The sequence below is a fragment of the Triticum aestivum genome, chromosome 3B, assembly GCF_018294505.1.
Source record: "Triticum aestivum cultivar Chinese Spring chromosome 3B, IWGSC CS RefSeq v2.1, whole genome shotgun sequence".
Classification (NCBI taxonomy): domain Eukaryota; kingdom Viridiplantae; phylum Streptophyta; class Magnoliopsida; order Poales; family Poaceae; genus Triticum; species Triticum aestivum.
In genome coordinates this window covers 551,580,966-551,651,975 of record NC_057801.1, presented here as the reverse complement: position 1 = coordinate 551,651,975, position 71,010 = coordinate 551,580,966, and the positions used below count along the sequence as shown (strand labels likewise).

The window sequence follows — 71,010 nt, the reverse complement described above, 5'->3', positions numbered from 1 at the left end:
CGCGGCGGGCGGCGGCGGCGGCGGTGGGGTGGGAAGTGGTGGCGGGGCGAGGAGAGAACAGAGAGGGGCGGGGGGGGGGTACGGGCCGTTAGATACTGCCCTCTTTGCCGTCTGCCCCTCTTTGCCGTCCGCCCTTTTGCCTCTTTGCCGTCTGCTGGCAGACGGCAAAGAGGTGGGCCGTTAAGTTTTTCCCAAACGGGCGGGGGGTGGGGGCCACCTCTCTCTTTGCCGTCTGCCAGCTGACGGCAAAGATTCTTTGCCGTCTGCTGGCGGACGGCAAAGATTCTTTGCCGTCTGCTGGCGGACGGCAAAGAGCTTCTTTGCCGTCAGCCTGGTCTTTGCCGTCTGCTTTTTGGTAGCTGATGGCAAAGAGCTTCTTTGCCGTCAGCTAGCAGACGGCAAAGAGCTGGCAGATGGCAAATTAGCTGATTCCAGTAGTGATCGGGTCGAATCAGAGGTAACAACTCGTCGCAGCCTGGCAGCACCCGAACCAGTTCAACCCTATACACTATGGGTGGCATCGGATTACCGTGGAACACGGGGTTGCCCGGTTGAACGATTCTGCCCTTGGCGACATCGACCAACTCGCCGCCCACGAAGTGCAGGAGAGTGCAAGGAACATCGGCGGCACCCTGCGAAAACATGTAGGGCGTCAGGGATGCCCAGTCAAAGGCAAGGAGATGAAGTCATCAGCCAAGAGGCTTAGTTACCGTGATGCCATCGAGCTCGGCTAATGTCGAGGCACCGCCAACGGCGGGCGTGCAACTGACGGAGGGGCCGCTTGCTAGCGAGGTGCCGGCCGGCGTACACCTGGGTGCATTAAGCTCCAATGCCCGTGCCGGCACCGCAGACACGAATACCGCCTCCGCCGGAGACACCAATGGTGTCGCCTGCGTGTTATGCGAGTTGTTGGCCGTGAAGCTAGGAACCGGGGGAGGCCCCTCTTGGCCGCCCGCAATCCACGTCGTCAGCCCCTGAATCAACGTAGGCACCATGGTGGTGAGCATCGTTCCCAGTTGTTGTTGCACTTGCTCTTGTATAATCTCCAGAATCCGCGCCACTTGTGCCTTGAGTGCTTCAACCTCGCACGACTGGCTTTCCGAGCTGGTCTTTTTCTCCTTTCACCCACCAGCGGTATAGTATGATGACCATTTTTTGGACAAGCCTTTGCCGGCCACACGACCAGCTGACAACGGCTTACTGAGCTTATCCTTGTTTTTCATTATGTTCAACGCCCTATTTAAAGGGGTGTTGAAAGGGGAGCTCTGAGATGACCCCGCGCTACTGCTTTCAGTGTCCTGCGGAAGGAACATGAACCATTTAGAAATATTGGGGATTAATTATAATGCAACCATATGGAGCTAATTACGCGGGGGTGTATTCCTTACCAGAACAAGCTCAAGCACCCCGGTCTTCGGATCCGTGGTAACCTCCTTTGTTACCGGGTCCTCCTTGTACCGGGCCCTGAGAAAGTTCCTGGTCTGCTTGTCACGGTATTTCTCGAAGCGGGGTGGTAGGCCTTGCTCGGCACGCTCCGCGTCCTCCTTGTCCCATATAGGCTCCGCCACTCTGTAACCGCCGGGACCGAGTTGGTGGACCCCTAAGTTCAACTGCCGCATTTCTTTCCCCCACTGACTTGATTCGGAGGTTGTGCTGCTCTCGCACTTGATCTTGAACTCCTTGTAGTCATCTTGGCTGATCAAAGGATATTTCGCCTTGATCTTCTCATAACTATCACCTTTTTCAATCATTGCCTTCACCGTGCTTCTCCAAGTAGACAGGGTCGTGCTCATCCTCGTGAGTGCGGCACTGTTCACTTTATTCCCTGAGAGGCATGTCTTTGCAAAGTCAGCGGGGGACTTGTATCGTTCGTGCAGCTTCGTGAAGAGGAGGCTGCGCAAATTCCCTTGGTCCTTATACCTTAGGTTCTTGGTGTTGATCGAGACGGTGCTCCGGAGAATGCACCCGAGCTAAACCGAGTACCCCTTGACTAATTCTTTGGGCACCGTTGGATGCCCGTCGGAGTTCACTTCAGTAAATTCCTCCTTGACGGTGCCGAGCACGCTCAGGCACCGGTCCTTCCGTTGCCTCTTCGGTTGGCTGCCATTTGTGCGTGCGCCGCCATCATCAGTGGTGGAATCCTCGGCGGCACCATCAGTGGTGTCATCCCCGACGCCACTAGGGGTTGTGTAGTCAGGATCGGTGTCTTCCGCGGCGTCCTCATAGCGGTGAGGTTCTTCCTCCATCTCCTGGGACAGCTCACAGAATTGCTTGCCGCCCGAACCGCCGGCCTCATCGTTGTGGGCCATGTTTCGCTCTAAATAGGAAAAAAGTTTGGTCAAAAAGTTGGTTATTGTCAAGGAACAATATCATGGTCTCATCATTTAGGGTTTGTCGACACCGAGGCATCCTAAAAGCTAAGCTTTTATCATTTAGGGTTTGTCGACACCGAGGCACCCTAAAATCCTAAGCGTACATCATTTAGGTTCTCATCGACACCGAGGCACCCTAAAAGCCAAGGTTTTACCATTTAAGGTTTGTCGACGCCGAGGCACCCTAAATGCTAAGTTAAGGTTTCATCATTTAGGTTGGGCCTAATCACTTGGCTCTATTGCCACCTATGGTTTAATGCAGCAAGAATGGCGGGGTAGTTGATCCTACTTAATTAAGTACTAAGATACCCCGGCCCATGCATTAGTCGCAAGTACCCCATATGTCCTATTTTTAGCAAAATCATGCTAAAATTCACGGAAAATTTCAGCATGACCTTTGCTGAAAATAGGACATATGGAGTACCCGAATTTGCCAGAACGGAAGTTAATCGACATTCCGGCAAACTCAAGGGCCTCTCGGGGTACCTGCACAATCATCACGACATGATGGTCGGAGACAAAACCCAGCAAACTAGCAAAATCATCACAAATTGTTTTCTGTAAAAGATGATCATCATCTTTAGAAGTCTTTCTCAATGTGATCACAAGTAATTCAGAGGCATCACAAGTAATTCAGAGCATCACAAGGCATTAGTAGTTCAGTACATGAACAAGTTTTACAAAGCGCATCAATATGTATTGTATTTCATTGTGGAGTGATATACAGAAGCAACATAAACTTAGCACAACACCATCAGAAGCAACATAAAGCAAGCTAAACTGCGATATATGAACGGATGGCTGCGCACCTTACATGCTGGCAAGTTTAATTGATGAATATGCATAAGAAACAACAGGAAACCGAACTAACTAGTACATACGGATAGTCCTGGCCATCTTAGGCCCGACCCTGTCGGCCCACCCAGGCCCGGCCCTAAAATCCAGGGCCTAGGCCCGATGGGCTTGCCCATGGGCCGGGCTTGGGCCTGAGTTTTGAGCCCACCAATAGGGCCTTGATGGGCTTGGGCTTGGCATATTGGCATTTTAAGGAAGAGGCCCGGCCCACGGCCCTAAGCCCTAAGGGCTTTTTAGGGCTTTTTACCAGATGGGCCGGGCTTGGGCTTGAAAAGTAGGCCCAGTGATAGGGCTTGGGTGGGCCTGGGCCTCAGTTTTCTGCCGTGGGCTTTTTCAGGCCCGACCCAAGCCCGGCCCGGCCCGGCCCATGGCCAGATATACATACGGATGAGCGGCTGCACGCCATGCATGGAAAGAAGCATAGGCAGTCTGGCTAACTGTGGCATGCTTACTTAATCATATGTATTGAGCATAGCAAGTAAGCAATAATTCCCCTTAGAGATGGGAAACTCTCGATATTAGGCAATGTAGTGGTAAATTAGCAAAGCATATATCGAACAATTACTAGTACACGCCTTCATCCAGACATGCAAGGTATCACCACAATTCAACAAAAAAATATCAGTACTAGCATATCCCGAATATCACAGATGACAAACCCCCCTCTTATTCAGGCATGTAAACGTCAGACATACCAATATTCACTAGAAGCCTAATTATTTGTAAGATCCAGAATTGATGTTAAGCTATCAAGTAAATTTTTATGGCTAAATGTTACACCTTGAAGAAAGTACTCCCTCCATCGAGAATTAACTGTTGTTGAAATGAGTGAATCTACACAGTGAAACGCGTCAACATACACTCATTTCAGTGACAGTTAATTCCGGACGGAGGTTGTAGTACCTAACACACTCATTTCAGGATTTTCAAACATAAATAGATGGCCCTAAATGTCAGATCGAATTCTCCTCCCACGTGAAGCCAAAGTAGTTCAAAAATTGAAACAAAACCCTCAAATATATTAACAATCAATTGCATACATTTAAATTCATACTCTATATAATCATTACAATGATCATCAAACCGACATTGGCTGAATGGCCCCAACTGCCCAGAGAAATAGCAGTTCAAATATTCAGGCTTGTTTTTAGCACAGCACTATAAACCAAGCTAAAATCCATAACAGGAAGGTCGCCCGTGTTACATGCTGGCATGCTTAACTGAATGCACATTAGAACACAGGAAAGTGAGCTAAATCACAGTAGATACCTAACATGCAGAAGAAGCACTATCATGCTTAATTGACCATCAATAATTCACTCTTACAGATGGGTAGCTCCAAAACACAAATGAAACTCACTCTGCCTAGCTGCTGATTCAGGACTACAAATACACTTCATACTACTGGTTTCACAAGGTTCTCAGTTCTTACTGCTCCTGTTACGTGTGATAGAAGGCTACACTACCAAAATTTGCTGTCGAGTCACGCGACAAGGCCATCTGTTCAACCTCACTACTGGACCAAACCGTTGAGCTTGGTCATCCACCGCACATACTCCTTGGTCTGCTTGGTGATCATGTAATCGTGCATGAAGTTGGTGGTCGTCAGCCTACAAAGCTTGGTTTATGTTGCTTCTGATGGTATTGTATTTCATTATAGAGGTAACAATAACATTCAACACACTTTCCTGACTAGGTGAAACTGTGATACTCCCAAGTCATAGTACTAGTTCTGAAGAAAGAGAAGCAGATCTCTCTGTACACCCGACGAACAGAGCACGAATGGAGCCGAATCTAGGGTTTGAGCGAGGCGCACCAGGAGACGATGAAGGAGAGCGCGGGGCCGAAGCATAGGCAGCGGGTGACGCCAGAGACCAGCAGCTGCGCGAGGAGGAGCACAAAGAAGGCACGGACGCCGTAGACGGTGGAGGCGTCGGTGTCGTAGAGGCAGTAGGAGCGCTCGTCGTACTCGTCCGGCACCACCTTGCCCTGCGAGACAAAGAAGGGGCTGTCAGCCCCGGCGTAGGCGGGGGCAAGGGGAGGAGGAGGGGTGGGAGGGTCGGGGGGCGTACGGTGCTGCATCACTGCTCGGCGCCGACGGCGAGGAGGAAGGCGAAGACGTTGAGGAAAATGAGGAAGCTGCAGAGCGCGAGGGAGGCCGGACGCGAGGTGGCGAACCCGGTCGCGGGCGGAGGAGGGACGGCGAGGGAGGCGGCGCTCGGCTCAGGGACGGCGAGCACGGGGGGGGGGGGCGAGCACGGCCCGGGACGGCGAGCACGGGGGCGGTGGTGGTCGGTGGTGGTCGGGCGTGGGTGAGATAAGGCAGGGAAGAGATTAGAGAGAAATGTGAGAGACTGGGGATTTAGTGTGTGTGGGAGGGGGAGCTTACTAATGGCGCACCCCGCATTGGTGCGCCATTAGTATGTTTTTAGATAGCAATGGCGCACCCCCCGTCGGTGCGTCATTAGTAATCTTTTTTTATATAGCAATGGCGCACCAGCTAGAGGTGCGCCATTAGTAATCTTTTTATATATAGCAATGGCGCACCAGCCAGAGGTGCGCCATAAGTAATTTTATTATTATTATTTTTGTTGCATCTAATAATTTTTAAGAAAATGAATATGAATATGAAACAGTAATAATTTTTTATAAAAACAGTAATAATTTTTTAAAAAATATCATCAAATTTGTTATTTGAAAATATTTATGAATATGAAAATATCATCAAATTTATTATTTGAAAATATCATCAAATTTGTTATTTGAAAATATAATCAATTTTTTTGCAATTTTAGTTGCATTCATTTGTGATGGTGGATCGGGTCGGGGAGGGTGCGGGGGAGGGTGCGGTGGGTCGTCGGCGACGATGGAGCGGGGGAGGGTGCGGTGGGTCGGCGGCGGCGGTGGAGCGGGGAAGGGTGCGGGGGGTCAGCGGTGGCGGCCGATGGAGCGGGGGAGAGGGTGCAGGGGGTGCTCGGCGACGGTGGAGCGGGGGAGGGTGCGGTGGGTCGTCGTCGGCGGTGAGCGGGGGAGGATGCGGGGGGTCGGCGGCGGCGGCCGGTGGAGTGGGGGAGAGGGTGCGGGGGGTGCGAGGGGGACCGGATCTAGCGAGGTGGGATAGCGATCGATATGGAGGGGGATTGAAATCGAGTGTCCATGAAATTTAAAAATATTCATGAGTTCAAAAAGTGCCCATGAAATACAATCGAGAAATGAAGGCTACAATTTAAATACAATCGATCTTAGCTAGCTATCTGTTCACAATCTTCTTGCCCTTATTTTTCGTAAATGGAGTCCTTCTCTTGAACGGACGTCCTTTAGGTAGGGCGGTCTTGGATTTGGCTTCGGGTATAACCATGGTGGTGAAATACCGGTCTTCTTTTATGACGCTCTTGGCCCATCTGACACGGAACATCGGGACCTTCTCTCCAGCGTAGCTCAGCTCCCAGATCTCCTCGATCCTTCTGTAGTATCTGTCCTTGTCGTTACCGGTGTAGGATTCCATCATTACCCCGGAGTTCTGATAACCATCGCTCTTCATGTCCTTTCCCTCGGTGTAGAATGTGTAGCCGTTGATATCGTACGGCTCATACGTCATCAGGTTGTGTTCGGCGCCCTGTGACAAGGCGAATATGAGTTGTTCTTCCGCAGAAGAATCCTCATGTAAAGGGTACGACAGAAGCTTCTGCTTGAACCAACGCGTGAAACATGAGTTGTGCTCTTTGATTATATCTCCATCTGTCCTCTGTTAGCCTCGGTCATTGTACATCTTCTCAATAAAGTTTTTGTGCTCTACCACCCAAGGATCGACCACGTCTATGTGTTGTAGCGCGACTAGGTTTGCTCTTTCAAAGTCGGCGAGTCGACCCTCGAAGTCGACATGCATTTCGCGGCGACCCTCACGGTGACCCCATCCAGTGAGCCTGCCGAGGTGCCTGTTGACGGGCAGACCAACGGGGTTCTTGATGCCTAGATAATTCGTGCAGTAGGAGATGCACTCTTCGGTCAGAAAGCCCCTGGCTATGCTTCCCTCTGGACGTGACATGTTGCGAACGTATCCTTTGATGACACCATTCATCCTTTCGAACGGCATCATGCTGTGCAGGAACGTCGGCCCGAGTTGGATGATATCCTCCATGATATGGACCAGCAAATGCACCATAACGTAGAAGAATGCGGGCGGGAAGTACATCTCAAGCTCGCATAGTATCACCACGATCTCTTCATGTAGCCTTCTGAGTTGCCTCACACCAACCGACTTTCGAGAGATGACGTCGAAAAAGTTGCATAGGTCAAATAGCATTTTACGGACGTGCGCATCCATGATCCCACGGGTTGCAACTGGAAGTATCTGCGTCATCAGCACGTGACAGTCGTGAGACTTCATCCCGCAGAAATTCTGCTTCGCTGGGTCTAGGTATCTGCTTATCTTCCCCGCATAACCGTAAGGAAGTTTTACTCCTACGAGGCAGGTGAAAAACTGATTGATCTCCTTCTGATTTAGAGTGAAGCACGCGGGAGGGTAGTCATTTCCGGTCTTCTTGGCCTTTTTGCCTTTGCGACGACTTTTCGTGTCCTGCTTCGCCTCATCATCATCATCATCATCATCATTAGCGTGAAGCTCCTCCCTGATGCCCATTGATTTCAAGTCTGCCCTTGCTTTCAGCCCATCTTTGGTCCTCTCTGGCATGTTGAGCAGGGTACCAAGCAGACTCTCGCACACGTTCTTCGTGATATGCATGACATCAAGGTTGTGAGGCACACGGTGGATCTTCCAGTACGGCAAGTCCCAGAAAACAGACATTGTTTTCCATACCTTCAGCAGCGGCTCTGGCGCCTTTCGCTTCTTTCCCGGCTCTGGCGCCTTTTGCTTCTTTCCCGGCAGTGGGCAATCTTTCCAATTTTTCAACAGCTCGTCTATTTCCTCGCCGCTCCTCTTACGCGGGCGTCTTCGGGGTTCGGTTTCACAATCGAACAGATTCTTGTGTTTCCTCCACGGGTCATCGTCGCGAAGCCACCTTCGATGTCCCATGAACACGGTTTTCGAAGACCCGGGATCTCTATCTAGCTGGCGATACGTTGTGTCATTCATGCACCTGACGCATCCAGAAAATCCGTGGACCACCTGCCCCGCGAGATATCCGTAACCGAGATAGTCGTGCACCGTCGTGAGCAGTGCGGCTCTCATAGGGAAATATTCTTTCTCTGCGGCGTCCCACGTATTGGCCGGCGTTTTCCACAGCGTGTCTAACTCCTCTTTCAGCAGCCCCAAATACAAATTGATGTCGTTCCCTGGTTGTTTCGGCCCTTCAATTAGCATACTCATGTGAATGTACTTCCTCTTCATGCACAACCAGGGAGAAGGTTGTACATCCACACAAACACAGACCAGGTGCTATGTGTGCTTCTCTGGCTGCCAAACGGATTGACTCCATCGGTGCTCGCGCCCAGCACGATGTTCCTTGGATCCTTCCCAAATTCTAGGTGTTCGAAGTTCAACGCTTGCCACTGGCTCCCATCCTTAGGGTGACTCAGCATCTTGTCTTTTTTATTTATCTTCGGATCATTTGCGTCATCTTCTCGCTTCTTCTCCTCCCTACCCGCGTGCCAACGCAGGAGCTTTGCTACCTTAGGGTCCGCGAAATACGGCTGCAGACGAGGAGTGATCGGAAAGTACCACACCACTTTTCAAGGAGCTTTCTTCCTCTTCTTATATCAAGTGACGCCGCACACTGGACATATGGTAGACTCCGCGTGCTCGTCCCGATAAATGATGCAATTGTTCATGCACACATGGTATTTCACGTGCGGTAAATCCAGAGGACACACGATTTTCTTCGCCTCCTCGAAATTGGTCGGGTACTTGTTCCCCTTGGAAAGACGTTCGTGCCAGAATGACATGTTCTCGTCGAAGCATGCGTCGATCATTTTGTGTTTTACCTTCATCTCCAGAGCCATGAGCGTTACTTTTAGGCGGGTATCCTCGGGCCTGCATCCTTCATACAATGGAGTAACCGCGTCTATCTCCAGTTGATCCAGCTTGGCTTTCTCCCCGGCGGCAACTCTTGCGTTATCCGTCTGCTTGAGAAGCAACTCTTGAATATGAGGGTCCTGCACCCGGCCCATCGATGGTCCATCATTGTCTGCTCCGCCGACATCTTCATCTTCATGATCATGCCCTTTGTCTGCTCCGGCATCTTCCTCATCATCATGTCCTGCATCTTCTACATGATGACTGTGTACAACATCACCGTCGTGATCATGTCCTGGAGATTCTTCGTCTTCTCGCCCGCCCGAGCCGCGGTGGTTGTCTTGCTGCCCTTCCTCATTTCTTGCCCGACCCCCATGGACGACTTCATAGTCATCTTCATTACCTTGCCACCGATAGCCATCCATGAAATCACGCAAGAGCAGGTGGTCCCGCACATGCCTGGAATCCGGGTCCGCAATAAGGCTCTTCAGCTTGCATCTTCGACACGGACATCTTACCTCCGTCTTGTTCTTTTGAAGCATCTCGGCCTTCACGGAGCTCAAAAACCTATTCACGATGCCTTCGGTCATCGTGCGGACCATGGTCGCCTGCGGGGTAGAGCAAAACGATATTTTAGAACCAAGAAAAAATTTGGCATGACTTTCCCTAAAAATAGGACCAAAAAGAATGCATAGTGCCAAAATTCTCGCCGAAACGTAAATGAATCAACATTCCGGCAAAATATTGGCAACTATCGCATTTCAAATACCGGTACCTGCAAACACAAATATATATGCAACACCACAAACATATGCAACACCACGAACATACATAGATCTATCTAGGCCATAAAAAGTGCATGTGCACGTTGTTGGAGGGAGAACAACATAAAGATAGCTTCCCCCTTACTTACCTATCAAAAAAAGGTAATTTAACCACTTAATTTGGATGAATCTATTTTGCAAATGAGGTGAGGATGAGGAGGCAGCCGAGACAAGCTTGGAGGAGGAGGTGGAGAGAATGAAGCGGGCAGAGTGAGTGGGTAGGTGTGGCTGTCCAAAATATCTAGCTGGTCCCAGGTTACTAATGGTGCACCACCTACAAATGTGCCATTAGTAACCCTAATGACGCACCTGCTGGTGGTGTGCCATTAGTAGTTTTGCAAAATAATAATAATAAAAAATATATACTAATGGCGCACCGTTGCAAAAAAAATTAGTAATGGCGCACTATGTGGCTGGTGGGTCATTAGTATGTTTGAAAAAATAATAATTTCTTTTGTTACTAGTGGCGCACCATGTGTCTGGTGCGCCATTAGTGTCTTCCACACTAATGGCGCACCAGCACATGGTGCCCCACTGCTATATAGTAGTGGCACACCACATGTCTGGTGCGCCATTAGTGACCATTTCATCTATAGCCCTTTTCCTAGTAGTGCATAAGAGATAATATATGTAACATAATTTTTTGTCTTTTATAGTTCAAAACAATATTTGTTGTCCTTTTTTAAAAAAAAACGGTCTTTTGTCTTCTCTAAATAACATGGAATGTATAACCACCACCAAAAAATGGAATGTATAAGGAAATCCATTGGCATATGGAAAACCGTTCTGAGGGAAGTGTAGAAAAAAAAGGTGGCTAATCATTCTTGGGCCAGGTTAACCAAAGTGACCGGAATAAATGGAAAAATTGCTAGCCCATCTTTCCAAAGATCCGGCAATGAAGGCCCATGTCGCCCATTCGCTCCTCTTCAATAATTAGACTCCCGTCCTCCCAGAACCCAGAATACACGCGGCCGCTTCCCATCCCCAACCCTAGCCGCCAGCAGCTGAGGAACAAGGAGGCAGTCCGGGATGCGGCGATCAGCTATGGCGCTCCGCTCCACGGCGGACCGGTGCTTCGGCCACCACTCACCGGTTAGTTTGTCACCTCCTACAGGAGTCTCGTCCTACCTTCCGTGCTCCGGCCATGTCGCCTAGCTCCCTCTCGGGCCATGTCGCCCAAGCCCCCCTCCGACCCCAGTACCCTAGGCCTCCGCTAGTCTGGCCTCCGTCCATGGCGCCTCTCCGCGCCGCTTTAGATTTACCTCCGTCTGGCCGGAAAACCCAACCGAATTTCCGGTTCCCAGAGGCCTGCAGGTTAACTCGGTTGTCATTTTCGAAAAAAGGAAGCGATTAAATATCTTAGAAACCGAGCCGGGGTAGTCGGAATTCTCACCGCTGCTGCTTGACCATGTTCGGATTTTCCCACTTCGATTAGAATAATATTGTTCCTACAATAGTGATATACGGGCACTTTGCCTTTATAGATGTACGTACATATTATGCTGTCTGGCGATTTGGCTTAGCATTAGCCGTGTTGTTGTGTTGCTTTATTTTTGCGCATGGTTTTGTAAGAAAGAAAACGTGCTGTTGGCAGATCGGTTCCATTGTTTTTGTCAATAAGCGGATCTGTGCTGCATATGCTGTTTAGCTAGCATCACAGCATGTGAAGATCAAGGTTGTAGCAGTTCATCGTAGAAATTGACATGGTTGTCATAACAGTAAATCAAGAAATAAGTTCAACCTCAATTTTTCTGCGAATGTTCTGCATGTCTCCTTAACAATCTAGTTTATTCCACCCAGTGCAACGCAGTGGGCGTGACATCCTATCTCTGCAAGGCATCAACCAATGCATCTCTTGATGATCACATGAAAATCTCCCTATATCATCATCTAAGCTTGAAATAACGCAATTATACCAGTTATGTAATGATGTACTGCCCCAGTTACCCAATTCTGAAACCCGTCTTGTTCTGTTACATTCTCAATTCTCATGCAAGTCAGGAGTTCTCATCTCTGTCTTTGGTCCCTTTTCTAGTTTTTCTTCCATCATCCGTGTTAATCTTATGCAGGTTGCAATTTCTATTCTTTGACATTTATTTATGCTCCTATTCTGCATAAATCTGCCAACATAGATCTTAACATTCTTAGAGTTTAGCTTTATATATCAAGTTGCAAAGCAGCATATTTCTTGTTCCATTTTACTGCCTGGCTGTTCATTAAACTTACTTGTGTTTCAGTTGACGAACGTTATTCAATCAACATACAGTGCAAACATTGGTTCAAGATTGGGAAGTCTTGCAAGAGCTTTCAGGTAATAACCTCGTCCTTGTTTACACAATCTGATGGAGATGTTTGCAGCATGCATCTAACTTCTCCATGTTCTCTTTTTACAGTGCAAAACCACTTGGAAATGAGGTTATTGGGATTGATTTGGGAACAACAAATTCATGTGTTTCTGTTATGGAGGGAAAGGTGAATGACCTTCTATATTCTTTCTGCAATGCTATCTTTTCAGCTCATTACTTAACTTTGTTTAATAAACGAGTAATATACTGCAGAATGCAAAAGTGATAGAGAATTCAGAAGGCACTAGGACGACACCATCAGTTGTTGCCTTTAGTCAGAAGGGCGAGCGGCTTGTTGGAACTCCAGCCAAACGTCAAGCAATTACCAATCCACAGAACACCTTCTTTGGTACAAAGCGTATGATAGGGCGTCGCTTTGATGACCCACAGACGCAGAAAGAGATGAAAATGGTTCCATACAAAATTGTGAAGGCTCCAAATGGTGACGCTTGGGTTGAAACAACAGACGGCAAGCAGTACTCACCGAGCCAGATTGGTGCATTTGTGTTGACCAAGATGAAGGAGACCGCTGAATCTTACCTTGGCAAGTCTATTTCGAAGGCTGTGATCACAGTTCCAGCTTACTTCAACGATGCCCAGCGGCAGGCAACCAAGGATGCTGGTCGAATTGCTGGACTTGATGTCCAAAGGATCATCAATGAACCAACTGCTGCTGCTCTGTCTTATGGAACAAACAACAAGGAGGGTTTGATAGCTGTATTTGACCTTGGAGGTGGTACCTTCGATGTCTCCATCCTTGAGATCTCCAATGGAGTTTTTGAGGTTGGTATATATAACTCTGTACTACCTTTTAGTACTCCCTCCGATCCATATTATTTGTCGCTCAGGCAGATGTATTTAGCAGTGAAATACGTCTAGATACATCCATTTCAGCAACAAGTAATATGAATCGTAGGTAGTAGTAAGTTTCAATAGCTAGAAATGTCAGATAATATATTTCATGCTTTTTTCTGATGTGTTGCTTATGTTGCTGTCAGGTGAAAGCAACAAACGGTGATACTTTCCTGGGTGGAGAAGACTTTGATAATACTCTATTGGAGTACCTAGTCAGTGAATACAAAAGATCTGATAATATTGATCTGTCAAAAGACAGACTAGCTCTGCAAAGGTTGCGTGAAGCAGCTGAGAAGGCAAAAATTGAACTCTCATCAACTGCGCAGACTGAGATCAACCTTCCTTTTATCACGGCTGATGCTGCTGGAGCAAAACATTTGAATATAACATTGACAAGATCAAAGTTTGAAAGTTTGGTGAATGGTCTCATTGCAAGGACTAGAGACCCATGCAAGAATTGTTTGAAGGATGCTGGTATAACCACAAAGGAAGTTGATGAGGTTCTTCTTGTTGGTGGCATGACAAGGGTTCCCAAAGTGCAGGAAGTGGTTTCAGAAATCTTCGGCAAGGCCCCCAGCAAAGGAGTCAACCCAGATGAAGCTGTTGCCATGGGTGCGGCTCTTCAGGGTGGCATTCTCCGTGGAGATGTCAAAGAGCTTCTTCTCCTTGACGTAACCCCCCTTTCACTTGGTATTGAGACTCTTGGTGGTATCTTCACCAGACTGATAACCAGGAACACTACAATCCCCACAAAGAAAAGCCAGGTCAGTGAATATGGCTTTATTGTGGAGCACTTTGGTGCCTTTAATGTTTGTTCCAGTGCATCCAACAATTTTATCATTGGGATTGCGTAGCTCTGTTAGGGTACTTTATCTTCTTTGGAAGTTTTTATGGTGGCTTCCTGTGAAGAGTCTGGTATTGCGCATTGCATGGTTTTGTGGTACCTACTTGTTCATTATAGTGTTAATTTCCATCTACAATAGATCCTTGAAATGTGTTATTTTAGTGAAGTTTTCTTTGGAATGTGATTTACCTGTTCATGTCTGATTCTTCTGTGGGGCTCCTCCTATTCTGGCTGTGTTCTCTGCAGGTGTTCTCAACTGCTGCTGACAACCAGACGCAAGTGGGTATCCGTGTCCTGCAAGGTGAACGTGAGATGGCAACAGACAACAAACTTCTTGGCGAGTTTGATCTTGTGGGCATCCCACCAGCCCCAAGAGGACTGCCACAGATTGAGGTCACGTTTGATATTGACGCCAATGGAATTGTGACGGTCTCTGCAAAGGACAAGGCCACCGCAAAGGAGCAGCAGATCACCATCCGATCGTCCGGTGGGCTTTCTGAGTCCGAGATCGAGAAGATGGTGCGGGAGGCTGAGTTGCACTCACAGAAGGACCAGGAGCGCAAGGCCCTCATTGACATCAGAAACACCGCAGACACCACCATCTACAGCATCGAGAAGAGCCTGGGAGAGTACAGGGACAAGATCCCCGCGGAGGTCGCCACCGAGATCGAGACGGCGGTTGCTGATCTCCGCGCGGAGATGGCCTCTGACGACATCGAGAAGATAAAGAGCAAGATGGAAGTGGCCAACAAGGCGGTCTCAAAGATCGGGGAGCACATGTCTGGTGGTGGTGCGGCTGGAGGCGGCGCGGCTGGCGGTGGTTCCCAGGAAGGAGGCTCGCAGGGCGGAGGCGACCAGGCCCCAGAGGCCGAGTACGAGGAGGTGAAGAAGTGAAGCTGCCCCAGCAGCCCAACCCAGTTATTAGCTAGTCTTGAGGAACACTAGGGATCTTGTTGGCTGTAATAAAATTTTGCTCCACTGAGGCATGTGAAACATGCTAAATGCTCTTAGCGCGCACGGTACTGCCTTATTGTATGACTTGGTTGAACTAGCGTGTTCTTCGCTTTGAGTTACGTTGATGTTGTGGTTCTCTGCTTGGAGTGGTGCGTTGGTATTATGTGATTATGCTCATCGGTATTATTTGTTCACGCCTGAAATGTGGAAGCACCGGAAGCTGAGTAAGATGGCTATGCATTTCTGTCGGCCGGTGTCAACACCGAGTACATGTCAGGTGCAGTTTTAGGTTCTAATGTAGAACAAAATTAAGTGTTTAAACAAGTTGGGATGTAGTTTTTCGCGTCGTATTTTTGCTTTGCTTGCAAAGCGTGCCACGAAAAACCTTGAGCTGGCTAGGAGGTTTAACAGAACAAGACCGGAAGGTTCTCACGACTAGTTAATTGCTGGGATGCAGTCAAAACTCTAGAAAGAAAACTACTACTACCACTTGCAGAATCATGTTGCTACGGAGGGTTTCAAAGCGCGTACAGATTAACTGCTACCCAATCCTTGCACCCAAGTTAACAAACATGTTCAATCACGTTCATGTATTGGAGATCATTGCTTCCGGGATAGCGATATTTCTTGCACATGTGTAGCTGCTGGGCGATTATAATTCCTGCTCACCCGATCACCCCTTCACTATCTTGAATGGGAAATTGACCAAGCCGTCCAAGTAGGTGATTTACCGAAGGGAAACAGTAGGTGATTTACCTACTGAAAATCATACTACTACTAGTCTCTACTACTATTAAACAAGCAAACATTATTTTCTCTAAGTGCACCCCGTCTAACGTACACACAACAACACCAAGTAATCACAGCCTCACGATTAGGCTAACTTATTCCAATCTAACCGTCAAACAACAACTAAATATCCCAAAAAGTACGTTTAGCAATTTAATGTGGCGGACGAAAACTCTGCGAGCGAGCGAGCGAAAAAAAAATAGAAAGGTTCAATCGGCAACCACGTAATCGCACCCTTAATTACCGCTAACTGCCCACCCAATCCCACCTCGAAATTAGCGCTAACCCAAATTTAACCCTCCCAGATCTTGGTCTCAGGAAATCCACCGGGGCGTCCCTGCCCCATCCGGCCGCCTCCTCCATGGCGACTGGCTCCCATCCGGCCGCCTCCTCCATGGCGAGAACCGTGTCCAGAGGAGGACCATCACGACCATGAGTTCCCCGTCGTCGTCTCTCTCCGTGCTTAACCGGTGTGCTGAAACCCCTCCCAAGCTTCGCCTGCTGCTACCCCCGACACAGCAGCATGGATCTGACGTCTCCCCGGCCGTCCCGAAGCGGCGGCCCATGGGATCCGAGCGAAGAAGAGGCCTCGCGATATGATGGCCTTGGTTCTCCTCTTATGCAGGCTAGATCTTGTTGGCCTCAAGCAGCACCACCAACAGGATCCAGGCGAGCATGCGGCTGCTCCTCCACCGTCATGTGACGCGTGTAGTGGCCGTTCACCGGGAGAGACCGAGCTCCACGATCACCACCACTCACTTGATGTGCATGTACGGCCAACCACCCCATCTCCCTCTTAATCCATACATCTTTTCTGCCCTCATATGGCTGCATGTAGAGGTAGAGATTAGAGAGCATATGCACTTGCAAGCCTTTCGTGTTGAAGACATGTCTTGGAATCAACTGACTCACGGTACCATTATGTCACCGTTTATTTAGACATCTGCATATTACTGTTGCCACTAAAACTCACACTCATTGCCTCAACGCCGCACACGTACGGGAGTTGCCGCCCCCGCGAGGATGTGAATGCACGAGGGCGGCCGCTGGCAAACGAGGCCGCACTTGCGCCCACATGGGAACGGCCACATCAGTTGTACGCTTGCTTTGATATATGAGTTGTACTGAATTTTGCTATATTCAAATTGATTTGGTCAGTTAGCAGCGTGCATGTCTCTTGAACTGACATGTGTTTGCTTAATTTAGTGAGGCTCATTATATTTGGTAAATGCAAAATTCAGCAAAGTATACTTTGTGTGCAGCAAGTTACCGAGGTAGGCTGACTTACGTACGCCCTATATATGCAAAATTCAGTAATGTGTCATACATCTCAAGGTGCATGCTTTATGTGGGATTTACCTGATTGTGCAGTACAAGGATTGGATTATTTTTCATTGACTTGTTTGAGGACAGGACTTAGGCTTTGTTTGTGTTACGCTCTCACCTCTCACTAACGCGACGCCGGGCATCGATCGAGTTGCAGGTCCACACGCCATCGACAAGTCGACCCGCGAAAGAAGCTGGCCCTACCGATCAGGATGACATCGATGAGGAGGAAGCAATGGTGTGACGTCATGGATCCCACCTGTAAGTGCGTGAGTGTGTGGCTACAGTTTTCTACAATATTGTGAAAACCACGATGTGTTTGGCAGTCACGGTATTTGCCACTATATTTGGTGATCCGGTCATCAATATGTTCATGTTCTACAACCCTATCGGCCCCGGGCAAAGAATCACACACTTTATCATAGGCGAGGACTGGTCGTGGCTATATGCAAGTGTGGTCGCCGACACCCAGGCAGGCTCAACGTATCGCATGCATACACGGGCTCTTTTCTTCATACTATGCACCTTGAATTCTGTGAGATATACACGTACATTGCTCCCAAGTACATTGCTCCCAAGTCATATAGAGGTTAATGCTCAATCTTTGTTTCATTTTTAAGAAACTAATTGGTGATGCTTTGTACATAATAGTCAGGATCTGGTTCACATGACTATGTTGCCCTGCATAAATGATCTTCACCACTCTTTATACCCTTTTATATATTGTTTGACATTTGTACTTTTCTATCTGCAGATGAGTAAGAGAAGAAAAATGAATGTGCCCCTGTTTACATCAAGAGAATGTACCCCATATAAGGACCTAACAAACACAACTATGGATGGTAGTGCTAATATCCCACATAATCAAACGGACGATCCTAAAAGGAAAAGTGTTCAATCATGGTATGCCAATGTCGGATGAGAAGAAAGCGGAATACAACGCGAAGTGTCATATATCCTGACAACAAACGAGAGTTGCAGCTCTAGACTGTCTTAACCAGGACCAATTATCACAAACATGTGTTTCTCCGTTAGACTGTGCTATGGTTCATCTCTACAACAGTTTCCCTATCTAACATCATGTGTATCTAAGTGCAGCTTCTGGTCAGGCCCCACTTGTTTCTGGCGATCCCAGGTTCCAGTCAAATGCAATAGGATATGTAATGCTTATTTGTCACATTCATTCATTATGTACTAACTCTTCTCTCCTGTGACGGTAATGTGTCACAAATTCATCAAAAAATGTGCCACTCCCTCTGATGCTCCCTCATGGTGCTAGAAGAACTCCCAGGTCAGAAAAATTATCACGGTTGCTTCAACATTTATCTCTTCGAGCTGTAATAAGAGTTTTGCGACAAGGCTGCCTTGCAATATAATGTACGACCGTATTATTTTCTAAAGATTTTGTATTGCCTGACCATTAATTTGGCTTCAAATGCTCCTGATGAGGCTTGAAAGTTCATTAAGTGTGGTAAGACCACTCTCACATTCAGGTTTATTCACTTTTATATTTCTATAAAGGGGCTTGCCAATCCATCTAACACACCATAGAGAAAAATAGTGTCTTCCAGAGAGCATGACAACTGAAATGCATCTGACACACCTTTGGGCAGGGGAACTTTGTGAAACACGGCATGGTCATGAAATGTCTTAGAAAATCAATTTATAATGAGAAGTTATGTTCTAATTTGCTCCAGCTTTACAATTTTTGAAGATGTCAAGCCTTGAGGCTCTTTTGTTCAGTGTTGCACATGTCAAGCGTCGGTCCTAAAAGAAAGAAACAACTAAAATTTCTGGAAGATAATATGTACATATGCACATTCTTGAAACAACTTTAGTATCTAGAAGATACTATGTACATTCTTTATTATTTTGGCAAGTAAAGGTTATTTATGGTCCACATTTACTTTTTGTAAGTTGAGATCTAATTTTTTGGATGAAGTTGTGATTATTCCCACAATTATTCAATGTCTTTATTACCTCACTTACATTTTTGTTCATTTTATTGATATATTTTCTTCCTAGGACGGTTGATAAAAACATAACCATGATAATACGTGCGTTGCACGTGCATGTTTACTAGTACTAGTAATAACTAAAATGTGCACTTGTAGTTACTAGAAGAGTTAGCTAAGTTAGCCTAGCATACTTATTACATAAACCTGAGGCTACCGTACCTAGCCCTGTTAGCTCTATATGCAGTAACAATGCCATTTGGTCCTTGAAAATCTTTCTGCGCCTGAAGAGGCTAGGCGCTAGGGGGTTCTATCCTTAAAGATGGAAGTCATTTCTGCAGATCCAAATGCTCCAGGAGACCAGCATGAGCAACTCCATGGTCAACCCTCGTACACGGTACATGCAAGTCAAAACGATCCAACGATGGCACACAACGACACCACATCGAGGTCCAAATTAACTAGTAGCACAAGTGGAAAGCGCGAAGACCAACGACTTCTTCCACAGCCGCAGCTCCTTCGCGGCAAAGCAACACAGCCAATCAGAGCCGAAGATGCCCACCAAACCCACAGCACTTCACCACTTGCCTACACGACCAGGTAAAAATAATCTCAGCTCGCAACCGCACGAGCCAAACCCACAGCTCTTTATAAACCCAGACTGCAAGAGTAAGGTAGACACCACACACACACACACACACACAACACCCCTCGTTTGTTGACATCTCGCCGCCGGTGGCCATGGAGGGGTCCTTCATCACGACGGAGCTCGGCGACACGCTGGCCAAGGTGGCCGTGTTCCTGCTCGTCCAGGGTCTCGTGTTCCTGATCCTCAGCAACTCGTCGGACGTCTTCTCCAAAGATAAGAAGCTCAGGTCGCTGAGCTTCCGGTCGATGCGGTCCATGAGCGTGAGGCGCGTGCTCGCGCCTCCTCCGATGTGCCCGTCGGCACCGACGAACCCTCCTCGCCTTCGCTGCTGTCGTCGTGGTAGTCGCGCCGCTCTGCTAACAGCGAGGATTGAATTGCTTGGAGAGTTAGCGGTTGCTTAGTTCTGAACGTATGGACAGTTCCCCTGTTCTGAGTTGTCGTGGATTCTTAGGCTCTGTTCGGAGTCACTACAACTCCTAAAAATACGATGAGCTGCGGAGCTTCCCTTTCCCAACTCCATGCTTTTTTAACTCCAGCTCTGGGAGTGGAGTGATGGAGTGGAGGGTCTCCGAACAGGTTCTTATTGTGGATTTGTGGTTGAGATCTGAGAATCATATTTGAACTCCCATTATGTTAGATTAGGTGGGATCTGTATATGTAGATATGTACATTGAATTGAATTTGGTGGATGGATTATTTGATTCTAAAAAAAGTGTCTGCTCTCAGTTGTGATTATGGTTCTTGAGTTTTTGTTTCGTTTGTAGTAAACTTCAGTTCCCGGTTAATACACCAGCCAATACAACACCGAGAGCAACTTTAATGGGAGGACCCTTGTCCGTTTGAGTCATCCGGACAGAAAATGTCGCCCAACGGGGTGATCCAAATGGACGTCCGTGCCCGCCTGCTGTTCGTCTCCGACCCAAACCTGACCCAAATCTGGAAACAAATGGGTACGAAGCGGACGAAAGCAGACGCTCTCGTCCACCGCTGTCGCCCGCTTGTGTCCGCCCCGGGTCCCATATGTCAGCGACTGCATTTTTTGCCTCCACAACACCATTGCGATTTCTGCCCCCACAACGCCCGCTCGGCCGCTCCTCGGCGACGTGCGCTTGGCCGCTCCTCGACGACGTGTGCTCGGCCGCTCCTCCGCGCTGGAGCGAGGCCACCGGCGCAAGTCTCCTCCGCGCGCTCGGCCGCTCCTCCGCGCCGCAGCGAGGCCGCCGGCGTAGGGCTCCTCCGCGCGCTCCTGCTGGGGCTCGAGGCCCGGACGACGGCACGAGCAGAGGGTGGTTGCAGCAGAAGGCGCGAGCAGAGGCGCAAGGAGGAGAGGAGGGGCGGCGCGAGGGAGAGAGAAGGGGCGGCGTGAGGGAGATAGAACGGGCACCGCGACGAGGAGGGGACGGGCGGCACGAGGGAGAGAGGAGGGAGCGGGCGGCGCGAGGAAGAGAGAAAGGAACAGACAGTTTGGGTCTGCTTTTGTGCCGCGCATTGGATAGAACGCTTGTCCGCCCCATGTCCGCTAGGCAGACAGGTGACCCAAACGGACACGAAACGGACAAAACCCGTGTCCGTTTGGGTCTTTGCGATGGAGTTGCTCTGAGGTATTTAGGTAATTCTTACACTACCATTCCGCATGAATGATGAGCTATCTCAATCTAAAAAGAAAGTAATTCTTACACTAGACCAGCAATATTAGTCTGTTCTGCTGTATTACGTTTTTTTCACTCGTGCACTTACCAATGGGACCCACCGGCCAGGAATCTTGTCAAGAGAGCCAAACAATGGTTTAGAGCTACACGCAAAACCCGTAAACTATGTGTTCTGCGCAAAATTGACCTCGATAATTAATCATTTTGTGATATCCTCATTTTAATGACATGACAAAATAAAACCCAACCCTAGAAAATGAGACAAAAAAACTATGTTTGACTCAAATGACGAAATAGGTCATCACATTCCATAACATAGACTTTTGTTTTAGAAAAGGAGGACGACCCCCGGCCTCTGCATCTGGACGATGCATACGGCCATTTTATTAATTATTAACACAAGACCTTACAGATTCATACATCAGTATGACTAAAGCCACCAACTAAGCAACATTTGTCGCTATCCCTATCCAGTTGATGTTGGGGTGCAGAAAGTCTGGGCATAATACCAAACAGAACTCACAGCCAAACCTAACATCCAAGACTTGAGGTCCCAACCAGGACGCCTGCCGGGTATGGGCACCCACCAGTCCGGCGTGCTCCTCAACCAGGACGCCTGCCGGGTATGAGGCCGCCGCAGCCACGTGCCACCAATCCATCTTCAGAGTTGTACTGCTGCATCAACCTTGTCCGGTCTAGCTGCCGCCGACGCCACCATGACGCCAGGCAGCGTCACCCTCCTGCGCGAGTCCATCTTCGTCCATCAGGCGTCGAGTCTCCACTGCCCCACGCCGTCGAGATCCGCCGTAAACAAGGACCTATGGCATAATCATATATTGGATCTCAAATTTCAATGTTAAAAACAAGTATCATGAAATCGCGTATATTCATTTAAAAAAGCGTAAACAAGCACACATCTCCTGAGCCGCTCGCTAGCTACTCGTGGGGTGACTAAGAAATTTGTTGTAAATCTTCATATGATACTTCTAAGGGTAGGGTGGCTGTTTTGGCTCTGGGGACCATGTGCTCCTTGATGAACAGTAAATTCAAAACAAACAGAAAATAAAGTTTTAAATTCTGATTTTTTTGTAGATGTTCATATTAGTGTAACAAGCATGCTTGACATTTTTCATGCGAAACGGGATAGCAATGCTTCGTAAGTGAAAAAATTAATTAAGTGCAACATTTGACGTTCAACTTGTCTTTTTATACATGCGAAAATGCTTAAGTTTTCCGCCTAAAAATTTACATATAGCATTTCGGTGTGACAATGAACACATCTATTTGTTTCGGAATTTTTTTACATTTGTAAAATACATTTTTGGCACGCAGTAGCATATCCTCCCGAGAGCCAAATAGGTTTTACGGTTTCTAAGCTATTTCATACAAACTAAACAAATATCTAACTCTAGTGCTGTCAACAGCCGAAGCAAAGCAACCGGTGTGTATTTGGTTGTACCATATGCATAATTTACTTCAAGCACAAATGCCGCAAATGAGAAGGTAACTATGAATATAGCAACTTATCATTTCATTAACTAAATCTATCTTAGTTAGAATTTAACCTTATTATTGTAGAGTTTGGCAAAATTAGACTCAAAGACATTGACTGTGATTTACCTTAGAGGCATTCGAGGCCATCCCAGCTTTATTTTATACCGGAAAAGGTTTTTGCCCCACTTTATAAACAAAGCAACCACCAGAGCTAAGGTCCAACAAGGTTCATGCCGCACACAACGCACACAAACACGCCGTTACACCAGGTTCTGCTGAGGGCACACCTCAACAATCCCAAGAAAGGAACAAAAAAGCTTTATTTTATAAGTTTGGCTCTTCATCTTAATGGCTGAGTTATGTGCTGCTTATGTAGTTGAGCAGAGGAAAACCATATAAAAAATGTTTCTTATGTGTATTTCCCTACACTTGTGTCATATTTTTCTTCCGAAAAAGCTGGAGCTTCGTATTAATCAAACATCATAGTTACAAGGAAACTCCTAAAAGAAAAGGAAAAATACAATCTAGTCCTCAGCCAATCCTCTACTGGTCTACCCTCTCTACCCCGCGCGTCTCGATGGCGTGTGGATGTTGCTGCCGTTGAAGTTCCATATAGTCACTGATAAGAAGTACTATCCATGCGACCAGCCGGGAAGTGACGGTGACGTCAATCCTGAAAGATCCACGGCTCAGAGAAGAACAAGACGCTACGATGATAAAAAAAAACCTAGACACCCGCCCGAGCTGATGGAGTAACCAAATCGGCTTTGTTGCTCCCAAAGCAACACTGACCCGACGAAGACAATGTCAATTTTGACAGAGTTGATGCTTATGTTTAATCTAGCTTCTTCATAATTTTGAATATATGTATGTGCACCCGCAGAAAAAAGAGAGAAGAATATATGTACGTGCGTGCTTGAGATGGATGATGTATGGATGTGAACAGGTTTGTTGTGAACAATTCAATTTTGAATATTTCTTCTTTTTCAAGTGATATAGCTACAAGGACATGGAAGGTTTTGACAAAAAACCCCCCCGAAAAAACTAGCACCAATTTCCTTTTTATAGCAACTATCTTGATGGACAAGGTATGAGAGACAGTTTCACCCATACAATAGTCATGGACACCTAACAATCCAAGACAACTACAAAAGTTCAAAACCATCAGTTATAGGTACCTATGCGAGACGGTTGTCAATCAACAACTGTCTTCAATAGGCATCAGGCGGCCGAGACGGTCACCTACCGATAATTGTCATGAATAGGCACTTGCGGTTGGAAAACCCGCCCTTAGCTTTACGTGGCGATTGCCTAGAATTGCTGCCATAACTGTAATAGACTGGTATATTTTGCAACCGCCTCAACATGATGTTTTGTATTAGTGAAGTACAAACACGATTTGTTTCTTCTTACCTTGGTGTATAAGAAAGATTGCTTCGAAATGTATGCAACATAATTCTAGGCTTTTATTTAGAGGATTGCAAAAACGTCATAATAGAAAGATTACTCAATATCCGAATGTCATGTTCACTTGATTCATAAAGGATTGTATTTGCACCAAACTTTATCCGATTAAATTTATAAAGGATTCTATTGCCCCTAATTTTATTTGATTAAATCATGAGAGACACACATAAATCTTTTCATGAGGGTCATCTTTTCAGAGGATTTCCGAATGATATCCCCATAGTTTTTCGTCCCCGGCTGTAAGATCATATAGTCGTCCTAGTATTACATAGGAAGTAGAGTGCCACGACGAAAGTCGACTGGCTCAGTAGACAAAGTGTGTGTCAGTGGGACAGCTTGGGAGGCGCGGAGGCCTAGCGATCAGCATGCTGTCGCCACAACGAGTTAGCATCAGCATCGATCAATCAACTCACGCGTTCTTGTTGCTTCATCAAGACGCACCGTCCATTGCATCCCTGCGCGCATAACTACCATTCAATCCCTAGCTAACCGCCCGCTCCGTCCGTCGGCCTCCTCCGATCCGTGTTTCTTCTCTCCAGTAATGGTGCTACCTAGAGGCTATATATAGGGGATTGGTTTTGGTTCCGTGGTGGCCATGCAACTAGCAAGACTTATCTAATGAAGTCATAACAATTCAAGATTTTTGCCATATCAATCGCTTAAAAACAAATGAAGTCTATCGATTGACTTCCATGGTGCAGTTCAGTCAGCGATAGGATCAGATTACCCAACAATTTGTGATGAAAACAATGTAAGAACTTATAAAGAAGTCATAGTAGAATATTTTACAATCAGCGAACACATATCCTAGTCCTACTATGGGTACCATCATCACAGATATAGATTGGAAGCATATGTGGATCACGTCCTTCTCTTGGTATATATGGCTCATGTCCCTGGCTCAGGGTTCTCCACTCCTCATCGGTGCGGTCGCTGAACATGTTGATGCCGAAAACTGCGTCGGGGCCGAAGGCGGCCTTGTGCAGATCGGCGTCGCGGAGTTTTTCCTTGAAGATAGCGTAACGGCGATCCTCCTCGCGAGCGGAGCTGTACTTCCTGCCGTGCTTGGCCTTCCACTCGGCAAACACCCGCCAAGTCTCCTTCTCGCTCATTTTCTTGCCGTGCCCTGCCTTAAACTCCGCCAAGACCCGATGGTGCAGCTCCCTGTCCGTCGTGTTCGCCACCGCCGCCGCCAGGGATACCAGCAGCAGCAGCAGCGCTGCCACCGCCATGACGGCCGTTGGGGGGCTCCTCATCGCGACGGAAGGTGGGTTTAGGGTTAGGGGTATGTGCGTGCAGTTGTTGGGTAGGTCGTCAATCGCGTGTGTGCTCTTCGATCAAACTCTGGATTTGGCGAAGCTCGGTGCTGTATGTATGTATCCAGAAACAAGAATAGAAACGTCGGATCAATCCTTGGAACCACCTCGTCCGTCGGATCAAAAAAAATCACTGCTGGAATGAATAGTTACCGTCTCATTCGTGCCACCGCGCGTAATTACGCTGCCCTGCCGAGGGCATTTTCGTCATTTCGCATCCTCCAGTATAAAATGGGGCCGCTCTATGGAGAGAACCCTAGCCGTCACTCCCCGTCCCGCCCCGCCGTCTCGCTCGCCCCGCCCCGCATTCTCGCTCGCCCTGCCCCGCCGTCTCGCGCGCCCCGCCCTGCCCCGCCGTCTCGGCCGCCCCGCCCCGCCTGTCCCGCTCGCCCTCGCCGTGGCCGATGACCGCGGCCCCGTCGTCCCGCCCCCGCTCACCGTGGCGATGCCCCGCCGCCTCGCCCTCTCTCTCCCCTTCCCCGCCCGCCCCGCTCGCCGTGGCCGGTGACCGCACCACCAAGGACCACCGTGCGCAGACCTTGGCGCAGACCCGTGCCCTCGTGCGACGGCGGCGGCAGATCCTTCCTCAGTGCCACGCCGCGCCGCGATGCCGCTGGCTTGGAGGCCCGTGTTCAGCAGCCGCCGCGGCGTCGTCGGCGCCGGATGCGGTGGCAGGCTCTCAGGGGACCGCTTGGCAGGGGGGGCCGTAGCGGGTTCCGGCCGTCCTCCTCACCATTATCACGCAGCGATCCTCCCCGCCCTAGCGCGGCCTCTGACCTCGACGGTGGCTGCTAAAACCGCAGGTCTCTCTCTCTCTCTCTCACTCTCTCCACTGCTGATCCCCCTTTTTGCAGCTCAGTATGCTAGGGAACGGATTCACAGTCACAATGGAGAACTGGGTGTGACATCCAGCCTCAGGTTGGTATTCTACCCCTCTGAGATGTAATCTTGTGTGCTGCAGTCTAACTTGAGGAGAGGGATTAACAATTTTTGTTTTCTTCTTGTGGAGGAGATTCTCTGATTTAGCTAGGTTCCAAAGAAGAGATTTTTCTTTGTCTTTCTTGATTTGTTTGTACCTTGCTGCCAACGAAGGCCTTGGATCTAGCTAATTATTTACAGAGCATATGTTTGTTGCCTTGCTTGGCTTGTTGGCGGTATTCTGCTCTATGTCCGTGTATGCGTAGAGGTGCTAGCTAAGATACATCTGTATGCATATATGTGTGTGTTTTCTTTGCTTCGGCTGAAGATGTACTGATTTTGCCCCAAAAGAAGCCATAAATATTGCAATTTGCTTGATTCCCACTTGTGTTATTGTTAAGCATGATTTCTTTTTTTCCAGGAGCTTATGTGATGTGTACATGTGTTGGTGCCTTTACAGAAGATCAATTATGCCTCCCTCTCGGTAAGCACGACAAGCTTTTACTTGTACCCTGAGACATGGTGTGGATTCTGTCAATATTAGGTTCTCAGCTACATGGAAGTGATAGTACATTTTAGTTCTCCATGCTTATTATCATTCTTGACAATTTTATATTTGCAGTGTTAGAAATTTTCAGTTCTCCATCCATGGTAACTATCAATATATAAGTCCAGTTCATGCTCTTCTAATTATACATGAGGGTATGAAAAATCCACACTCTTATACATTACTACTACTTTACTTCATATATGTGTCTTGATAAATATGTGAAGGACGTGAGGTGTCGCTGATGAGACCTTTGTGTTGGCCGGTGATCATGGGCAATGTTATATAGTTAGTCTGATATGTTATATGGTCCAGCTAGGTTCGAAGGAAGGGGATCTTTGGATCAGTCCCATATTCATGTTAGTTTTATAACAAATCGGTGAAAATTACCTCTATGTGTTGTTGCTTCAAGTTGAAGTTTGGTCACTTGTTTTTAGGTCTACCCTGCCGTCATTTCTATAAAAATAAACAAATTCTTTATTTATAGTCGACTGCCATTTTCCTTTTGGCTATGTGTTGGTCGCCCCTCATCCGTGGCTGCTCGCAGGCGCTCCCGCAATGCCGCGGGTAAATCTGGTGGTGGCCATAGCATTGCCAGCGGCTCTGCCTCTTGCGGTGACTTTGTAGAATACAGGTCAAGTTTAAAGCTTTCGACCGCGATGGCTGAAAAACCAAAGTAAATGCATCATATATATTAAAATAAATGCATGCGAATCATAGAAAATATGGTAAGCACCTATCCTGCAATTTAGGACTGGCGTGGTGTTGCTCTTTGTTGATAGAAATCATACTTGCATAGCTGTTTGATTGATTTGATTATAATCAAACTGCACCGTCATAATTTTAATACTGTGATTATTCAAATAAAAAATGATCAAAGAAATACATGTACCAAAGTCGCATTTGTTGAGATCATGAGTAGTCATAAAATTCTTGGTCATTATGTTTTTACATTCCTGGGTTGTGTGCATTTTCCAGAAATAAGAATAGAAGCTCCTCAACCCGCTCCTCAGTGATTTGGGATTCCTGGCCGTTGGATCTGGTTGCTTGATGGATCTTGGACCGTCGGATCGACCCCTGGAACGACCTCGCTCGTTGGATCAAAAAAAGTTACTGCTGGAATGAATAGTTACCGTCTCATTCGTGCCACCGCGCGTAATTACGCTGCCCCGCCGAGGGCATCTTCGTCATTTCGCATCCTCCGGTATAAAACGGGGCCGCTCTATGGAGAGAACCCTAGCCGTCACTCCCCGTCCCACCCCGCCGTCTCGCTCGCCCCGCCCCGCCCCGCCGTCTCGCTCGCCCCGCCCCGCCTGTCCCGCTCGCCCTCGCCGTGGCCGATGACCGCGGCCCCATCGTCCCGCCCCGCTCGCCGTGGCCGGTGACCGCGCCACCAGGGACCCCGGCCACTCGATGAGGAGGCCTGGACCTTGGCGCAGACCCGTACCCCCGTGCGGTGGCGGCGGCAGATCCTTCCTCAGTGCCACGCCGCGCCGCGATGCCGCTGGCTTGGAGGCCCGTGTTCAGGCAGCCGCCGCGGCGTCGTCGGTGCCGGATGCGGTGGCAGGCTCTCAGGGGACCGCTTGGAAGGGGGACATCAGCCTCAGGTTGGTATTCTACCCCTCTGAGATGTAATCTTGTGTGCTGTAGTCTAATGTGAGGAGAGGGATTAGCAAATTTTGTTTTATTCTTGTGGAGGAGATTCTCAGATTTAGCTAGGTTTCTTCTTGTGTAATTCCAGTGCCCCGCCGAGGGGCTGTAGCCGGCCGGTCGGAAGCCATTCTTTTTAGGGCGATGATGATTAACCATGGCTGAAATAAGTGTGCCTTTGAGCAATCGAGGCACCTGTGGGTATCAAGTTGGATCCTCCCTCGTGTCTCTAGAATCCTTTTTGATCTTGTGATACCTGTTGTTCTGCCCTTGGATGGTCATTCTTGTTGAGTGATAACCAGGACAGCTCGACTGTATAAACAGATTGATCTGGTGATAAGAGATAACGGGGTAGGTAATATGATTGAGGAAAGGAAAATCTGAGCCCACTATGCATTGGGCCCTGAACCCTTTTTATTTGATTTAAAGGTGTTGCTTATTTATGCTCCGGTGTTTATAGTCGTCTTATGTATAGATCTCTTCTTTCTTATATTTTTATTGCATATAAGTTGTTCTTGATTTTTTATTGTTTGTTGTTGGTCCTTAATTTAATCTGGTTAAGAGTAAGTTGGTCCTTGATTTAATCTGGTTGAGAGTAAGAGTAAGTTCCATATAAGTTGTTCTTGATCTTTTATTGTTATACTTGATCTAATCTTTTATTGTTTGTTTTTGGTTCTTGATCTTTTATTGTTTGTTGTTGGTCCCTTTTATTATCCTTGTGTGACACGGCTCTATAACCCGCTGAAAAGGTCTAGACTGGTTCATTTGCTTGCCTAATTAGAAATAACTCTCCATTTTGATTGTATCAATTTTTTTGGACAATATGGCCCTTACTGTTGTTGCATGGCAGGGTTGTCTTAACAAAAAGTTCTATCTATAGTTCATTCGGTGTTGTTGGAATAACATGATAATGTCCAGAAGAAGGATGTCAAAGTAGCGCAACCAACAATTTGTTTTCAAAGACTTCTAATTTTATCTTAAAACTATTAAGGTTGAGAAAATATGATTCACAATATCTAAAAACCTTTTATGCTATGGTTACTCTAATCAGTAATAAGAAAATACTTACTAAGTTCTATATATATGCATGTTGTGTAAATATATTGCTTAGGCTACTTGTGTGTTGGAGAATTATTAGATCATTTTCTGCATTAATACTGGCATCCACTCTTTCTTCTTTCTATATTCAAATTGTAGATAAAATGCATAAGTGGCATGCGCTTTGGTCCTTGTTTTCTCTTTATGTCGTACCACCTGTGATGATATTTTCTAGCTCTGTAATTTTCACACAGAAGGAGGGAGAGGGAGGGAGAAAGTACATTTAGTTGTTTCAATTTTAAACTACACTTGAGCCCATGTTCCTAATAGCCTCAAACTGATATATGTTTTGCCTTACATGAATTGAACTATGCTACTCTAAAATCAGAAAGCAGATAGCTGTAGGTTTAGTTTTTATTTAAAAGTAGTAGCTACCGTATACGTCAGACTGATGTAGATAGTAAATTGTAACATCTGCAAACCCTTGATGTAAACTAGCCAGTGTTTGTTCGTTAGTTTGGCAAAAATGTGTCGTTGTGGTCATGAGCCTCCAGTGAACTCCGAAGGACCTCCATTAGGAGGATGCCATCGCCAGACTGGCATCGAGCTGTGGTGAGCCCCCTCATCCTTTTCGCGTCCTTCCATGGGCCTCTCCTTCATGGTGCTGATATGGTGTGCTGCTGTCGGTGAGAGCAGGTGACAAGATGTGGTAGGATCCACCGGCCTCCCCTCCGACGAACAGCCCTTCTCCCTTGCCCTCAGCCTCGACACTGCCGCTGACGCCTCCGGCAGCAGGGAGGCATCAGCACCGATGCCGACAAGGAAGTGGTGAGCGTCCTCTCCACTTTTCCCCTTTTTTGCTTGTTGTGTGTCGGGCTGTGGCTCATGTATGTTTATTCTCCTGTATTCCACAACCTTTGGTTAGGGTTTAGTGCCAGGCTCCTTGCTACTGTAGCTGATGGGGAACACTGCTATGGGCTGCTGCATGGTGGCGGGGTTTGGGCATACCGCTGGTGCTCCTTCAGATTGGTGTGGATGCCTGTGCTCGGAATCTGCTGTATCTACGGGTTCCCAGGTTCTTCCCTTTCTCTCTGGTGGCCGGGGAAGGCATATTTTTCTTAATTGATCTAGGCGTTGTCAAATGCTACTGTAGCAAGTATTGTTTATACTGTATTTGTTGGTGCTTTGAGATGAACTTGCAGCATAAACATCGAGTTAGATGAAAAATCCTTCGGTGCCGATTCTGATTTAAACATTGAGTTAATATCGTCCACAACATTACATATTTTGATTTGAAGTTAGTCTGTACAAGCCTATGTTTATGCCCGGTTTGTGTTAATTATCATGAAGTTATTCTGTCACTTCTTTACTGACATTCTTTTTTTCAAGGAATGGTGTGGTACAGTGTCTAATTTTCAGCTGATCGCTTGTACAGAAAATTTTGATCCAGAAAAACCAAGTACTTGTACATGCACGCACAGCTTCCTCTCACTAAAAAAACTAAGTGCTTGTCTCTTTCACTTTTGTTCACATTTCTTTTAGAGTACATAAATTTTTGATTCAGATAAACTAAATACTTGTACAGGCACACAACTGGTTCCTGATTCACTTTGTCCTCTTTGTTGATGATCCTTTTCTTCCTATGGTTATGCAGGCTTGAGTCTCAGTTTGATCTTACAGTTCTACGGCTCAAAGGTTGATGACTGACATGAGGCACTACCCAGTTAAATCTTCGTAAGTTGTTGAGCATGAACTTTTCTTCTTAATTATTTTCATCTTCTTAGCCTTGCCACATCATCTCTTAAAAATAGTTTGAATCCATCAACTATGTGCTCTGCCTATGCAATTCATTGAACCGTAAGATTAAAACCTTCATAAGTTGTAGCCCTGTCTCCAACTAAATTCTGAATATTAACATTTTTGTTGGCAAAAGAAGAAAGATTTAATCATAGTTTGCACTAAATGAAAATGAGTTTTTTTTACATTTTGTTCACTCACTGGGAGGGTCACTATTTATATGCTTGCTTCAACTTTTCCGGATCACCATGTAAATCATTTGTACAGGAGCTCTGGAACAAGAAAAACAATAATCACAAGGATGGAGGCTTAACATGTATTTTGTTTGCCATCTGGTGTTTATCTAATTTTTTGATGGTGTGACCAAAACCAGATTACCTTTTCTAATGTTAGTATTGGAGTGTTATCTGCAATGGCATCTACTATATATACTAAAAGTAGTTTTATTTATCTTTTCTAAGACCACTTATTATGCTTCTATTTGTATCTATGACTTCTGAAGCAAGTCAACACCCACACAGGCAAACAAACCAAACTGCCGATAAAGTCACTGCATATAAGGAAATTTACTTTGCATCCAGTAGTGGGTTTAGGCTTGATAGAAGCTTGGTTGTTTATATTTTCAGAAAACTGGATCTATCATGATTAAGACATGGTCAACATGTATATATTTGGTTCTACTATGCCCTCCAGTGTTGCTTACCAATGTGATTGCTTAATGATTACTACGACATATCTTGCTAGGTCCAAGATGACAACAATCCTCTTGGTCTTAAAAATTTTGTCGAGGCGGCAGGGATCAAAGAATATCATATACATGTCTTCGTCTTCAAAATTAAAAGGGGAAACCATCTCTCACTGTGACCGTTGCTGTGATCTCTCCAATCTACGCCAATCTACAACAACATGGTACATATTTAAGAAATAACATCTAATAATATTATTAGTATTTTCTGTTCCATCAGGATATAAATCCGCAAAACCAGTTTGCTTCTTTTGTGTTTGTTTCTGGTAAAAAAGATACCATGTTTATATTTGGAAAATGGTGATTGCTTTGTTATTGCTTTAGCGTTTGGCATGATCCATATTGATGACCTTCGGTAATACACTGTGGTCGAGATTTTGTTATGGTACTTTGGATCGTTTTAGCTACCAACTAATCATATAATATCTATTGTTGGTTTCTTATTCCATAAAAGTGCCTTGCGATGCACTTAAGCTAACCACAATCCCATTGTTTTTGTCATAATACAACAAACTGCCATTTTTAATCTTATTACTATGTTCTTCTGTCTGTTGTTGTCGTCACTACCCCCTCTGGCCGAGATGGTCGTCGTCCCCTCTTTTGTGTTTTAGGAATATGCTCTTTTATTTTGCGAGCAGAAACCTTGATCAAGTTTATGTGTTGCCTGCTATGTAGTCTCTAAGTGCGGGCGGGTGGGTATCGGCAAGGAGGGCTGTCAGCACGGTGCTGGAGTTGGTCATTAGAGGTGCACCTATGCCATGTATGGGTCAATACTCTAGGAGGTTGGTTTATCCAGGTAATTGTTATACTACTGACGTAGATACGCTTTAGTTATCAAGGATTTTTGTATATTATATTATCAAGGGAAAATGATCTATGTATGCACTTCTTATGGTCACCTACGGTTCATAACCACTGTTATTCATGAAGCACATAATTTAACTAAAGTTTGTGGAAAAAATTGCCCATAGAAATAAACACTTTAGAGTGTTAGTGTGAAAAGGATGCAGAACATTTGTAACATTTCTTCCCATATTCATGAGACTTTCACTTTGCTGTTGCATTAGTCAAGTTTAATTTCATTACATATGTGTGCATGTATCAGTTTTCATATTTAAAGTGATATATTTAAGAATTATGAAATTTTTTGCCAAATTTTATGGGCACAAAACAGACGCATCCGGAAGCAGGACAAATGTCACTGATATTTTGTTGGTCATTTTTGGCGTCACATCTCAAACGGAAGTTGCCGGTGTGGGCTAATTTTAGTGGCGTGGGAAAATTACGGAACACATTGCATGATTGTAATTAGAGTATAATTATATGATTGCTTCATGCTGCTTTACCTCATGATGCTTGGTATATGCTCATCTTGTGGAATTTAACCTTTAGCTAATTATCGAATTGTTTCCTTTTTCAGGGTTCTCCTATGATGGAAGAGGTTCTAATCGTCTTCCAGTCAACGATCAGGGGACGAATGTACTCACAAAAAATGAGCCAGGTAGCCATGATCCGTTTGCAGCAAATTTGACTTCTGGCAATTGTTCTATGATATGTTGGGTGAGCATCCATTTTCCTGTTATAGAGTAGGTTCGCATAACCACCATTTTCTCTATACAAATAACCTTGTGGCATGTGTGATGTTGAGTTGCGGTTTTTGGTATGCTTACGGTCTTCTTTTTTCCTCTTTCCTTCCATTATTTTAATGTGCATTAATTAGAAGAATTAGATTTTATGAGATGATCTGGATTGTGCGTTTGGTGTTCTTCATTTATGCTTCCTATATTCACTGCCCCGTTTATATGTTCTGTTCATTGGCATGCCATTTAAATTACAGCCAGCTACATGAACCATGGCCCAAATTTACCTTGGTGTTAGTTGGTTTCTAATTGGTAAGGCCTCAAATGTTCAATTTTACAAGTGGATACACTGTTATGTATTTAATGGCTCATATCATGTTATGTATTTCTGTTATATCGTGTACTTCAATATTTGTATCGAAAGTATTTTCGAGTATGAGGACTATTATTTATTTACCCCAAGTATTTAGCATGGAATTGGAAGTCTCATTATTAACAGAAATACACTGTTCCTATTCTACCACTATGATTTAGTTCATGTGTTGTCATGGTCCAGGCAAGCCTGTTTGCAATTCTTAAAGATATAGAATCCCCATACTAATGCTGCTACTCTATTTGCTCAAGAGGTCTTAAAATGAAAGCTAGGCATGCTCTTCATGATAAATCGTGTTTTATAACCAGATCAACAAAGTTTTCTGTATTTCATGATTGAGAAGATGAAGTCATGTTTGCAAGTGTCACCCAAAAATACACTAATTATTTTTCATCCTGGGCTCATTTCCAGATCTGCTCTGGAACATTTTCCTACGGATAAGAGGGCCACAATAACAAGTGCATTCCAAGATTTTGTGAAGGCCACAGGGATCAAAGAATAACAGATCTGGGTCTTTGCCTTCCAAGATTATAAGGGGGAAACCATCGCTCACTGTCCATATGCTTTAAAAGCAAATCTCAAGTGCATTGCCTATACAAAAATAATTTTGTGGTCATCTATCTCACAAACTGTTCACATCAATTTCATATGGAATGGCACTCACGGAGGCAATTGAACCAACCTATCTATTGTATGCCTAACTATGACTTCGTAGTTTTATCGCCTCCATTGCCATTGTTGGCTTTTTCTCTCTTATGTTTCTGCTCATATTACTGAACATAATGTTAGCTAATTAGTTTTTCTATTCGTATGACCGTAGTGGATGCTGCCTTGCTTCTGGCACGGGTTAACTTTGATAGTCTCATGCCCATGTTTAACTTGATGATGTTACTCTTCTGGCACATATTGAATGTTTCTTCTTACTCTTGAACCGGCCAGATAATTGGTTGTTTTGTTACATGTGCTAAAACTTGCCTTCATACTGATACATCATGCCGTTTGATCTTCCATCGGTTGACCATATCGTTGGGACCGGCACCCTCGCGCCAAGGCGCGTTGCCGATCTAGTATAGAAGAGTCGTCGAAGAAGAGACCGAGACGCGACCGCGGATCAGGACATCGACTAGTACGCGTGCGCGACCTCTTTTTTTTAAATGAAAAGGTAGATGAGATTCTACCTTATATATTTCAAAACAGGCCAGGGCCTGGGACCAAAGGTCAATTACATGAAGCTTACATTAAGCACCGTAGTGCCATGGCTGTAAGCAGCCATTTGAAGGAGCGAAGAACGAGGCAAACAAGGAGAAAAGAGGATTACTACAAGGCTAGAACTAACTTAGTTCTTAGTTCTTAGTTCAGGAGGTACATCCAGCTTGTAATAGCATCATTGTCGTCCTGCTTGTTAGCCCGGTGCTGCGATGCCTGAAGGAGCTGTGACATATATCTTCTGAGGTAGAACGGGGGCCATCTGTTGTTGTTGAAGACCCTATCATTCCTCGCGTGCCAGAGAGTAACCGCAGCCGCAGCGAAAAGAATGTGCACACCTCTAGAGTTAAACCAAGCCCGCTGAGCTCTGTGCATAAAATGAACGATGTCCGTGGAGGTAGAAGCTAGGTCGTTCATATGGAACGCGGTCCAGATAACAGATGCTGGATAACAACGCAGAACAATGTGGCTGGCAGACTCGCTAGCAGGGCAAATGTCGCAGTCCTGGTGTTTGGTGAGTAGAGTCCAATGCTTCCGGACCATGTTATCCTTTGTGTTTAGACGCCCCCAAAAAGCTAGCCAGAGGAAGACAAGGTATCTCAAGGGAATGATCCTGTCCCAAACCCAGGAGCTGAACTCACAAGTCACACCTCTGAAGGTAACAAGATGGTAAACTTGAGAAGTAGTCAAAGGCTTATGGTGCATAGCAGAAAATCTGACATCCAAGCCGAGAGCTGCATCATTCGAGGGAGGCGGGGGCAGAATAGATTGCAATATCTGCAGTTCTTGGGCAGCAGTGGCAGTCAGGTTGGGGTGTAGTTGAATACACCAGATGTCGTTGCATAGTTGAGAAGCCATAGTACAAGCGCCATCCTTAGCATACGAGAAAAGGGCGGGCAACAAGAACCGAAGCCGCCCCGCGTGTAACCAGTGATCATGCCAGAAGGAGATAAGTTTGCTGGGGCCCGTTGAACACCTTGAAACTACCAAAACTATAGGAATGGAAGGTTTGAAGTTCTTCCATATGGCCGTGTCACGGTTTGAACACTTGAGAGGGGTGGCTTGCTGACAGTACTGCTGAGCAAACCATTGAAAGCAGGGGGTTTCCGAGGTCTGCAAAACTCTAGAGACAAATTTGGTGAGCAGAGCTTGGTTATGAGCAGGGAGGTCTCTGATGCCTAAACCGCCTGCAGATCGTGGGAGAGTGACGAACAGCCAGGCAACAAGGCACTGGCCTCCCTTGACTGTGGTCTTGCCTTGCCAGAAGAAGGCCCTCAACAACTTTTCCAACTTACTAAGGGATTCCTTGGGCCAAAGAAAACATGACATGTAATAACTAGGGATGCCAGCAAGGAATGAATTAACCAGAGTCAAACGACCACCCAAAGACAGGAAGGTGGCTAGCCAACCTGACAACCTCTTATCCACCCGATGTATGATAGGCAGAAGAAGGCCATGTTTAATCTTATGCAAAGAGAGCGGCAGGCCTAGGTATGTGCAGGGAAAGCTTGAAACAGGGCAGCCAAACATGCCAGCAATCTCCTGTGCGCTGTTTGGGTCGATGCAGATTGGGATCATAGTGCTCTTATGGTAGTTGATTTGCAGGCCGGTGAAAAGTGAGAAATCATACAAAATCTGTTTGACAATGACCGCCTGCTGAGTGTTGCCTTGGAACAAAATAAGTGTATCGTCAGCGTATTGTAGCACCAGGTACAGTCTGTCAGAACCAAGCGGGTGTATCAGGCTGCCGTCCTCAAAACGCAAACAACACAATCTCTATAGGACATCAGCGACTAAAATGAATATGTATGGTGAGATGGAGTCGCCCTGGCGAAACCCTCTCCTTGCAACGAAAGACTCACCAAGCCTACCATTAAGCATGATTCTTGAACTAGCCGTGGCCAAGAGCGATGAGATCCAGCTGATCCATTTTGAAGGGAAACCGTGGGCTTGAAGAATGCTGAAGAGACAGGCCCAGCTGACAGTGTCGAACGCCTTTTGGAAATCCAGCTTGAGAACCACCATAGGCAGTTTCCTTTTGTGGGCTGTTTGAACCATGTTAGCAGCCATAGCAAAGTTCTCAATAATGGAACGACCCTTGAGGAAGCCAGATTGTTGAGGGTGAACCAGGGAAGGGATCTGCAGCTGTAGTCCGTGGGCAAGGATCTTGCTAGCCAGCTTGGGGACACTATGGACCATCGAGATTGGCCTGAAATCGCGCAGCTCCAGAGGGGAGTCCTTCTTGGGCAGGAGCGAAATATGAGCTTGATTGATGCCAGAGAGATCCACCTGGTTATGGTATAGCTGTTCGAAAAAAAGCTGTAGGTCCTCCTTAAGCACATTGTGAAAAGCCTTGTAGAACTCATTCGTGAAACCATCCGGGCCGGGCTGCGATTGTTGGGTGAGCGTTTGATAGCCATAACAATTTCTTCCCAGGAAAACTCCGTAGCAAGGCAAGATAAATCTACAGATTCATACAAAGCAGTGATACCGACAGTTGGCAAAGACGGTGATGGTTGTCCCAGCAGTTCAGAGAAATAAGTGGTGGCAAGCTGTAGTTTCTGTCGATCATCAAAGTGCTCCACGCCCCCCCTGAACAAGGACACAGACTTGGTTGCGTTTGGCATGCCCGTTAGCAGCAGCGTGAAAGAACTGGCAATTCTCATCACCTGAGACGCACCATCGGAGCTTATCTCTCCTACGCCATAAAGCGGACTGCCACTGTATTAACTGGTCAGCTTTTGCTGTCGCAAACTTTCTCAGGACTGACTCGATTGAGGACAAAGGGCGTCTCTCCTCCACAACATTGAGGTAATCAACAACATTTTTATTATTGTTGATGAGCAAGCTCAAACCCGGCCTATTCCTTTGCCAATGCCGTAGGGCGGCACGGACCCTTCTCATTTTGAAGTTTAGTAGAGAGGCAGCAGAGAGGATGCGCCTGGTGCCACCCCTCCAACCATTAACGATGATCGCCCTGGTATCTTCCATTTGTAGCCAATGATTCTACATATGAAAAAACTGACTCTTAGTTCTCAAGATGTCAAAAACCACAAGAATAGGCACGTGATCCGAGGTGACAGAAGGAACCACCGAGGCTGAGGACTGTGCAAAGGCCAGAAGCCAGTGAGCATTCACCAGAGCTCGGTCCAGTCGAACCAAAGTAGGATTGTCTCTCTTGTTAGACCAAGTGAAGCTGCGATTAGAAATCTGTACATCATCTAAACCATGGCTTCTAATCCAGTCATTGAACATCTCCATCATCACCCAATCCACACAACCACGAGATTTCTCATCCTGGAACTGATACATGTTGAAATCGCCAACAACCATCCATGGTTCAGTAACTGCTTGAACTGTGCTATCCACTGCCTCGAAGAAAGCTGGCCTCTCATGAGCATCACAGGGCGCGTAGACATTGGTAATAATGTAGGTAGAATTGGATGAAGCGGAGGACATTCTGACAGAAATATGGTACTTGGAAGCAGTTAGTTTATGACCAGCAACAAACGAAGAGTCCCAGGCCATGAGCAGACCACCAGAGGAGCCGCAGGAGGGCATTACAACATGCTGATCAAGGTACGTTGGCAGGAAAGTACAAAGTTTCCTGGCAGGGATGGCTTCGAGCTTAGTTTCCTACAAACAAAGAATGCTAGGGCGACAGGAGGTTATAACATCTCGAACCAAAGAACATTTATTCTCATCACCCAGGCCTCGAACATTCCAGTTAAGGATTTTCATGGATAAAGGTGCGAACTGCCCGTGCATAAAGAGCAAAACAAACATGCGAGTAGAAGAAAAGCATAGATTGATGATCAAAGTAGCAGAGAGCTAAAGGGCGCGTAGCTCGGTACAAACTGAAACGACACGGGGACATCTTAGTGCGGCGACATGGCGAAACACAAAACAGACTCGAACTAAGAAAGACATCATACAACAAGCGGGACATGCTACGCGAGCCATAGCTAACAACAACAAGACACACTAGCTGAAGCAGAGCATACTGCAACCTATGCATCAGAAACAGAAGCGTCGCCCATGGAGAAAGCAGAGGAAGCGTCAGAAGCCACAACAGGGTCAGCGCCGGTTGAACCAGAAGAGGCAGCTTCAGCAAGAACGGCCTCCACATTGAGATCGCAGCACTTGGTCAACTACTTGAGCTTGGCTCTCGTGAGCGGTCGAGGTGTGCTGGAGAACTGGAGATCCAGGATATCGGCGACTGGGACCAGCTTGGCCTTCTTGCGGCGAAAGTTGGAGGAGCTTGGGCGCCTGCTTGAGCTGCCAGAGCCGGCAGCGGAGGCGGCGGCCTTCCTCTTCGAAGCACGCTCCACTGAGCCGACATGCGCACCCTCGTACATCTGCAGAATACGAGGGCTGCGGCGAGTGGCAGCGGGAGACGCCTGTTGGGGAACGTAGTAATTTCAAAAAAAATTCCTACGCACACGCAAGATCATGGTGATGACATAGCAACGAGAGGGGAGAGTGTTCGTCCACGTACCCTCGTAGACCGTAAGCGGAAGCATTATGACAACGCGGTTGATGTAGTCGTACATCTTCACGATCCGACCGATCCAAGCACCGAACGTACGGCACCTCCGACTTCAGCACACGTTCAGCTCGATGACGATACCCGGGCTACGAACAAGCAAAGCATCGGGGATGAGTTTCGTCAGCACAACGGCGTGGTGATGATGATGATGCTCTACCGGCGCAGGGCTTCGCTTAAACTCCGCGACGATATGACCGAGGTGGAATATGGTGGAGGGGGGCACCGCACACGGCTAAGGAACGATCCATAGATCAACTTGTGTGTTATGGGGTGCCCCCCTGCCCCCATATATAAAGGAGGGAGGGGGAGGTGCAGCCGGCCCCCTTGGGGTGCGCCTGGAGGAGTCCTACTCCCACCGGGAGTAGGACTCCCCCCTCTTGCCTTGGTGGAGAAGGAAAGGGGGGAGGGGAAAGAGGAAAGGGGGGCGCCGCCCCCCTTCCTTGTCCTATTCGGACTAGGGGGGGAGGGGGCGCGCGGCCTGCCCTGGCCGGCCCTCCTCTTCTCCCTCATGGCCCACTAAGGCCCATTAACCCCCGGGAGGGTTCCGGTAACCCCCCGGTGTTCCGGTAAAATCCCGATTTCACCCGGAACCTTTCCGATGTCCAAACATAGGCTTCCAATATATCAATCTTTATGTCTCGACCATTTAGAGACTCCTCGTCATGTCCGTGATCACATCCGGGACTCCGAACAAACTTCGGTACATCAAAACTTATAAACTCATAATAAAACTGTCATCGTAACGTTAAGCGTGCGGACCCTACGGGTTCGAGAACTATGTAGACATGACCTAGAACCATTCTCGGTCAATAACCAATAGCGGGACCTGGATGCCCATATTGGTTCCTACATATTCTACGAAGATCTTTTATCGGTCAAACCGCATAACAACATACGTTGTTCCCTTTGTCATCGGTATGTTACTTGCCCGAGATTTGATCGTCGGTATCCAATACCTAGTTCAATCTCGTTACCGGCAAGTCTCTTTACTCGTTCTGTAATGCATCATCCCGTAACCAACTCATTTGGTCATATTGCTTGCAAGGCTTATAATGGTGTGCATTACCGAGAGGGCCCAGAGATACCTCTCTGACAATCGGAGTGACAAAACCTAATCTCGAAATACGCCAACTCAACATGTACCTTCGGAGACACCTGTAGTACTCCTTTATAATCACCCAGTTACGTTGTGATGTTTGGTAGTACCCAAAGTGTTCCTCCGGTAAACGGGAGTTGCATATTTCTCATAGTTACAGGAACATGTATAAGTCATGAAGAAAGCAATAGCAGTATACTAAACGATCAAGTGCTAGGCTAACGGAATGGGTCATGTCAATCACATCATTCTTCTAATGATGTGATCCCATTAATCAAATGACAACACATGTCTATGGTTAGGAAACATAACCATCTTTGATTAATGAGCTAGTCAAGTAGAGGCATACTAGTGACTATATGTTTGTCTATGTATTCACACATGTATCATGTTTCCGGTTAATACAATTCTAGCATGAATAACAAACATTTATCATGATATGAGGAAATAAATAATAACTTTATTATTGCCTCTAGGGCATATTTCCTTCAGTCTCCCACTTGCACTAGAGTCAATAATCTAGATTACATAGTAATGATTCTAACACCCATGGAGTCTTGGTGTTGATCATGTTTTGCTCGTGAGAGAGGCTTAGTCAACGGGTCTGCAACATTCAGATCCGTATGTATTTTGCAAATCTCTATGTCTCCCACTTGTACTTGGTCCCGAATGGAATTGAAGCGTCTCTTGATGTGCTTGGTCCTCTTGTGAAATCTGGATTCCTTTGCCAAAGCAATTGCACCAGTATTGTCACAAAAGATCTTCATTGGTCCCGATGCACTAGGTATGACACCTAGATCGGTAATGAACTCCTTCATCCAGACTCCTTCATTTGCTGCTTCAGAAGCAGCTATGTACTCCGCTTCACATGTAGATCCCACCACGACGCTTTGTTTAGAACTGCACCAACTTACAGCTCCACCGTTTAATAAAAACACGTATCCGGTTTGCGATTTAGAATCGTCCGGATCAGTGTCAAAGCTTGCATCAACGTAACCATTTACGAGTAGCTCTTTGTCACCTCCATATACGAGAAACATATCCTTAGTCCTTTTCAGGTATTTCAGGATGTTCTTGACCGCTGTCGAGTGATCCACTCCTGGATTACTTTGGTACCTTCCTGCCATGCTTATTGCTAAGCATACGTCAGGTCTAGTACACAACATTTCATACATGATAGAGCCTATGGCTGAAGCATAGGGAACATCTTTCATTTTCTCTCTATCTTCTGCTGTGGTCGGGCATTGAGTTTGACTCAACTTCACACCTTGTAGCACAGGCAAGAAACCTTTCTTTGCCTGATCCATTTTGAACTTTTTCAAAATTTTGTCAAGGTATGTGCTTTGTGAAAGTCCTATTAAGCGTCTTGATCTATCTCTATAGATCTTGATGCCCAATATGTAAGCAGCTTCACCGAGGTCTTTCATTGAAAAACTTTTATTCAAGTATCCCTTTATGCTATCCAGAAATTCTATATCATTTCCAATTAACAATATGTCATCTACATATAAAATCAGAAATGCTACAGAGCTCCCACTCACTTTCTTGTAAATACAGGCTTCTCCAAAAGTCTGTATAAAACCATATGCTTTGATCACACTATCAAAACGTTTATTCCAACTCTGAGATGCTTGCACCAGTCCATAAATGGATCGCTGGAGCTTGCACACTTTGTTAGCACCTTTTGGATCAACAAAACCTTCTGGTTGCATCATATACAACTCTTCTTCCAGAAATCCATTCAAGAATGCAGTTTTGACATCCATTTGCCAAATTTCATAATCATGAAATGCAACAATAGCTTACATGATTCGGACAGACTTAAGCATCGCTACGGGTGAGAAAGTCTCATCGTAGTCAACCCCTTGAACTTGTCGAAAACCTTTCGCAACAAGTCGAGCTTTATAGACAGTTATATTACCATCAGCGTCAGTCTTCTTTTTAAAGATCCATTTATTCTCAATGGCTTGCCGATCATCGGGCAAGTCAACCAAAGTCCATACTTTGTTTTCGTACATGGATCCCATCTCAGATTTCATGGCCTCTAGCCATTTTGCGGAATCTGGGCTCATCATCACTTCCTCATAGTTTGTAGGTTCATCATGGTCAAGTAACATGACTTCGAGAATAGGATTACCGTACCACTCTGGTGTGGATCTTACTCTGGTAGACCTACGAGGTTCACTAGAAACTTGATCTGAAGTTTCATGATCAATATCATTAGCTTCCTCACTAGTTGGTGTAGTTGTCACAGGAACCTGTTCTTGTGATGAACTACTTTCCAACAAGGGAGTAGATACAGTTATCTCATCAAGTTTTACTTTCCTCCCACTCACTTCTTTCGAGAGAAACGCCTTCTCTAGAAAGGATCCGATTTTAGCAACGAAAATCTTGCCCTCAGATCTGTGATAGAAGGTGTACCCAATAGTCTCTTTTGGGTATCCTATGAAGACACATTTCTCCGATTTGGGTTCCAGCTTATCTGGTTGAAGTTTCTTCACATAAGCATCGCAACCCCAAACTTTAAGAAACGACAACTTTGGTTTCTTGCCAAACCACAGTTCATAAGGTGTCATCTCAACGGATTTTGATGGTGCCCTATTTAACGTGAATGCGGCCGTCTCTAAAGCATAACCCCAAAACGATAGCGGTAAATCAGTAAGAGACATCATAGATCGCACCATATCTAGTAAAGTACGATTACGACGTTCGGACACACCATTTCGTTGTGGTGTTCCGGGTGGCGTGAGTTGCGAAACTATTCCGCATTGTTTCAAGTGTAGACCAAACTCGTAACTCAAATATTCTCCTCCATGATCAGATCGTAGAAACTTTATTTTCTTGTTACGATGATTTTCCACTTCACTCTGAAATTCTTTGAACTTTTCAAATGTTTCAGACTTGTGTTTCATTAAGTAGATATACCCATATCTGCTCAAATCATCTGTGAAGGTGAGAAAATAACGATACCCGCTGCGAGCCTCAACATTCATTGGACCACAAACATCAGTATGTATGATCTCCAACAAATCAGTTGCTCGCTCCATAGTTCCGGAGAACGGCGTTTTAGTCATCTTGCCCATGAGGCACGGTTCGCAAGTACCAAGTGATTCATAATCAAGTGATTCCAAAAGCCCATCAATATGGAGTTTCTTCATGCGCTTTACACCGATATGACTTAAACGGCAGTGCCACAAATAAGTTGCACTATCGTTATCAACTCTGCATCTTTTGGTTTCAACACTATGAATATGTGTATCACTACTATCGAGATTCAATAAAAATAGACCACTCTTCAAGGGTGCATGACCATAAAAGATATTACTCATATAAATAGAACAACCATTATTCTCTGATTTAATGAATAACCGTCTCGCATTAAACAAGATCCAGATATAACGTTCATGCTCAACGCTGGCACCAAATAACAATTATTTATGTCTAAAACTAATCCCGATGGTAGATGTAGAGGTAGCGTGCCGACCGCGATCACATCGACTTTGGAACCATTTCCCACGCGCATCGTCACCTCGTCCTTAGCCAATCTTCGCTTAATTCGTAGTCCCTGTTTCGAGTTGCAAATATTAGCAACAGAACCAGTATCAAATACCCAGGTGCTACTGCGAGCATTAGTAAGGTACACATCAATAACATGTATATCACATATACCTTTGTTCACTTTGCCATCCTTCTTATCCGCCAAATACTTGGGGCAGTTCCGCTTCCAGTGTCCAGTCTGCTTGCAGTAGAAGCACTCAGTTTCAGGCTTAGGTCCAGACTTGGGTTTCTTCTCTTGAGCAGCAACTTGCTTGCCGTTCTTTTTAAAGTTCCCCTTCTTCTTCCCTTTGCCCTTTTTCTTGAAACTGGTGGTCTTGTTAACCATCAACACTTGATGCTCCTTCTTGATTTCTACCTCCGCAGCCTTTAGCATTGCGAAGAGCTCGGGAATAGTCTTGTTCATCCCTTGCATATTATAGTTCATCACAAAGCTCTTGTAGCTTGGTGGCAGTGATTGGAAAATTCTGTCAATGACGCTATCATCCGGAAGATTAACTCCCAGTTGAATCAAGTGATTATTATACCCAGACATTTTGAGTATATGCTCACTGACTGAACTATTCTCCTCCATCTTGCAGCTGTAGAACTTATTGGAGACTTCATATCTCTCAATCCGGGCATTTGCTTGAAATATTAACTTCAACTCCTGGAACATCTCATATGCTCCATGACGTTCAAAACATCGTTGAAGACCCGGTTCTAAGCCGTAAAGCATGGCACACTGAACTATCGAGTAGTCATCAGCTTTGCTCTGCCAGACGTTCTTAACGTCGTCAGTTGCATCAGCAGCAGGCCTGGCACCCAGCGGTGCTTCCAAGATGTAACTTTTCTGTGCAGCAATGAGGATAATCCTCAGGTTACGGACCCAGTCCGTGTAATTGCTACCATCATCTTTCAACTTTGCTTTCTCAAGGAACGCATTAAAATTTAACGGAACAATAGCACGAGCCATCTATCTACAAACAAACATAGACATGCAAAATACTATCAGGTACTAAGTTCATGATAAATTTAAGTTCAATAATCATATTACTTAAGAACTCCCACTTAGACAGACATCTCTCTAGTCATCTAAGTGATCACGTGATCCAAATCAACTAAACCATGTCCGATCATCACGTGAGATGGAGTAGTTTCAATGGTGAACATCACTATGTTGATCATATCTACTATATGATTCACCTTCGACCTTTCGGTCTCCGTGTTCCGAGGCCATATCTGTATATGCTAGGCTCGTCAAGTATGACCTGAGTATTCTGCGTGTGCAACTGTTTTGCACCCGTTGTATTTGAACGTAGAGCCTATCACACCCGATCATCACGTGGTGTCTCAGCACGAAGAACTTTCGCAACGGTGCATACTTAGGGAGAACACTTCTTGATTATTAAGTGAGAGATCATCTTAAAATGCTACCGTCAATCAAAGCAAGATAAGATGCATAAAGGATAAACATCACATGCAATCAATATAAGTGATATGATATGGCCATCATCATCTTGTGCTTGTGATCTCCATCTTCGAAGCACCATCGTGATCACCATCGTCACCGGCGCGACACCTTGATCTCCATCGTAGCATCGTTGTCGTTACGCCATCTATTGCTTCTATGACTATCGCTACCGCTTAGTGATAAAGTAAAGCAATTACAGGCGTTTGCATTTCATACAATAAAGCGACAACCATATGGCTCCTGCCAGTTGCCGATAACTTCGGTTACAAAACATGATCATCTCATACAATAAAATATAGCATCACGTCTTGACCATATCACATCACAACATGCCCTGCAAAAACAAGTTAGACGTCCTCTACTTTGTTGTTGCAATTTTTACGTGGCTGCTACGGGCTTAGCAAGAACCGTTCTTACCTACGCATCAAAACCACAACGATAGTTTGTCAAGTTGGTGTTGTTTTAACCTTCGCAAGGACCGGGCATAGCCATACTCGGTTCAACTAAAGTGAGAGAGACAGACACCCACCGGTCACCTTTAAGCAATGAGTGCTCGTAGCGGTGAAACCAGTCTCACCGTAAGCATACGCGTAATGTCGGTCCGGGCCGCTTCATCTCACAATACCGCCGAACCAAAGTATGACATGCTGGTAAGCAGTATGACTTGTATCGCCCACAACTCACTTGTGTTCTACTCGTGCATATAACATCAACGCATAAAACTAGGCTCGGATGCCACTGTTGGGGAACGTAGTAATTTCAAAAAAATTTCCTACGCATACGCAAGATCATGGTGATGACATAGCAACGAGAGGGGAGAGTGTTCGTCCATGTACCCTCGTAGACCGTAAGCGGAAGCGTTATGACAATGCGGTTGATGTAGTCGTACGTCTTCACGATCCGACCGATCCAAGCACCGAACGTACGGCACCTCCGAGTTCAGCACACGTTCAGCTCGATGATGATCCCCGGGCTCCGATCCAGCAAAGCTTCAGGGATGAGTTCCGTCAGCACGACGGCGTGGTGACAATGATGATGCTCTACCGGCGCAGGGCTTCGCTTAAACTCCGCGACGATATGACTGAGGTGGAATATGGTGGAGGGGGGCACCGCACACGGCTAAGGAACGATCCGTAGATCAACTTGTGTGTTATGGGGTGCCCCCCTGCCCCCGTATATAAAGGAGGGAGGGGGAGGTGTGGCCGGCTCCCTTGGGGTGCGCTTGGAGGAGTCCTACTCCCACCGGGAGTAGGACTCCCCCCTCTTGCCTTGGTGGAGAAGGAAAGGGGGGAGGGGAAAGAGGAAAGGGGGGCGCCCCCCCTTCCTTGTCCTATTCGGACTAGGGGGGGAGGGGGCGTGCGTCCTGCCCTGGCCGGCCCTCCTCTTCTCCCTCATGGCCCACTAAGGCCCATTAACCCCCGGGAGGGTTCCGGTAACCCCCCGGTGTTCCGGTAAAATCCCGATTTCACCCGGAACCTTTCCGATGTCCAAACATAGGCTTCCAATATATAAATCTTTATGTCTCGACCATTTCGAGACTCCTCGTCATGTCCGTGATCACATCCGGGACTCCGAACAAACTTCGGTACATCAAAACTTATAAACTCATAATAAAACTGTCATCGTAACATTAAGCGTGCGGACCCTACGGGTTCGAGAACTATGTAGACATGACCTAGAACCATTCTCGGTCAATAACCAATAGCGGGACCTGGATGCCCATATTGGTTCCTACATATTCTACGAAGATCTTTTATCGGTCAAACCGCATAACAACATACATTGTTCCCTTTGTCATCGGTATGTTACTTGCCCGAGATTTGATCGTCGGTATCCAATACCTAGTTCAATCTCGTTACCGGCAAGTCTCTTTACTCGTTCTGTAATGCATCATCCCGTAACCAACTCATTTGGTCATATTGCTTGCAAGGCTTATAATGATGTGCATTACCGAGAGGGCCCAGAGATACCTCTCCGACAATCGGAGTGACAAAACCTAATCTCGAAATACGCCAACTCAACATGTACCTTCAGAGACACCTGTAGTACTCCTTTATAATCACCCAGTTACATTGTGACGTTTGGTAGTACCCAAAGTGTTCCTCCGGTAAATGGGAGTTGCATATTTCTCATAGTTACAGGAACATGTATAAGTCATGAAGAAAGCAATAGCAGTATACTAAACGATCAAGTGCTAGGCTAACGGAATGGGTCATGTCAATCACATCATTCTTCTAATGATGTGATCCCATTAATCAAATGACAACACATGTCTATGGTTAGGAAACATAACCATCTTTGATTAATGAGCTAGTCAAGTAGAGGCATACTAGTGACTATATGTTTGTCTATGTATTCACACATGTATCATGTTTCCGGTTAATACAATTCTAGCATGAATAATAAACATTTATCATGATATGAGGAAATAAATAATAACTTTATTATTGCCTCTAGGGCATATTTCCTTCAGTCTCCCACTTGCACTAGAGTCAATAATCTAGATTACATAGTAATGATTCTAACACCCATGGAGTCTTGGTGTTGATCATGTTTTGCTCGTGAGAGAGGCTTAGTCAATGGGTCTGCAACATTCAGATCCGTATGTATGTTGCAAATCTCTATGTCTCCCACTTGGACTTGGTCCCGAATGGAATTGAAGCGTCTCTTGATGTGCTTGGTCCTCTTGTGAAATCTGGATTCCTTTGCCAAAGCAATTGCACCAGTATTGTCACAAAAGATCTTCATTGGTCCCGATGCACTAGGTATGACACCTAGATCGGTAATGAACTCCTTCATCCAGACTCCTTCATTTGCTGCTTCAGAAGCAGCTATGTACTCCGCTTCACATGTAGATCCCGCCACGACGCTTTGTTTAGAACTGCACCAACTTACAGCTCCACCGTTTAATAGAAACACGTATCCGGTTTGCGATTTAGAATCGTCCGGATCAGTGTTAAAGCTTGCATCAACGTAACCATTTGCGAGTAGCTCTTTGTCACCTCCATATACGAGAAACATATCCTTAGTCCTTTTCAGGTATTTCAGGATGTTCTTGACCGCTGTCCAGTGATCCACTCCTGGATTACTTTGGTACCTTCCTGCCAAGCTTATTGCTAAGCATACGTCAGGTCTAGTACACATCATTGCATACATGATAGAGCCTATGGCTGAAGCATAGGGAACATCTTTCATTTTCTCTCTATCTTCTGCTGTGGTCGGGCATTGAGTTTGACTCAACTTCACACCTTGTAGCACAGGCAAGAAACCTTTCTTTGCCTGATCCATTTTGAACTTTTTCAAAATTTTATCAAGGTATGTGCTTTGTGAAAGTCCTATTAAGCGTCTTGATCTATCTCTATAGATCTTGATGCCCAATATGTAAGCAGCTTCACCGAGGTCTTTCATTGAAAAACTTTTATTCAAGTACCCCTTTATGCTATCCAGAAATTCTATATCATTTCCAATTAACAATATGTCATCTACATATAAAATCAGAAATGCTACAGAGCTCCCACTCACTTTCTTGTAAATACAGGCTTCTCCAAAAGTCTGTATAAAACCATATGCTTTGATCACACTATCAAAACGTTTATTCCAACTCCGAGATGCTTGCACCAGTCCATAAATGGATCGCTGGAGCTTGCACACTTTGTTAGCACCTTTTGGATCAACAAAACCTTCTGGTTGCATCATATACAACTCTTCTTCCTGAAATCCATTCAAGAATGCAGTTTTGACATCCATTTGCCAAATTTCATAATCATGAAATGCAGCAATAGCTTACATGATTCGGACAGACTTAAGCATCACTACGGGTGAGAAAGTCTCATCGTAGTCAACCCCTTGAACTTGTCGAAAACCTTTCGCAACAAGTCGAGCTTTATAGACAGTTATATTACCATCATCGTCAGTCTTCTTTTTAAAGATCCATTTATTCTCAATGGCTTGCCGATCATCGGGCAAGTCAACCAAAGTCCATACTTTGTTTTCGTACATGGATCCCATCTTAGATTTCATGGCCTCTAGCCATTTTGCGGAATCTGGGCTCATCATCACTTCCTCATAGTTCGTAGGTTCATCATGGTCAAGTAACATGACTTCCAGAATAGGATTACCGTACCACTCTGGTGTGGATCTTACTCTGGTAGACCTACGAGGTTCAGTAGAAACTTGATCTGAAGTTTCATGATCAATATCATTAGCTTCCTCACTAGTTGGTGTAGTTGTCACAGGAACCGGTTCTTGTGATGAACTACTTTCCAAAAAGGGAGTAGATACAGTTATCTCATCAAGTTTTACTTTCCTCCCACTCACTTCTTTCGAGAGAAACGCCTTCTCTAGAAAGGATACGATTTTAGAAACGAAAATCTTGCCCTCAAATCTGTGATAGAAGGTGTACCCAATAGTCTCTTTTGGGTATCCTATGAAGACACATTTCTCCGATTTGGGTTCGAGCTTATCATGATATGAGGAAATAAATAATAACTTTATTATTGCCTCTAGGGCATATTTCCTTCAACGCCTCCTTCGCCGGGGTGGCCAAGCCGTTGCCGACGGGGACGCCCTCCTCAGGGAGGGACCCACCCGAGCCTACATCCGAGACCACAACAAGGGCCAGATCCTCATTGGCCTGGCCAGCCGACAAGGCCAGGGCTGTGGCGCTGGCAGCGGCAGGAGCACTCGGAAGCTGCAGCGTGGGGGGAGAGGCGCGGAGGTCTCCAGCGGTAGGAGCAGAAAACTGCCGCCACATGAGCAGGGAGCGATGCGCAGGCTCCATGTTTAGGTTAATGAAGACGACAGAGGAGCGATCACAGCTTAGTAGGCCTTCGCCGAGGGCAGGCGCGTGCTTGAAAGGCCTGGAGCAGATGGGCCGGGTGGCCAGAACTTGATGGGCCTGGACGCGCGCATGGGCAGTGAAGTAGGCTTCGGAGGGAAGGATGGCATAGCTGGCAGCAAGCGGGGGCCCCACGGCAGGAAGCAACCCAGGGTGGACTATGGGCTTAGGTGGGTACAGGCTTTCCACGAGTGGCAAAAGAGGCAGGGTGCGGTGGCACAGTGAGCCGGCTTCATCGTGCAGCCAGAATTTAAAGAGGAGGGAGCGACAGCTTTCCCGTGCTAGCAGCTCAGAGCGGAGATCGAAGCATGGGAGGAAGCCGTCGTCCAGAGCCACCGGTCGGACCTGAATCGATCCCTCAGCAGAACGGCAACGGCTAAGCTCAAGCTTGAAGGAGAAGGTCATGGCGTCCGGGTCGAAGGTGACGCTAGCCCGAGGCAGAACGGCGTCCGCAGCCAGGATGACAGGGCTGAGGCAACCACGAGCCTCGTCTTTGTGCACAAGCTGCTCGATCATGGGCAGAGAGAAGGTTGCCCCCTTGATGAGGTTGGGCTTGAAGGAGAGCTTGAGCATGGCCATGAAGTCATCCATGGAGGCAATGTGGGGCTACAGGAAGGCACGGTAGGCGCGGGTGGCCGTACCATCGTCGTCCTGAAGCTGCCCAGACGCACGACGGCCATGTGACGGCAGAGGAGCCTGCCGAAGCGCCGTCCTTGGGAGGGAAGAGCTAGCACCATAACACCATCTTCACCATCAAAACGGCGAGCAGATGGAGGCCGCGGCGGTGCCGACGGGGCGCCCAGAGACCAGGCCACGTCCCAGATCTCGTTGATGAGCACATCTGTGTAGGCGCCGGTGCCATCTAGGCAATGGAAGGCGAGATGGTGGGGGATATGCTGAAGCGCCTCCACCTTGACTAGCACGAAGATGCTGGAGAAGTCATTGCCATGCAAGCATGCATGCTCGACCCGGAGAACACTGGCGAAGACGGTGACAGAGGCCGCGACTCCACGCCTGTTCCAGAGTTCCAGGGGAAGCTTCTCCAGGGAGAGGTTGACGACGTGTCTGTAGGAGAAGGAGAAGGCGTTGTCCCCTGCCCCATGGGGCAGGAGACGAACCATGTGGGAGCCGACGTAGATCGGACTCGCGCGAAAGGCCGCGGCTTGCTCCTCCTCCCGCTGAAACACGGCGAATGCCGTGCCCACCGAAGATCCCGCTAAGCAAACCGCCGCGATCCCAAGACGCTGCCGGAACACTCGACGATGCCATGGGAGGAAGTTGTGCTTGGAGGGAGATATGTTGACGAGGCAAACGAGGGTGTGCTGATCGGGGACAAGGGGGAAGTGGACGTCGAGCGAGGTGGGACGGCCGCGAACAACCGGCTCCATTGGGGTGGTGGGGGCGGGGCTGGCTGGGGACGGGAGGAGGGAGACAATGGCAAGCGAGCGGGGTGGGCCAGAGCTGGGCAGAGCATTGGGCCGAGTAGCGGACGGGGGGCGGGCATTAATAGCCGCGGAGCTGGACCTAGGGTTAGGGCCATAAACACGAAAGGAGCATTGGAAGCTGAGGTGCCCAACCCGACGGCACCGCCAGCAGACAGCGGGATCTCGACAATCCTGGCGCTTATGGTTAAGAGAGAGGCAGCGGAAGCAGCGCCGATGCATATCAGCGGGTTTACCAAATCTGAAAAGCCGATTTGGCGCGGTCCGCGAGGGATTGCCTGGTGAAGGAGGAGATAGCAGGGCTTCCCTATAGGTTGCATGGCGAGGCGGGGAGGGCTCGGCGATTTGGGAGCCGTGCGGGAGGGCGAGAGGCGCAACGGGGCACGAGGATGCGACACGCGCGCAGTCCTGACCCACCTGGGATTGGGCAGGAGGAAGGTGGGAGGGGCTATACGCACCCGTGCTGATAGGCACTTGATTACCGAACGCCGCATGCGCTGGAGAGAGAGAGGAGACGGGGGGGGGGGGGTGAGCCAGCGAACTCATACCAACCCTCCTGGAATCTTGGGCACGAGGAGCGGCAACCGATTGCATGGGATGGGGCCCGAGCACAGAGGGCAGCGCAGAGTTGGCCATCCATGCAGAAGAGCGGACATGCGGAAGAGACAGGGATGGAGCGAGAGACGACAGACTAGAAAAGGACATACTGACACGGAGCAAACCGGACGTCCAGCATCCCCGGAGCACGATCTCCTTGGCAACGCATGCGTGGGCAACTCGAAAGAAAAAACAACCACGCTGACGCGGCCTGACGAGGAAACCGTTGGCAAAGCCACCGAACCAGCTTACCAGGAGGGAGGCAAAAAAGTCCGGCGAGAGGGAGACGCCGTCGTTGAGCACGACAACAAAGATGCCGGCGGGGCGGCTACAGCCCGCGACGACCTCGACAGTGGCGCAACCATATTTGGCAAGCATGACATCCTGGAACCGCAATCCATCCATGGGGCGAGCGAAAGAACGAGCAGCTAGACCGACGGGCGACAGAACAGCGGCGGCAAACCCTAAAGCGACAGAACGCAGCTTGAAGGCGACTGCGACCGAAGGCGAGGGCGCAGCCAGCAAGCGGCGCAACAAGCCCACAGCGACACCGGGGCCTAAGGCGACGGCGCAGCCAGCAAGCGGCGCAACAAGCTCACAGCGACACAGCTCAACCTAAGATGACGATGCAGAAAGCATGCATCAAAGCGATGGGCAGAACACACCAAAACCAGAAGAGAAGGAGGAAAGTCACCAACCTGGAGTGAAGAAGAAACCGTGAACTTGGCAGGAGGTGCAAAACCCTAGTCGCGCGCGAGGCACACCGTGGAAGTTGTGGTCGCCGCAGCTGGAGCGGCGCGCGGCGAGACGGTGGATGCCACGTCCGGGAGGACTGCGGCGTGTTATGGTGGCCGCCGGCCCCGGAGCGATGACCGGCGGGGTGCGCGCTCCCCTCCTAGCTACCTCCAGTCAGTCTTCCCCAAGATGTCCCTCTCAAGAAGGATTTAGTGTCCTCATCTCGTTGTCGTCCAGAATTCAAGACATGATCAGAACGAAAGACTGCGCGACCTCTTATCAGACACGGTCATGACTTCCATCTCAGAATCGCTTACGGATCCCCAGGTGTATGTGCATCACGCTTAATTACGTGTGTAGCCAAACCATTTTTAGAGCCCTATGAAAATATTTTGAATCGGAAAAGGGCCTAACATTGCTCCAGGTGATCACAAGAGGAAGAAAGGCAGTCATCCATGGCAGCAACATCTTTAACATTGCTCCAGGTGATCACAAGAGAACCTCCGTCCGGGTTTATTGGTCCCCATTGTATTTCGTGCCAAATTTTGATCATAGTTTAACGGAAATGTTAATGCCCACACGTGTGGGCGTTGACCATCTCGACCACACGCATCCATCACCGTCTAGTACTATATGCACGAATCTTGGCATAATCTGGCTGATTTTCTGTGCCACGTAGGACAAGGCATGTGTGTGGTGTGTGACATAGTTCGTCCACACATTCGTTTTACCACACGGAGGGGCCGGTGTGTGGGCGTTTAGCAGTTCACCCACACACCAGTTTTCAGTCACGCACAGAGGCTGGTGTGTGGGCATTTGCCATCTCGCCCGCACGTCCGTCTCCTCTCCCACACCCCAGCTGCTAGTTGCCATGTGTTTTTGCAGTGCACATGGCAACTGCTCCTAGTGTGCTTCATAAGCAGGTGGCAACTCTCTTTTTTTACCCGAGTTGCCATGTGTTTTTGCAGGGTACACGGCAACTGCCTAGTGTGCACGTAAGCAGATGGCAACTCTCTTTTACCGAGTTGCCATGTGTTTTTGCATGGTACATGACAACTGCCCCAACGTGCACGTACATGGCAACTGCCCTAACGTGTACGTTAGCAGATGGCAACTCTTCCTTTTTACATGGCAACTGCCTTAGCATGCTTGTGAGCACATGGCAACTCTCTCAACTGCCTAGTGTTAGTATGTGGCAACTCCTAAAGTTATGAAATCATGGCAACTACATAAGATCAGGCCATACATGGCAACTGCAGTTGAGCAACCATGGCAACTGCAGTTGTCCGACATGGCAACCGTAGTTCAGCGACATGGCAACTGCAGTTAAACGAACATGGACGAGGGTCTGGACCATGGCAACTGCGGGCGTCAGGTGGGCGTCACGCTCGTGTGCGGGACCAGAAGGGTACGAGGCCTGACATACGGGCGTGTGGGCGTTATCAACTTCGCCCACACGCACGCGTGTGAGAGGGTTCGGGTGGGAAAAAAAATGTGTGTGGGCATTAGTTGTTTTGTCCACACGTAGATGTGTGGGCTGGTTGCTGTCCATGCCACACGAGGCGTGTGACACAACTACCCGATACACCACACGTGTGGCAGTTATCGGGACCCTAGTTTAAACTAACAAAATGTTCACGCAACCAAACATTATATTTTCGAAAACTATGTTTAAATACGAATCCAACGAGATAATTTTTCTTGACATGCATTAACATTTTGTTAGTTAAATCTTTAGTCAAAATTTGGCATAAACTATAAATGGGACCTATAAACATGACGGAGGTAGTAGGCGACATGCATAGTCAAAAGCGCCACTGGATATATATATACAAGTAGTACCAGAAATGCAATGAACAATAATTTGGGTATCGCCAACTCGTCAGAGCTTTTCCCAACCATGCATGTCCATTGCTCTGTAAACAGGCCGGGTCGTAGTAAATTATGCATGTTTGAGTTCTGCACTTGTGCACGCATGCAGCAGTAAATTAAAATACAGCGTGCAGCTGAACATCAAGGAGAAACACACACGTTCAGAGAACATATTTGTTCAGAGTGCTCAGGAAACGGAAGTGGGATATACCTTGCGGTGGCAGGAAATTACATCCAACATTTCATCTCCAGCTGACGAAAGTCAACAGGCTCAGTAGACAAAGTGCGTGTCAGTGGGACAGCCTGGGGGCCGCGGTATTCCTCCGGGTGGGTAGGGGCATGTCCAGAAACAGTAGGCCTGGCGAATGCTGTGGCCACAATCTTTGCCAAATTAACAACGAGCTAGCATGCATCAGCATCGATCACATTCTTCTTTCTTCATCAAGACGCACCGTCCGTTGCAGTTCATGCACACGGAGGAGGGAGGACCATGCGCGCATAACTACCATTCAATCCCTAGCTAACCGCCCGTCCCGCTCCGTCTACCTCCTCCGATCCGCCTGATCACCCAGCTGATCCCTCCCAGCCTGCAGTATATACGGAGCAGTTAGTTGTCCCGGAGCTCCATGGTCTCTCGCGTAACTTCTTTGTTCCCTTCCTCCTTATGCCGACCGGGACCGGCTATTGCCCTCTTCGTCCCCATAGAAGCTAAGATATCGGTTGTTTCTCTTTCTCCTGCTAGCTTCAGCAATGCTTCAGGGAGATCGATAACATGGGGAGCAGCCGGCCGCGCACCAAGGACTTCTTTGCAGCCCCGACGCTCTCCCTCTCGCTTGTCCGTCACACCGACCTATCCATTCCTCTCTCGCAGATCAAGCATGGACCTAATTGTATCTTTGCTTAGTTAATGATCGAGTTCGTCTTCCCATGCTGTGCGTGCAGGCAGGTGCGTTCGCCAGGAATGCGCCGAGCGGAGACGAAGTGGAAGAAGGCGAGGAGGGGAGTGGCGGGGTAAGAAGCGGGCCACCAGGTGAGGAGGTGGAGATAAGCAGCGAGAACACGGGGCCGGCCGGCAGCCAGTCCGGCGACGGCTCCGCGGAGGAAGAAGAAGGCCATGGCGATGGGGGTAAACGGAAGAAGAGGAGCAGGAAGAGCTACCACAGGCACACCTCTGAACAAGTCAGGGTTATGGAAGCGTAAGTCTCCCCTAGCCTAAGCACAGCGATGCCCACTACTTTGGAGATTTCAGTCCGAGTTCTCGTCAGTGCATTGCAGATTTGCAGTGATCAAGCAGGGCATGAGAATTTCTTTCAAGCGTGTGTGCCCATAGGGCAAGCGGAACAGGTGGCTGATGAAGGCCCATGGGCCACACAGGGCCTAGCCCATAAAGAATGGCATGTTAAACTTTTGTTTCCCTGGAAGCTAGAAATATCTTGAAACTTTTGCAGAAACATAATACAAAGTGAACTCCAACAAAGCAAGCTCTTTTCAAAAATTCTATAAGCAGTCGTGATACCCTGGTGCTGAAATTATTTTTGGTGGCTTGAAGGGTATTCAAAGAGTCGCCACATCCAGACGAAAAGCAGCGGCAGCAGCTCAGCAAGCAGCTAGGACTGTCTCCACGGCAAGTCAAGTTCTGGTTTCAGAACCGACGAACTCAGATCAAGGTTTCATCACCATCATCAAGCATGCATGCATGCGGATCACTGTTTTTTCTTTTCTTTTCTTTTTGAGTCACATGCGGATCATTGTTAGTACGTACCTTTAATTACTTGGGGTTCTAGTAATTTGATCTCACACAACACGATTAATTAATGTGTTCGATCAGGCGACTCAGGAGCGGCACGAGAACTCGCTGCTCAAGTCCGAGCTGGAGAATCTCCAGAAGGAGAACCGCGCCATGAGACAGCTTGCCAAGGGGCCCTCACGCTGCCCAAGCTGTGGCGCCGCAGCAGCCTCGACCGATGGCTTCAACGCCGCCGCGGCCAACCAAGAACAGCTGCTGCAGCTAGAGAACGCCAAGCTGAGAGCCGAGGTTCATGCCGCTGTCCCGCCAACGCAACCTTCGGTCGCGCGCGATCTGCTGCTACCAACCCGAAACTGATGCTGTGGAAGTGGAACCCATTTCAGGTAGAGAAGCTGCGGGGTGCGCTAGGGACGGCCGCGGCCGACAGAGCCGCCTCCCCTGCCTCGCCGCCGTTCTCCGCGGCCACCACCCAGATGAGCGGCAACCGGAGCCCGTTCGGAGTTTACGGCGCCGGCTTCGTGGGCCGCGACAGGCAGAGCATCCTGGAGCTGGCCGGCAGCGCGCTGGAAGAGCTGAAGACGATGTCTTCCTCCGGTGGGCCTCTCTGGGTGCGGAGCGTCGAGACCGGCCGAGACATTCTCAACTACGACGAGTACGTGCGCCTGTTCCGGCGCGACGATGGCCCGGGAGATCGGCGGACCGGCTGGTCCGTTGAGGCGTCACGTGAAACCGGGGTGGTTTACCTTGACGCGACGAAGCTTGTGCATGCTTTCATGGATGTGGTACGTGCCACCTATCTTCGCATCTTCACACACGTGAGCATGTACAGTATGCTGACAGTGTCTCTGAAAACCTGTGCAGAACCAATGGAAAGAGCTCTTCTCTTCCATGATCTCAAAGGCATCGACACTGGACGTGATCCGCACCGGCGACGACGACGATGGACACGACGGCGTGGTGCAACTGGTAGCCCAACTCCAGGACGTTAGTTCCGTCTGGTTCTGATGGATCAGCCATGGGGCTAAGCTCTGCTTCGGTTGTGTCCTGTTGTTTTTTCAGATGTTTGCAGAGGTCCAGATGCTGACGCCAATGGTACCCACAAGAGAGTTCTACTTCGCCCGCTACTGCAAGAAGCTGGCCGCGGAGAAATGGGCCGTCGTCGACGTGTCGTTCGACAAGGCTGAAGCCGACGTCGGCACGTCGCCGCTGGTCACGTGCTGGAAGAATCCCTCGGGTTGCATCGTCGAAGAGCAGGCAAACGGCCATTCCAGGGTACTGATGCAGCAAAAAACAAAATATAAATGGCTAATTTCCAATAAAGTTAACGGCTGTGTTAGCCAGACTGCGCCGTGTAATGTGATGGATTGCTGGTTGTTGTCTCCTGTGCATATTGATCAGGTGACTTGGGTGGAGCACACCAGATGCCGCGAGTGCGCGGTCCCGTCCATGTACAGGGCGGTGACCGCGAGCGGCCTGGCGTTCGGCGCGAGGCGCTGGGTGGCCCAGCTCCAGCTCCAGTGCGAGAGGATGGTCTTCTGGGTGGCGACCAACGTGCCGACGAGGGACAGCAATGGTAAGCCCGCCGCCGCTGACCATGAATCTCAGCGCACGATGCACGATTGCTGGTCATCTCAATTTAGTACCATGCTCTTGTGTTGTGTGTGCACAGGGGTCTCCACACTGGCAGGGAGGAGGAGCGTCCTGAAGCTGGCGCACCGGATGACCTTGAGCCTCAGCCGCGTCATCGGCGGGTCGCGTTGCCTGGCGTGGAGCAGGGCGCCGAGAGCAGGCGCCGGCGACGTCCGGCTGACCTCCCGGACGAACGCCGGCGACCCCGGCGAGCCGCAGGGGCTGATCGCCTGCGCCGTGCTGTCCACGTGGCTCCCCGTCAGCCCGACGTCCCTCCTGGAGTTCCTGAGGGACGAATCACGCCGGCCCGAGGTAGTCACCCGCGTGCACATTTCCGTTGCAAGAGCTATAGAAGTGATGTGCATAACCGACCACCCATCGAACTGTTGCAGTGGGATGTCACGCTGGCCGGACGAGCTGTTCAGTGTCGCATGAACCTGACGAAGGGGAAGGATCGTTGCAACTGCGTCACCGCCTACGTAAGTTCGAGAGCCAACTGATTATTCACAACGTTCCGGCAGAGTCGGTCATTGGCGGCTGCTTCTCTGGATGGCAGGCTCCCACGTCGGCCGACGGCGAGTGGATCGTGCAGGACAGCTGCACCAACCCGTGCGAGTCGATCGTCGCGTACGCGCCGGTCGACGCCGCCGTCCTGCAGCCGGTCATCAGCGGGCACGACTCGAGCGGCGTGGCCCTCCTGCCGTGCGGCTTCGCGGTGGTGCCGGACGGGCTGGAGTCCAGGCCCGCGGTGATCACGTCCAGGAGGGAAGGCGGGGCGGCGGCCGGGTCGCTGGTCACCGTCGCGTTCCAGGTGCTGGCCAGCTCGTCGCCGGCGGCCGCGCTCTCGCCGGAGTCGGCGGAGACCGTGACGAGCCTGGCGTCCTGCACGCTGCGTCGCGTAAAAAAGGCCTTGGGGTGCGAAGACCGCTGACCGTTGCGGTAACTCTCAAATGTTGTACGTGCTGGACATGATGTTTACAGGATAAAATGGTACCCTCTGGAAGATACTGTACAGCTAATGAGCTAAATGGATGTTTTGGTTCGTATACAATTGGAACGTGTATAATCATATAAGAAAGTTCAGTCGTGCTTGGGGATAGATCTTGGTTGTTGGTAGAGCAAGCTTGTTCCTATCCACGGCGGAACGCAAAAATATGCAAAGACCGATCCAAGTGTCTGGATTGCATGACGTCTCACTCACCCCAGAAAAGAGCGACCACCCGTTGCCATCCAACGGCTGCATTTATCTGTCTCACACACCATAATTGGTTGCAAGCTGGGCCAGTTTTTTTTTAAGAGGTAATAGCACCCCAGATCCATGAACTTGCACGAGATGTGATGATTTACTCCAAAAGTTGCAAAAGTGAACTGAGGGATCCCGAAACTTGCACCCTTTATGTGATGTTTTAGTCCATAGCCCATCAGAGCTCGACAAGTGGCAACTGAGAGCTCGGGGCGGTCAGCGCTGTCGTTTTTGCACAAAGCCCCCTGCTGTTCCGTTGAATTAACTCGCACTACTTCACACCTGAATATACAACAGCTCCTGCCGTTGTCCCCGTTCACCCATCCCGTTCCCCTTTCTCCTTCCTGTTCCCCCTCCTCCATCCTCTCCCTTCCTCTGTCGACGCCGACCGTCTGAGCAAGCTCCCTTCCCCCATCCCCTGCCCTTGTACTAACATTTGCACAGCTCCTGGCCATGGTTTCTTAGAGCGATTCAGCCAGCTCGTCAGACGCTGATTCCGTCAGTAGCGAAGTGCAGGTTAGATCTTTATTTGTGGTAGCTAGGGTTTCTTTGGATGTGCTTTTGCAGTTAGCAAATGAAGCTGATTTATTGTTGTTTTAGCTACCTGGCACCATCTTATGCTTGGAATGGAGCGGCATGGCCACATATCTGAGTTCTAGATGTGAGCATGCATGTGTGTATGAGAAGCTGGTGGCATTTGAATCAGTGGATAGTGGGAGGAGATTCCTAGCTTGTGCACAGAAGGTTAGTACCTAATTTAGTCTTAAGATTGTTTTGTGTAGTTCAAGTTTGGAAGCTCATACATGTTAAGCTCATAAATGTTAACTGAATATTTTACTGTAGTTTTGTTAAGTGGAGAGATTGGTCTTTGTAGATCTTTCAGTTAGCAGAAATTAATATGTGTAACTAATCTGAATTTCTGGAAGTAGACTAAGTTTTGTCAACTAAACTGACTTTTGTTGAGCATCTTATGTCTGAACATCTGTAGTGAATATTTACTTGTTAGCCAGTAATGGTCATTGTAATGAATATTTTTCTTTGTTGCAAATTTGTAGAAAATACCTAAATGCAGCTATCTGGAGTGGGTTGACCCTGAGTGGCCTGCCCCATTGAAGATGAGCCCAGCTAGGATCTGGGGTGTCGGTGTCAAAACCGGCGGATCTCGGGTAGGGGATCCCGAACTTTGCGTCTAGGCGGATGGTAACAGAAGACAAGGGACACGATGTTTTACCCAGGTTCGGGCCCTCTTGATGGAGGTAAAATCCTACGTCCTGTTTGATTAATATTGATGATGTGTGTTACAAGAGTAGATCTACCACGAGATCAAGGAGGCTAAACCCTAGAAGCTAGCCTATGGTATGATTGTTGTTCGTCCTACGGACTAAAGCCATCCGGTTTATATAGACATCGGAGAGGGCTAGGGTTACACAGAGTCGGTTACAGTGGTAGGAGATCTACATATCCGTATCGCCAAGCTTGCCTTCCACGCCAAGGAAAGTCCCATCCGAACACGGGACGAAGTCTTCAATCTTGTATCTTCATAGTCTTGGAGTCCGACCGATGATGATAGTTCGGCTATCCGGACACCCCTTAGTTCGGGACTCCCTCAGTAGCCCCTGAACCAGGCTTCAATGATGATGAGTCCGGCGCGCATATTGTCTTCGGCATTGCAAGGCGGGTTCCTCCCTCCGAATAATTTATAGAAGATTGTGAACACCAGGATAGTGTCCGGCTCTGCAAAATAAATTCCACATACCACCGTAGAGAGAATAATATTACACAAGTTCAATCTGCTGACGTATTTGGTGGCGTGACGTCACACCACTACCAAGCCTTTACTTGAATTGTTTTTATTGTACCACCTCAGCGCGTTTAGCGAAGCGGTTTTCTTGGCACGTCTTGTCGAAGCAGAGATTGTGTTCCCCTTATTCCGGGATTCCCATCAATACGGTCGTGGGTAACCCAACTGCGCCATTGATTGCGGCGCTTGGGAGATAAGCGAGTTTTATCAGGCCGGTGGGGACACATGTTTTTGTCCGCCCATATAAGGGGATAAAGACCCAACCCTTTTACCTGCGCCTTCTTCCTCGGCTTATCCATCTCCGTGAACTCGAGCTCTAGCGCCCAAGTCCTCACATCTCACCTCAACCTTCTCCAAATATGTCCGGAGCGGGAGGCAAGTGGATGGCCTCCTCCGTCACGGAGGGGCAGATCCAGAAGTTGCGCAGCGCCGGATATTTGTCCAGAAACATCATGCACTGGCTCCCCGACAAGGGAGAGCTCATCCCCACCCCAGGCCCCATGAGAGGGTAGTATTCCTTCCCCATTTCCTCCGCGGACTGGGCTTCCCACTCCATCCCTTTGTCCGGGGGCTCATGTTCTACTATGGCCTGGATTTCCATGATCTGTCCCCGAATTTCATCCTCAACATCTCGGCGTTTATCGTCGTGTGTGAGGCCTTCCTCTGCATCCAGCCCCACTTCGGCTTGTGGCTCAAGACCTTCAGTGTCAAGCCGAAGGTTGTGAAGGGCAGCCAAGCAGAGTGCGGAGGCGCCATGGTGGGCAGGATGTCCCACGTTACTTGGCTTGAGGGCACTTTCATGGAGACCATTAAGGGGTGGCAATCGGGGTGGTTCTACATCACCGAGTCGCGTGACCCCGAATGGGCAGCGGCCCCCGAATTCAGATCTGGCATCCCCACATGGCTCACCTCCTGGAAAGAGAGCGGCCGGACATGGGGTGATTCGGAGGAGCTGACCGGACTCCAAGCCTGCATCCAAAAGCTAGTGGACAAGAAGCTCAAGCTTGTCAACGTAGTCCAGGTCATGCTTATCCGCCAGATTCTCCCGTGCCAACGACGGTGCTTCAACATGTGGGAGTTTGATCCAGCGCAACACCAGACTTTGAGCGGGCTCTTTGACACTACGTACGAAGATGTCTGGAAGGTGCTGTTCAAGGGCGCCGAGGCTCCCGCATCCGCTACCGAAGATCGCGGATTCAGCTCGCAGCGTCCAACTGACGAGGTAAGTGATTTTGTCCTTTACGGGACGCTTGTTTTCTATAGTGTGACTCTATGCGGGATCTAAACTCCCTTTCCTTTGACAGGACTGGCTGAAGAAGGCCGAACAGACTATCTGTCCGGCCCCATTACCAGAGGACCCATCGGACGCTCGCTTGACAGGGCTGCTGGCTCCGGCACCCCACGTGGTGCCGGAGAAGAAGGCCAAGAAGAAGGTCACGGGCACTCGGAAGAGTTCCCGTTTTTAGGTGTTATCGGATGATGACTCCGAGGCCGACTCCTCTCACAAAGGTGAGGAGGAGAAGAAGAAAGCCTCTCCCCCAGCGGGGGGAGGGAGGAAAAGGAAGGCCTCCCCAACGAGGGAGGCCGAAGGGTCCAAGAAGGGAAAAACTCTTTCCCCGGACTGCTCTGCCAACGCCTGTGACGACGACGAGGACTGGCCTCCAAGGGCCAAGCCCCTGGCGAGATCGTAAGTATCCGGACTCCCGAATAACTTCATGGTTTTTCTTTTTTGCCACACAATGTCTTTCTAATGCCGCATAAAACCCTATAGTCCGCCCAAGGATGATCTTCCCGCTTCATCGAGCGGGTCCTTAGGTGCGTCGGATATGGATTCTCTTTCGACCGCCTCCACCCCCTGTGACACGAACGATGCCGAGGTGGGATCCCGGGAAGGGACCCACCAGGAGGAGGAGGCCCCGGAGGTGTCGCAGAACAACCTCCCGGACTTTGCACCGGACTCGGCCCCGGAACCCATAGTGGCTCCGGAGTCCGGCGGGCGGCCCCTTTGTAAGAAGGGCAAGACCGTGATGCCGACAGCCTCCGTCCAACCGGAGGCGCCGGATAGCTTGCTGGAGGTGCTCAATGGCGCCTCCATCGAAGAGGAACACTGCACTGTTATGAGTGCGGTGATTCAGAAGGTTCAGCTCGCCAAGAGCGGGCTGACCGAAGCCTGCAGCAGCCTTCTAACAGGCTTTGAGGTAAGAATTTTGATATATGTAAAATAGTACCGCATAGACAGTAGCCCCTGATGCTCGGTTCGGTGTTCGTGCAGGCTGTGCTGCTGACCTCTGCCGCACTGACTGCGGAGGTCAATACTTTGAAGCAAAGCCTCGAGCGGTCCGAGAACGAGCTCGGCCGTGCCAAGAAGCAGCTCGGGGACAAGGAAGGTGAGTAACACCTTATTAAAGTTGTACCTTACAGAAAAGGATTTTGATTGCAAGAAGAATGACAAGGATAACGTAGGTATTGCAGGGGCCACTAACGAGGTGGCGACCCTGAAGGAGGCGGTGTCCGTGGCCGAATGTAATGCGGCCACGGAACGCACCGAGCGAGAGAAGCAGGAGGCGCGGGTGGCGGAGGTACAGCAAGAGCTCCAGGCTCTCATGGAAAAACATGAGGGTTTGGAGCGTGACTCGAAGGCTCGAGAGTCCGAGCTTGCGACGGCTCTTGAGAGTGCCAAAGCCACTAAGGCCGAAGCCTATAAGGCCCTCCAGGAAGTCGAGGCGGGGAAGAAAATAGCGGCGGGTAAGGCGTTTTTCATGCAAAGTAAGCATGTGAGTGTGAATTACATATCACTTACCCGAATTTGAAGCTCTCAAGGAGCGTTCGCAGATCTGCCCTGCAGCGTGTCCGATGCTGCCGCTTTCTACAGGGCCAAGGAGGGGAGCTCGACGGAGAAGGTCTTCTGGTCTCAGTATGCCGAGGCCGGACATCCGGTGCCCCTTAGCGACCAGCTAAAGCAGCTGGTCGAGCTCCACAAGATGACCGAACAGGCCATGAAGGGCCTCATAGTTCGGCTGTGGCCTAAGGAGGCCATGCCTGGGAGTTACTTCATCCTGGTGCGGCGGCTGGTGGATGCGTGTCCGTGGGTAGAAGTTGTCAAGCACTCCGCCTGTATTGAAGGTGCCCGTCGGGCCCTTGCCCGCGCAAAGGTGCACTGGGGCAAGATGGATGCCCAGAAGCTTGTGACGGACGCGCCACCACAGGGCAAGGAGCACCGCACGCCCGAGATGTATTATAAGAGTGTCCTGAAGGGTGCCCGCATTATTGCGGGTGAGTGCTCCAAAGATGTAATATTTGAGTAGACTTGCATTTTGTTATCCTATGCGCTGAAAACTTAGTTCATATGCGCTAAGCAACTCTTGTTAATTTAAAATATTACCTTCTGTGCAGCTGTTTATCAAATCTGAGAGATGGCAAGTCGTCGGCTTCAGCCCCCATGCCACGAGTGCTGGGGTGTTCAGGATAAACATGAGCACTCTTGTTCCCATTTTTGGGTCCATCTAGGGAGGCGCTCAACACAATGAACAAGGCAACCGGACTTATAATGCTTGAACACTCTCACTTAGCCATAGAATTCTATAATTTTAAATTTCGGTGAAGCCCCTAGTCTTCGGAAGGCCGAATTTGGGGCGCTATCCACGCCTGGGCCGGACAAAGCTGGCTCCTCGCTCTAAGCGGCATAACTCTTTAGGGACTCGCAAAAAACCTCTCGAACAGTGACCGGCTCTCGCCTCATCATGACGGCCAGTTTGAGCTTTCTCCACTAAGGCGCTCGCCCAGCTCAACTGGGGCGCAATCGCAGTGGTTCTCCCAGTGCTACCTTAGCCGATACAACGGAACGTAAGGTACCAAAACATGGGAGCCGGGCAAACCCAACTATTGACCCAAGACATGGTTCGGAGCCAATGCATATAATGCTATAAGTTCGGGGTGCCGCACTTGTGAAAGTGTTTGGACTTATCACACCATGATGCGGGAAACATAAGCCCCTGGTGTATTTAGCCGTACCAAAATGTACGGATGCAACATGTCATAAATGAACATATGTATAAGAAAGAAATGCAATTTGAAGCAAAAAGGTGCTGCATTACTTATTCAAGAAAAGACTGCTGTGAATGCAGAACGATACAAATGGTGCGATAAGCAAGGGATGGGACTATTAAATATGTCCGCCTCCAGGGGTAGGCTGCGGAATGGTGTATAAAACAGATTTAATGCTCATAATGGAGACCACCTGAATATTCGTTGTAGCCTTTCTCCTTCCCTGGCTGTTGCATCGTGAGTTCGCCAGGTCTGCTGCCGGACAGGGCCTCTGATGAACGGAGTCCTGTGGGTAAGAAAAAGGAAAAAAAGAAGAAGAACGACACACTTGAGAGCCCCTGGTGTGGTTAAGCCGCATTCTGGGCCTATCGTGGTCGTGCCCCTCTCCCCATGCCCATGGTATCTCCAAAGCATAGTAGTGTACGCGAAGGACCTGTCTTGAAATTTGGCAGGGGCTGGGGTTGGGGCCGCACTGCTACGCGTGCTCGGAACGTGCCAGGTGGTCTTGTTGTAGGTTACTCCGGGCGCGTTTGGCCGTGTCCGGTCGCTTAACGGCCGGACTCGAGAATTTCCTTAAGAGGCTGCACTGTACTTCTGCCGCGAGAGCCGCTGTATGTTCCTCCGTTCGGAGAGAGCGTTCAGTGTTTCCGTTGACCGTGATGACTCCTCGAGGGCCTGGCATCTTGAGCTTGAGGTATGCGTAGTGCGGCACCATGTTGAACTTTGCAAACGCGGTATGTCCGAGCAGAGCATGATAGCCGCTGCGGAACGGAACTATGTCGAAGATTAACTCCTCACTTCGGAAGTTATCCGGGGATCCGAAGACCACTTCTAGTGTAACTGAGCCTGTGCAATTGGCTTCTACACCTGGTATGACGCCTTTAAAGGTTGTCTTGGTAGGTTTAATCCTTGAGGGGTCTATGCCCTTTTTGCGCACTGTATCCTGATAAAGCAGATTCAGGCTGCTGCCGCCGACCATCAGGACTCTGGTGAGGTGAAATCCATCGATGATTGGGTCTAAAACCGATGCGGCGAATCCGCCGTAGCGGATGCTGGTGGGGTGGTCCCTTCGGTCAAAAGTGATCGGGCAGGAGGACCATGGATTGAACTTCGGGGCAACTGGCTCCATTGCATATACATCCCTGAGTGCACGCTTCCGCTCCCTTTTGGGTATGTGTGTTGCGTATATCATGTTCACCGTCCGCACCTGTGGGGGGAAACCCTTCTATCCTCTATTGTTCGGCGGTCGGGTCTCTTCCTCGTCATCGCTATGCAGCCCCTTGTCATTGTTTTCGGCAATTAGCTTGCTTGCCTGCTTGAATACCCAACAGTCCCTGTTGGTGTGGTTAGCTGGCTTTTCGGGGGTGCCGTGTATCTGGCACAAGCAGTCGAGTATTCAGTCCAAATTGGACGGACCCGGAGTAGTTCTTTTGAATGGCTTTTTCCGTTGACCGGGTTTAGAGCCTCTGAATCCGGCATTGACTGCCGTATCTTCACTATTATCGCTGTTAATGCAGCATTTGTTTTTGTTGCAACGCGACCTGCCATTATGGTCCTTGATATCCGGACTGCCAGAATTTTTGCTGAGGTTGTTGCTGCGTGCTAGCCAGCTGTCCTCACCTGTGCAGAAGCGGGTCATGAGTGATGTGAGGGCTGCCATGGATTTCGGCTTTTCCTGTCCCAAGTGCCGGGCAAGCCACTCGTCGCGGATGTTATGCTTGAAGGCCGCGAGGGCCTCCGCATCCGGACAGTCGACGATTTGGTTTTTCTTGGTTAAGAACCGTGTCCAGAATTGTCTGGCCGATTCGTCTGGCTGCTGAATTATGTGGCTTAGGTCATCAGCGTTTGGTGGTTGCACATACGTGCCTTGGAAGTTATCGAGGAATGCGGTTTCCAGATCTTCCCAACTCCCGATTGACTCTGCTGGCAAGCTGTTAAGGCAATGCCGGGCTGGTCCTTTAAGCTTGAGTGGGAGATATTTGATGGCGTGAAGATCATCACCGCGGGCCATGTGGATGTGAAGGAGATAGTCTTCAATCCAAACCGCGGGGTCTGTTGTGCCATCGTAGGATTCAATGTTCACGGGTTTAAACCCTTCGGGGATTTGATGATCCATTACTTCATCTGTGAAGCATAGTGGGTGTGCGGCGCCTCTGTACTGGGCGATATCACGACGGAGCTCAAAAGAGCTTCGTCTATTTTGTTCGGCCCGGCCGGACTTACTGTTTCCGGCGCGACGGTTGTCGTCACGTATCATGGGGCGCCCACGCCATCCATAGATCGATCTTGATTGTCTTGCCTTATCCTCCAATATATCTCGCAAGTCCGGAGCATTCCCCTGTGGCCTTGTGCTTTTCGAGCGATGCCGGGGTATGGTTCTAGTGAAGGGCCTAGAGGCCTCTCTGTCGCGACCACGGGGTGGTCGATCAGCCGTATTGTTTGTTGGTGATGCAGGTTCATACGCTTCCTCCTCTAATCGGGGGAGCAGGTTGCGTTTAGGGTAACTTTTGGAGGGGCGTTCGAGCTCATGCTCTTCGGCCGCGAGGACTTCAGTCCATCTGTCGGCTAGCAGGTCTTGGTCAGCTCTAAGCTGTTGCTGCTTTTTCTTGAGGCTGTTTGCCGTGGACATAAGCCTGCGTTTAAAACGCTCTTGTTCGACGGGATCCTCAGGCACGACGAATTCGTCGTCGTCGAGGCTTGCCTCGTCTCCGGTGGGAGGCATATAATCCTCTACCTCTTCTTCTGCCGCTCTCTCATGAGGGCTGGCGTCTCCGTCCTCCTATGCTGAATCTTGCTGGAGTGGGTTGTCTTTGGCACTGTCTGGGGTGTTATTATCTCTGGTGCAGGAATCTTCATTCTTGCTGTGACGGGATTTAGAGCGGCGCCACTGACGCTGGCGCTAGGGCTGTTTCTTGGAGGGGTCATCCTCCGTTGTTCCTTCGCCATTCCCATCCTTTGGGATATCCACCATGTATATGTCATATGATGAGGTGGCTTTCCAGTGCCCAGTAGGCGCTGGTTCTTGATCGTCTCCGGCATCATCGTCCATACCGTCGATGTCTTCGGAGTCGTAGTCTAGCATGTTGGTTAGATCGTCGACAGTGGCTACCAAGTGGGTGGTGGATGGGTTTTGAATTTCTTCATCGTCCGCATCCCAACCATCCTGACCGCAGTCCGGCTAGGGCTCTCCTGATAACGAGAGATACTTTAGCGAACTCAAGATGTCGCCAAAAGGTGAGTGTTGAAAGATGTCCGCCGCGGTGAACTCCATGATCGGCGCCCAATCGGATTCGATCGGAGGGGGCGCGGGAGGTTCGGAGTCCGGCGAGGAGTCCGGCACCTCGAAGTCACGAGCTTCATGAGGGACAAGGTCAGTGTTCGGCTCTATCACCGTAGAGGTTGCAGCCCCCGAGGCGATGTCTAGCCACCCGTCCTCGATCTGCGCAGCCGGCTCCGAATTAAAGATTGGAGCGGACTCGAGTGCGGCCTCCAGGGTACTGTCCGGCTGCAGAGCTAAATCATGCCCATTGTGACAGTGCGGAGCGCTTGGCTGTGGCTCGAATCCATCGAAGATCAAGTCCCCGCGGATGTCAGCCGTGAAGTTCAAACTTCCAAATCTGACCTGACGGCCAGGGGCGTAGCTTTCGATCTGCTCCAGATGGCCAAGTGAATTGGCCCGCAGTGCAAAGCCGCCGAATACGAAGATCTGTCCGGGGAGGAAGGTCTCACCCTGGACTGCGTCGTTCTTGATGATCGAAGAAGCCATCGAGCCTATCAGTGACGACACAGAGGAACTCTCAATGAAAGCACCAATGTCGGTGTCAAAACCGGCGGATCTCGGGTAGGGGGTCCCAAATCGTGCGTCTAGGCAGATGGTAACAGGAGACAAGGGACACGATGTTTTACCCAGGTTCGGGCCCTCTTGATGGAGGTAAAACCCTATGTCCTGCTTGATTAATATTGATGATGTGTGTTACAAGAGTAGATCTACCACGAGATCAAGGAGGCTAAACCCAAGAAGCTAGCCTATGGTATGATTGTTGTTCATCCTACGGACTAAAGCCATCCGGTTTATATAGACACCAGAGAGGGCTAGGGTTACACAGAGTCGGTTACAATGATAGGAGATCTACATATCCGTATCGCCAAGCTTGCCTTCCATGCCAAGGAAAGTCCCATCCGGACACGAGACGAAGTCTTCAATCTTGTATCTTCATAGTCTTGGAGTCCGGCCGCTGATGATAGTTCGGCTATCCGGACACCCCCTAGTCCGGGACTCCCTCATGGGGCATGTTTGAAGATGAGAACAAGCTTAGGCTGAGGCAAAATGTAGTTAATGCTGAAGGAAATCTTAGGGTTGTGAGAGAGAAGGAAAACATGGAAAAAGACTTGAGGTTTTTTAAGGTTGATTTTGCTCATTTGGTGGCTGCAAATTAGCAAGCTCTGGCCCAGCTAGGCAACACACAACTTGGTCTGGCTAACCTAAAGGAAGATCTTGATAAGAAGAAGATGTGTGACAAATATTTCACAAACATTCATCAAGTTGTGAAGGCTAAGGCAGAGAAAGATAGGGACCTCATGAAGCAGGAGAGGGACAATATCATGGAAGAGAGGGACAGTCTGCTGCAAGAGAGGGACAATATGGTGTTGGAGAGGAATGTGCTAAAGCAAGAAGAAGAAGTTAGAGTACATGATTGGTGATCTTTTCAAACATAAGGAGGACACAGAGGGAGTCCTAGATTAGGGGGTCCTCGGGTGTCCGGTCTATTCGATATGGGCTGGACTGATGGGCCATTAAAATAAAGCAGAAGACCACCCCCATGTCCGGGTAGGATTCCTATATGCGTGGACGGCAAGATTGGTGTCCGAATATTCTATTTCCCTTCCTTGT

The 71,010-nt window shown here is 48.4% G+C and overlaps 3 protein-coding genes, 1 long non-coding RNA gene and 1 pseudogene across 5 annotated transcripts; 4 read left to right on the top strand and 1 right to left on the bottom strand.

The window, feature by feature from the left end:
- The first annotated feature begins 10,920 nt into the window (after positions 1 to 10,920).
- Positions 10,921 to 15,156, top strand: LOC123070845 (heat shock 70 kDa protein, mitochondrial). The gene is made up of 6 exons (XM_044494214.1): positions 10,921 to 11,114; positions 12,260 to 12,333; positions 12,416 to 12,494; positions 12,581 to 13,150; positions 13,366 to 13,986; positions 14,313 to 15,156. The coding sequence occupies exons 1-6, from the start codon at positions 11,052 to 11,054 to the stop codon at positions 14,958 to 14,960; spliced, it is 2,055 nt and encodes a 684-aa protein (XP_044350149.1). The 5' UTR covers positions 10,921 to 11,051; the 3' UTR covers positions 14,961 to 15,156.
- Positions 15,157 to 16,354: 1,198 nt separating this feature from the next.
- LOC123070844 (uncharacterized) lies at positions 16,355 to 20,474 on the top strand (annotated as a pseudogene).
- A 4,632-nt stretch (positions 20,475 to 25,106) lies between these two features.
- On the bottom strand, positions 25,107 to 25,678 carry LOC123065695 (oryzain alpha chain). Its single transcript, XM_044488932.1, has one exon. It carries the CDS (start codon positions 25,603 to 25,605, stop codon positions 25,141 to 25,143), a length of 465 nt encoding a protein of 154 aa, XP_044344867.1. The 5' UTR covers positions 25,606 to 25,678; the 3' UTR covers positions 25,107 to 25,140.
- Positions 25,679 to 26,068: 390 nt separating this feature from the next.
- On the top strand, positions 26,069 to 35,236 carry LOC123070843 (uncharacterized). Of its 2 annotated transcripts, none has more exons than XR_006433968.1 (9): positions 26,069 to 26,583; positions 27,005 to 30,430; positions 30,515 to 30,646; positions 30,744 to 30,893; positions 31,473 to 31,552; positions 32,360 to 32,524; positions 33,036 to 33,156; positions 33,781 to 33,861; positions 34,725 to 35,236. It is a non-coding gene; the product is annotated as an uncharacterized lncRNA (long non-coding RNA). The 2 variants fall into 2 exon arrangements; XR_006433969.1 differs by having other exon boundaries at positions 33,781 to 33,920.
- Positions 35,237 to 56,300: 21,064 nt separating this feature from the next.
- Positions 56,301 to 60,082, top strand: LOC123065694 (homeobox-leucine zipper protein ROC9-like). Its single transcript, XM_044488931.1, has 11 exons — positions 56,301 to 56,490; positions 56,598 to 56,851; positions 57,205 to 57,322; positions 57,484 to 57,690; positions 57,786 to 58,184; positions 58,264 to 58,368; positions 58,462 to 58,674; positions 58,801 to 58,975; positions 59,072 to 59,343; positions 59,424 to 59,510; positions 59,588 to 60,082. The coding sequence occupies exons 1-11, from the start codon at positions 56,428 to 56,430 to the stop codon at positions 59,960 to 59,962; spliced, it is 2,268 nt and encodes a 755-aa protein (XP_044344866.1). The 5' UTR covers positions 56,301 to 56,427; the 3' UTR covers positions 59,963 to 60,082.
- Positions 60,083 to 71,010: the final 10,928 nt, after the last annotated feature.

Coding starts and splice junctions, on each gene's coding strand:
- LOC123065695 (XM_044488932.1), bottom strand. CDS start 25,605: ATGAGGAGCCCCCCAACGGCCGTCATGGCGGTGGCAGCGCTGCTGCTG.
- LOC123065694 (XM_044488931.1), top strand. CDS start 56,428: ATGGGGAGCAGCCGGCCGCGCACCAAGGACTTCTTTGCAGCCCCGACG. Junction 58,675..58,800: donor AGGCAAACGGCCATTCCAGG/GTACTGATGCAG, acceptor CATATTGATCAG/GTGACTTGGGTGGAGCACAC. Junction 59,511..59,587: donor GCAACTGCGTCACCGCCTAC/GTAAGTTCGAGA, acceptor TCTGGATGGCAG/GCTCCCACGTCGGCCGACGG.
- LOC123070845 (XM_044494214.1), top strand. CDS start 11,052: ATGCGGCGATCAGCTATGGCGCTCCGCTCCACGGCGGACCGGTGCTTC. Junction 12,334..12,415: donor AGTCTTGCAAGAGCTTTCAG/GTAATAACCTCG, acceptor CTCTTTTTACAG/TGCAAAACCACTTGGAAATG. Junction 12,495..12,580: donor TTTCTGTTATGGAGGGAAAG/GTGAATGACCTT, acceptor AATATACTGCAG/AATGCAAAAGTGATAGAGAA.